Genomic DNA, 51,606 nt, shown 5'->3' with positions numbered 1-51,606 from the left:
ACAAGTTTAAAATTAATCCTAAATTCTATTGATAATAAATATTTGTTTTAAATAAAATAAATTTTGTTCTCTGTGGTTATAGAATTTATTTCAATCCTGAAATTGCTCTTGTCGCTATTAGATAGATTTCGGGACTCTTCCTTCCCAATATGCAAAAATTGTAGTTTGATTAATCTGTTCGATGCAGTTGATACCTATTAATCGTGTTTATTTATATTATTTGATATTTGACTTTTGTTATTTTCTTATATTTGAAATAAGGACTCAGGTATTTATTTTGACTTATACTAATGGAAGGAAGTGCATTGTCTATCATACATTTATTAAATGCCTCAATACCAAGTTTGTATATGCTTTCTAGCCCTGTATATTCTTCATTTCATAATATATTATATCATTGGTGATCAAGGAATGCGTCATTTTTTAGTTTTAACTCCGTTGACTTTATTGAAAAAGTGCAAATGTGGCATTAAGTTTTTAAAGATAACTATATCAGTGGAATTAAGTACAAATACGTGTTTATAAGATATAAGATCCTTTTGTATATTGTCCTCAGTATCTTTTTGACATTTTTAATAAGATAGTATATATATCTAAGATCCTTTATTTTGAAAAAAATCTAGTATCTTTTAAAATTTACATCTCAAAGAATGTAACCTTATTTTCTTGGTTGAATTTTGTAATAAGTTTCTTATTTTTTTCCGAAATTTTTAAAATATATTGACAACCAAAATTAACTGGAAAATTTACAACACACATTAAGATAGATAAAAAAATAACACCAAAAGTAAATAATATATTTTTACATAAATGTAACTTGATAGAATATCATTACCAATTTTATGTAATAATTTTTTAATTTGTAGGATGAACACTTATGGTAGTGAAAGAGAAATTATGGAAATAAGTTCCCCTGAATCGAGTCGCAATCTTAATTAGATGAAAATATTTTTAAAATATCAAAAAAAATAATGTACAGACTGAATGTCAAACCTGTACAAACCAAGGTTAATTTTATTATAATATAATTATTTATTATCTTTAAATTAGAGATGCCATTTAGGCATTTATACCAGAGTTGTACATTTGCTCAAAATGATCTTTGAAGATCGTAAAATTTGAAGATCTTTTCATGATATTTATTTTTTTACCCCTTTTTTAAAAGCCCAGATGTTTTTCAATTTTATTAATATAATATTTCTTTTATGTTTTATACCTCTCCTCCTGCCTTGATGAAAATTGAAAAACATCTGAGCTTTTAATAAAGGGGTAAAAAAATAAATATCATGAAGATCGTTACACAAAATTTTTAAAAAATAAAAGATCTTCAAATTTTACGATCTTGAAAGATCTTGCTCAAATTTTTGAGCTAGATCTCGCTCAAAAATCTTCAAAGAAGATCTTTTGTACAACTCTGATTTATACATAATATAAGTTGTATTCAAAAGAGAAGCAAACCCAACAACCATAAAAAAATGATTCAACCCAGTAGATCAGCTTCATTTATTACCTTTAATAATATAAAACCAATAATTACACAAAATAAAATTGATAAGTTGAGATTTATGTCAAGAGTTTGGTTACATGTCAATACCGCGAAAATTTTAGCGCGAAATGTATTATAGCGAATGCATTATCGCGAATGTCGATTACTGCGAAAAGATATTATAGCGAATGCATTACAGCGAATGCATTATCGCGAATATAATAGAGCGAATGCATTACCGCGAATGCATTATAGAGAATATAATACAGCGAAAATATTATAGCGAATGTAATACCGCGAAAATGTTATTGCGAATGTATTATAGCGAATACATTACAGCGAATGCATTATCGCGAATATATTACCGCAAATGCATTATAGCGAATGTATTATAGCGAATGAATTATCGCGAATACATTATAGCGAATGCATTATAGCGAATGAATTATCGCGAATGCATTATAGCGAATGCATTATGATATCGCGAATGGAGTTTCATGAAAGTTACAATTTTATATTTATCGACTTTTCGACTGACTTAGTTGGATCTGAAAATTAAGTTAAAATGGGGATTGGCTCTAAAAACATTTTTTTATTGAAATTAAGGCTAAGGCTTTTCTTTTTTTTGACTCAAAATATATAAAAAAGATTCTAAGTAATAAAATAGATTTCTCTTTTTCATCTAATCAATTTTAAATATTAAACATCAAGTTTTTTCTTTTTAATTTATTGAAAACTTGTAGAGGAGAACGGGGTTATGGCGAACACTAAAGGCAAACCTTAAGAAAATTATAAATACTTTATCATTTTTAATAAAAAATATCTCATTTTGTTCAACTCTATTAGTTTTATGATATGTTTAAATTTCAAAAATACATCTCTAATAATTTTTTCAAAATATCATTTTTATTGGAATTTTTTTCGTAACCGAGTGAACCCTACCCGGGGACGAACAAGCCCTTGGTCGAGGCTATTATAAACTCTGCTTAATTTCCCATATAAAAGTTATATATTTTTTTATTAGGATATATTTAATGATTTAAAACATAAAAGCGTTATATAAAATCATTTAAAACATTCACAATCTTTGCAAATAAAAAAACAATAAAATTGCAAAGCCATGTAACTAATAACTGACATTGAAAGCAGTCTTGAGTGTTATGCTTGATATAATTTATTTGTATACCAAACAATTATTTATCATATAATAACATTTTTCGATTTTTTTTCTTTTAGTTGGTCTCTCCTTGGCTTTTTTGCATGTCAAAAATTTTTTTTGCCTGATATGGCTTGGGGGAGGGTTGTATTATAACCACTTATTTTTTTAAAAATATTTATGAAAAATTTAAAACCATTTACTATAATAAAAAGAAAAAATTATCAACATATTTTTTTAGCGCTGGAAAGGGTATATCATATCAGTAACTAGGGGCTAGTAGAATTAGGTCGAATTAATTATATTATGCTTAAAAATATGATATAATAAGTCATTGGCTACTATTATAGCTTTAAATTCTATTTATTTTCCCTTTAACTTTCACCTTTTCTGGTGATTGATAATCAAAAGAATTAGAAAATAAATTAAAAAATTCATTAAAACTTAAACATTTTTTAAAATAAAATATCACATTTTGAAATTTTTTATGAATTATTTATATAAAATGGTGTATTATTGATAATAACAATTATCCTATAGGAGACTTAATAAACCAATATAATCTACAAACCTGTAGTTTGGGGCTTGTTGGGGCAAAAATTAACTTTTACTAGAATCAATCTTAAAATATAAAAATATTTATTAATAGGGTCTTTTGTAAAAAACGACTTAATCTAATCGTTAAAAAAAATTGAGTATACCAAATTCCACATATTTTTTAATAAAATACGAATTTCATAAATAACAAGTGACGTGTTTTAGAGGTAAATAATTTTAAAACGCTACTTTAAATAAATTAGACAATTAAGCTGGTTCTCTGGTTTTTTGGAACTTAATAAATGGGTTAAATATAATTTTGTCAAATATAAATCACTATTGCATTGTGATAATGTTAGTTGTAATGCATTCGCGATATTGCATTCGCTATGATGCATTCGCGATAATGTATTCGCTATGATACATTCGCGATAATACATTCGCTGTAATGCATTCGCTATAATGTTTTCGCGGTAATGCATTCGCTATAATGCATTTGCGCTAATATATTCGCTATGATGCATTCGCGATAATGCATTCGCGGTATTACATTCGCCGTAATGCATTCGCTATAATGTTTTCGCGGTAATGCATTCGTTATGATGCATTCGCGCTAATATATTCGCTATAATACATTCGCTATGATGCATTCGCGGTATTACATTCGCTATAATGCATTCGCTATGATATCTTTTCGCGGTAATCGACATTCGCGATAATGCATTCGCGATAATGCATTCGCGATAATACATTTCGCGGTAAAAGTTTCGCGGTATTGACGTGATACGCAAGAGTTTACACTCTTTAAGCATAGTTGATTAGCTTGAATTTATTAGAATGATGGAAAGTTATATAATTTAATTTATATAATATATTTTCTATATTCTTAGTAATGTTGAAAAAATTTTTTTCAAGGAGCCTTTGCATAGAAGAATAGAGGAAATTTCTGAGATCATGGTCTATACCCATAGTTTTTTGAATAACCTCACTGGGTAATATAATATTTTTTAAAGATTACGCATGAAAATCTTGAAAGGCAATCAAGAGCCTTGGCATGTAGAAGAATTGCCTAAATTGTGTTATTGGAATAAGTTTATAAAGAACATGGAATTTCTGATAAACATTTTTCTACTGTTAGGGATAATGCATGAAATTTTGGCAAGTCATTTACTGAATATAGTGTAAAATTAAATGATTTCGAGGATGAGGATGACCCATTAGAATTTAATGTAATCAATGATGGTTAGTACAGAATTTTTTTGGGAAAATAAAATTATGAAAAGATAAGGGAGATAACAAGTGGTACAGCTGAAAGTTCCTTGCATAACCAGGAAGAGCTTATACGATAGTATGATTTCACTGTTAATATATAGATCATATTTAAATTTATTATTTAAAACATTTGATTGTCTCATTTTTAAAAGTGGATAGTTTATATTGGAGAATATTGTAAGGTTTTAAGCAGGGATGTGAACCCGAACCAGGACCCTCGTATGGCTGAACCCGGACTCTTTTTAAAAGTGGAGGGTTCAATGGTTCTAGGTGTCATAAAAAATTTTAAAAATAAAAATATTTTTTTAAAGAATAATATAAATTTTTTTTAAATTTTATTAACTTTTTTTGTGGAATCATTTATTTTATCTTCGCGTTTTTCTTTCAATTTTCTTCCTGACTTCCATTTTGTTTAGAGATTGATATCATAATTTTCCAGTGTAATAATATTTTATTATGTAAATTTATTAATATGCTATGTTATAGAAATACGTTGATTATTTTGAAAGTGAATTATTTTGTAGTACAAGTAATAATATTTTAATTTAAATGATAATGCACACATTGGCCCTCAATTTGTATGATCATAGAACGATTATTAAGTTCGAAAGATTTCTGTAATGATTTTATTATAGGAGCATGTGAAGTCATTTTGTCGGAAGATGATTGGTGCCAAATAAAGGACCTTACTAGTGTATTAGTTCCTTTAAAAATAACAATATTAAGATTACAATCAGAACAATTATGTTTATTTGATTTTAAGGCATATGGATTAGATGCCGATTAGATTTAGAAAAATCTACAATCCTTTTTATACGAAATATTAATAAATATGAAAATTCGAGAGCAATAATATTTGCGAAATAGTGTACGCTTCTATCTATTTAGACCCTCGATATCTAGTTTTATTGAGTATTTAGCAAAAACAAATAACTAAAGACCATCTTAAGGATTTATGGCATAAGCAAAACTCCTTTATTTACAATATATTGAAGGCTACGACAATACTATTGGTTGTAGTGATAATAATAATGATAGCAACATTGATGATCTTGAAATTTTACTTTTAGATAGAGAAAAAAACAAACAAATTATCATCAGATAGAAAGGAGGATCAAAAAATGCCTATTGAATCTTTAATAGTAAAGTTCTCAGAAGTTAAGAGAATAAATAAGGATATAAATATTTTAAAATTCTGGAAATAAAATTCTTCAATATATCCAGAATTATATATCTTATCTAGAATCTTCATTGCTGTACCAGCGACACAAGTACAATAATTTTATAAAGATAACTATCTATTTTAGGTAAGGGTAGAAAGTAAATTTTCATCTTTGAAATATATATTGTCTACTTTACGTGAAAATCTCAAGGATTATATTTTAGAAGATATTATGATTGTGCGAGAATAAAACATTTAAAATATAAATTATTTCATTTACAAATTAAAATTTTATTTTGAATCATTATTTTTATGTTCCCTGAACCCGGACTCGGGTCCTTTCAAATTTTATTCCTGTACGAACCCGGACCTGGGATGATGAATAAGGCTTTTTTGGCATCATTATCAAATCCATATTTTAAGATCTTATGAAAGTTGATAAAAAAGTTACTTTCAAAATATATTATTAAAAGAAGCCTTAAATGTAGTACAAGCAGTATATAATCACCGTAATCAAGAAATGAACGTTTTCGTATAATCTTAATGTTAATTTTTTCTATCAACTTTCCTATCTTCTTAATGTTAAATAAATCGATGGAGACTATATATCTCTAATGTTAAATTTTAAGAAAATTTTTTGTACATCACGGGATTCGAACCTATGACTTAACGTTTTAAAGGCAAAAGTTCTTCCACTCAGCCACCTACTATATTAAATTTTGTAATATAATCTTTCTTATATATGTTATTATTTTGCTACTAACATTTATTTTTCAATTAATTTATATAATTTAGATCTTATTGTGTTTATATTCAAAGTAAAATTTATTAATTTTATAAAATTATTTTTATATTACAATTTAGATTTAACAAATAAACTTAAATTATTTACCACCCCAAAATATGGCAATAAAAATTTTTTATTTCAACCACAATAAAAGATAAGTATGCGAAATCGATTATTAACCGAACAAGGCAAGTGGTAAAATTATTAAGAACTCAACGATAGTTAGAATCTTGAAATCACTGAAAAAAACCATGGCAATAATTGCTTACAAGATGGTCACCTGTTCACGATATGCTGGATCGATTGTTAAAATTTAAAGATTTTTGTATGGACTTTGTTATAACATCGGAAGTTAATCTAGAGGAAACAGAATGGGATTCAATAGCTAACATAACTGTAGTTTTAAAACCACTTAAGGTGACAACCTTGAGGATACAACTGGAGCAAATGTGCCTCTCCGATTTTTATGACATTTGGATAAAATGCCGTTTAGAATTAGAAAAAATAGACAATATTTCCAATGAGATATTAGGGCATATGAGATTTAGAGAAGATATTTATTTAATAATAATATTCTTTATGCATCACTATATTTAGACCTTAGATATCGAATCCTATTATCCATTGATCAGGAAGAGGTTGCTAGAGCTCATTTATCGGAATTATGGGAAAATATAAATCATTAAATTATAAATTATTGAATTCATCAATATTAATTTCAGCTACAAATGATCTTGGACAATAATGATGATTTTGAAAAATTGTTATTAGAAAAATAAATTAAATTGACACAGCATCAAAGTTCCAATTAACTCATTATTAGAAATTTTTCACACCTTAAAAGAATTAATAAAGATGCAAATATTTTAGACTTCTGGGAAGAGAATAGTTTAATTTAACCAGAATTATACCTGTTGGCGGAAATTGTTCCAGGTGTCCCGCAACATAAGCACATTATATATAATATATTAATCATAATTGCTAAGTTAGCGTTGAACTATCATTCTCATAATTAAAAATTATATTGTCGGACCTACGTGGAAATCTTAATGGCGATATTTTAGAAGATATTATGATAATTCGCCTAAATAAAATTTCCAAAATAGAAATATAATGGTATTTTTTAAATTGTAAATTATTTTTATGGCAATACTAATTAAAATAAATTTAAAAAAAATGATGTTTCTGTTATTTTAACCAATGTTATTATTTTTCTGATCTCCGAACTCGAAACGGGTTCAGGGCTTTTCACTGAACCCAAACCCATTTTTTTAGAAGGAGGGTTCACATCCCTGTTTTTTTATTCGCTCCCCAAAAGGTAATCATCTCATTTAAAATATGGACAAGGTTTATGGCTACAAATAAATTATGGTCGCTTTTTTAATTTATTTATAATTATTATAAAAAAATATATTTACATATACAATAATAAAATATATATTTACATATACAATAATAATATAACCATAAAATCGAATTTATTTTTAAAAAAATATCCGATAAAAAAATAATAAAGAATAGAATTATCCCAGATTGCTAATAATTGAAACACTTGTAAATTAGTGTGGAAAGTATAAATATATATTTGATGATTATTTTCTATCATATTTATATATTTTTAAATATAGGTTAAAAAAATACAATGTAAATAATTAAATCTTTTAATTCACTTAGCTAAATAAAGGATTTATAAATTCAACCATGATTTAATTAAAAAAAAATTGATTAAACAATCATAAATTTAAAATAATCAGAATCATCCCAGGATAGCTTCAAACTCCTTAAAAGTATCAGTTATTAAATTGACATGATATTGCCTATCGATGAAATTATTTTTATCTTGGTCATCTGAATGAGATAGAGGTATCTAAAAAAAGGTTGAAAATTTTATATAAAAATTTTATTTTTGTTATATTCATTTTATATAAATATGCAAGAAATGTCAAAATAAATCGATATCTTATTAATTAAAAAAAGTTTTCATCAGGTGCATTACTTAATATTGGGCCCCCAATTATCTATACAAGATAACAAAAATTATTTATATAAAATGTAAATTTAATATTTTAAGATGGTTTGATTCTCATTATGAAATTCCTTGGAAATTTGTAGTCCTCCCATGGGAAAATTTTCATTTTGAACTGTCAAATTCTAAATAAAACATTCGTATATTCATAGGATCAAAATTCCCAAAATTGGGCAATATATTAACAGATTCTTTAATTTTTTCTTCCCGAATCGTATAACTAAGCAAGTGAATTAATCTCCATACAGCATTCTATTCGAGACTACATATATCTTCCAGAGATGTCGAAAATTATTTTATATTTAATTTTACAAGTTTTTGATTTCTTAGTACAATAACCTTAGGACAGCACAAATTTAACCCAATACATAGTTTCGGTAAAATCAAGCGGAGAACCACGTTTAATATCAAATTCTTTCAAGCTATATTTATTCATCTAACCCTAAATAGGCCTCTTAGTTTAGGTGATATCCTTCAAAAACTAGCGTTCAAAGGCCTAACTATTGTATTCAATGTTCAGATTGAAAAATTATTTAAAAAATTTGGGGGTTTTTGCAATTAAAGCGGTGTTCGAAAGACTAAAGTTATACATATTTATATGACATCTTAATAAAAATTTTATTTAGCTTTTTATCAAAAATTTATGGAAAAGGTGCAAAGGTAAAAAAATTTAAGTCGATTGCTAAGAAAAATTGGCAGTATTATAGATACAAAAATTATAAAAGATTTGCCAAATTTTTCTACTTTGATTTAGGGAACTTCCTTTCCCAAATCAAAACCCTCTGGTTTCAACCCTTTGAATTATTACGGTATTATCGAACATAGTATTTGGAAGAAACATAAAAACAAGGAAAACCTGAAATTTCATATTAATAGTATATTTTACATGATTTATGTCATTTGACCTCAATTTTGATTGAATACCCATGTTATCAATATGATTGATTATTGGTTGTAAATGGTTTCCAGCATCGTACTTTAACAAATCAGGATAGTCTAATTTTATTGCATAATTTGGAGACGAAAAATGATTGATTGTTAGGAGAGGGCTTTCCAAGCTTTTCTTAATGGCGTAAGACGTTTTATTGTAATTGGCGCAGATGCTTTGGTATATATTTGGGTATTTTTCTTCAAAAAATATTTTATAATTAACTATTTCTATAAATGAATGTTTTTAACCTTTAATTTATTTAAAAATTACAATACCTCTCTTATCAACCAGGTATAATGACTCCTGTTTAATTTAAAAAATGATTAGATATTTATTCAAATTTTTAAAAAAATGCATAGTATATATCAGGGTTGGCAAGTCGGTCAATTGACCGGAGAAATATTTGACCTGGTCAAATACTCTAAAAAATCGCAAGAAGAAAAAAATAATATAATAAATTTCAGAAGTAAAAGCGGCATGTTTAAAAGCAAATTATGTGGAAAACAATAACTTCCATAAGAAACAATTTCCAGCTTCAAATTAGTAGAATAAGTTTTGCACCATGCCCATTAAAAGAAGTGGAAATTTTACTAACAATTCCTAGTTTTACTTCCATTAGTTATTGAATGACAATGAATTTAAAAAATATTATAGATTTATTTTACTATTATATATAAAATAAAGTTAATATTGTCTTAAAAAACATTTATTTGAATTTGACCGTATTTAATCATATATGACCAGTCAAATATCGGTCAATTGATCGAATCGTATTTGATCGGTCAAATACACAATCCTGGTAACTTAATTAAAAAATAATGTGTTAAAGTATATAAAGGAAAGAAAAATTATAGGTGAAGGGAGAGGCATCCCATTAGAATTCCGATCTGAAGCATCTGCTTCAAATGATAGAATTCACGGAATTGCCTGTTAAACTGTTTATTTTTTCTAGAGTGTAAAGCAGAGCTCGATGAGAGTATATGGAAGATGATAAGGTTGAGCAGTAACACGAATAGTTCTATTTAAAATCGAAAAAATAATTTTTATATTTAGTATATACTTGAATAAAAAGTATTTAATGTTTATTTAATTACTAAAAAACAATAAATATTTTGTATTTATTACGATTTCAGATGAATACAAATAGCTTTTTAATTTTTTATTATAAATTTAATTATAAAATTAAATTTGTGACCGGAAGCGAAAAAATTAACATCTTCCATTTTAAATAAATCTTATTTTTAAAATGAATATTACCAAAAGCGAAAATATAAGTTTTTTTGAAGATGAGTAAGATTAGTAAATGAAGAAAATTTCTATGTTAAGCTATTATGTTATTTTTGCCGGGACTTTGTAAAAACGCCAACAACATTCTCTGAATGGACAATTTTGTATAATAAAAAATTTTAAAAATCTAAAATCAATATTATAGCGAAAGCTAAATGTAATATCTGCTCAACTATAAATAGAACCAAAATCATAAATGGAACATCCTCCAACAATTTAATACATGAGCAGTAAAACTTTATATTAATAATATTTTCAATAATTAAATAATTGTGATGCTATTGCAGCAACAATATATTATTAATAATGTTTATATTACTGCAAGTCAAAGTTGTTAAATTATCTAGATACTTTACCTAGATATAAAAATGTGGTATCTGTATACACTTTTATAAAATATCTGTATCTAAATACCATTTAGGAGTATTTGTATTTATTTTTAGATACATTTTGATATAATTTTATATTACTTTTTTTACATTAAAAATAATATGTGAATTAAGTTCATTTAATAATATGTCCAGTTGTAGTCTAAAATATGATCATGATCAGGAGGACTTGTCCACTAAAATCTTCTTCAAGAAGGAAAAAGGTAGTGAAAATAGTTTTCTGAATTATATTCATTAGCGATTAATAGGGCACAAGAAGTAATCAATTCATAGGCGCATAAGGAGTAATCCAAAGTAAACGACATAAGTATAATACATGATTAATCATAATACATGATTAATCATAATACATGATTAATCATAATACATGATTAATCATAATACATGATTAATCATTCATAATACACAATACATAATCTCTGACAGAAGTTTAACAAAAATGTTTTTTATATATCCATTAAAAAAAAAATCAATTATTAAGTTACTCAAAACGAAAAATAAAATGTTCGTTTAAAATTGAATTTAACTTACAGGGTTTCCCATTCAAAAAAGGAAAAGTCCCAATCAAAAAAGGAAAAGGTCCAAACAAAAAAGGAAAAGGTTCAATCAAAAAAGGAAAAGGTCCAAACAAAAAAGGAAAAGTGTCAATCAAAAAAGGAAAATTCCCAAAAAGAAAGGAAAAAGTCTGATCAAACAAAAAAGGAAAGGTTCAATCAAAAAAGGAAAAGTGTCAAACAAAAAAGGAAAATTCCCAAAAGAAAAGGAAAAGTGTCAATCAAAAAAAGAAAATTCCCATTCAAAGAAGGAAAATCGTAATTTTTTCTTAAATTTTTATTTATTTGTCATTCCTTCTTATTTTATTTCCAACTTTTTTGCTATTTCTTTACTTTATTTGCATATTTTCTCAATTTATTTTTCTTACTATATTTTTTCTTCTCATTTTTGATAATTCTTTTGTATTTTTAAAAATAACTTATAAATTTAGGTCCATTTTTTAACAATTCTTTATGTTTTTTTTCATCATACATATGTCTTAATTTATAGAGGGCTCATAACTATCCGGGATCTTCACGGGATTTAAAGGGAACCCTTTAAAATTACAATTTTTTGAAGGATAAAGAACTATACGGCATTATCACGTTTGAACCATGATATAGAAGAATCTTATTTTAAATTACGATTTTCCTTTTTGAATGGGAATTTTCCTTTTAAGATTGAAACTTTTCCTATTTTGATTGGACCTTTTCCTTTTTTGAATGGGAAACCCTGTATGTTGAGGGCCTGACAGTCATACCCATCAAGACAAAAAATGAATAATTTCAATATAAAGATATTTAAATTAGATTTTATTTGATACCCATATCGATATTTTGTGGTGATAAAAATATTCCTGACCCCCCAAGACCTAGACCCGCCCTCTACGAGTGTTATTATTATTACAATAAAAAATATTTTTATTAGCCTTTATTTGATACCCATATCAAAAAAATTTATTTTTTACACCCCCCCCCCCCCCCCCCCCACCCTCATACCAAGTCATGCCCATCCAGACCAAGAATGAAGACTTTCAGTCAAACCATATTAAAATTAGCTTTCATTTGATACCCAATCGATATTTTGTGTTGATAAAAATATTTCTCACCCCCCAAGACCTAGACCAGCCCATTATGGGGGAGAGATTGACCTCTAGTTGAATAGATCTTTTGATTAGGTATCGATTGATACCCTATATTAGACATATCTTATTTCATAAGGCCAAAAAAAACAAGATTAAAAATTAATGAATAACAATAAAATTAAAAAACGAAACGAAACGCGCGGAAAACGCTTTTTAAAATAAGATTCTTCTATATCATGGTTCAAACGTGATAATGCCGTATAGTTCTTTATCCTTTAAAAAATTGCAATTTTAAAGGGATCCCTTTAAATCCAGTGAAGATCCCGGATAGTTATGATCCCTTTATAAATTACGACATATTATTAAAAAAAATCAGTATATATTTTTATTCATATTTTTCAGATTTTATGTCATTAATAATTTTATTTTTTGCTACATATTCGTTTAAATCTTTATTTGATCATTAATTCCGTTTTAAAGCTGATATAGATACCGATTACGGTAAAATTTTCATTAAAAATATGCGATTTGAAGCAGTTTTTGAATCTGGTAATTATTATATTTTAAATGGGAAAATTTTGGAGATCGAAAAAAATAATTATATTTTTTAGAATCTTTGTTTTTTCCTTTCTCAAAATATGGGTAAATAAATAAAAACATTGCCTCTTTAATTGTACGATTGAATTAAAATAAAAAATGATAGAGTAAGTTTCTGGTTAAACTATTTTTAATTATTTTATATTTTCAAACATTTATAATAAAATCGGTTTTATAAAAAAAATTATGAGAAAGCGTAAATCAATAGACGGTGTCTTGGGCAAAAGTAAAAAAAATTGGGAGATTACGCCAAAAGAGGATTGATAACTTATTTCTTATTTCCTAAAAAGTTAGTTAAGATTCATCTCCTAAAATAAAATATAATAATTAATTATTGAAAGTTAAAAGCCAGTTTTCATGCACCTGCCCTGATATTATTTAATTTTTATTTTACAATTATTTCGATATTAATTTCTTTTATAAATATAAATGCACAAATCCTTTTAAAAAATCTAAACACTTTAATTATAAAAAGAACCTGCGAAAAGTCATGACGTAGATGACGCTATTTCCAAATATTAAGGCGGAACATTATATTTATGATAAATGCCGTAAACGTTTATGGACTTTAAACTAAATTGGAATATCTCCTATTAAGAAAAAAAAACTAACTGAAAAAAATTATCAAAAAGAAAACGACAATAATGATATAATCAATGATATGAAATTATACCCTAATTTATCTAAAAATAAAAAATATCAATTGCTGACTATTTTGCCTCCTAATTGGAGCGCAAATAAAATAAAAAACGGAATTCAACGCTACCTATCATATGGCATATAATTCCAAAATCATTTTAGAAGAAAATGGGATTTTTTCAACTCCAAATCAAGAGCCTGCAAAATATCTCAATCAAAAAATAGTTGACCTTGTTAAAAATTTCTATTGCAGAAGTTAAGGCTATTACCAGGGAAAAAATATGCATATCCATCATTGAAAAGGAGGAACGAGTGAACGCTCAAAAAAAGGGCATACACTATGTGTTCCGTTAGTCCTACACACAATTTTGTTTAAAATTCTATTAATGGTATCTGTTAATGTGGATGCTATGGTGATGTTATTTAAATATTTGCTGTCAAATTTATATTTTCAATATTTTTTGTGATAACGTTTACGGCATTTATCACAAATTTAGTGTTCCGCCTCAAAGTTTGGAAATTGTGTCACCCACGTCATAACTTTTCGCAAGTTCTTTTTATAGTATGGAATTACCCTTTGACCTTATTTCCACAAGAAAACAAATCTTTATTTCCCCTGAAAGTATTTTCTTCTAAGCATATTGCTTAAATTATCTTTTCAAATAAATAAAAATATGATTTAATCAAATAAATAACTTTTTTCGATTTTTATGAGAAATCATGATTTTTACAATCCTAGTCGGACATGGACTAAAAACAATTTTTTTTAAACCAAAGATACTCAAAAACTAAAAAAATATCAGAAAAAAATAAAGAATGTCCTAATACAGTTTTCAGCTTAAAAAGAATCAACAATAAAAAAAAAGCAGAGAAGAAAGAAACAAAGAAGTTGTAAAAAAATAACAAAAAAATTAAATAAATAAGAAATCAGAAAAAAAGAAAGAGAAATAATTAAATCAAATTTACAAGTCATAATTATATAAAGGAACGAGTTGCCATCAATTAACTATACCAAATCTACTCTATTCTAAAAATAGAAAGTGAAATAATATGCAAAATATAGGAAAGTGCAAAGAGCTAATTAATTTGGAAAAATTTTTAAATCGAAGATATTATTTCTATATACCTTATTTTATTTTTATTAATTAATTATTTCCCTACACCTATAAAAAATTGTGAGTGTTCAGACACCTTAAATAATACAAGCATTTAATGCGCGCCCTTACTCTATAATAAACATAGGCCGAAGACAATAGGAATCGAATTAATGCATTATCCGTTACAATCAGGTTAATTAATCGTATAAGAGATATAACATAGGGAAATTTTCCCAATTTTTATTTTATGTTTTTAATTAAATATTCATAATTTTATCATATTTGAGAAAAATATTTTTTCCTCTTTGTTCATAAATCATAATTATGTTTTGTTTTTGTATATACGTTCATTTTCGATAATATAATAATAGCTCAACTCTAATAATGTTCATAGGAAGGAATTTTTTTTATTGACTGGAATATATTTAAAATTTTTAATAATAATTGATAGGATAAGGTTAGATAGATATAGGATAGGATAGACCAACTTCATCTTCTAATTTCAATTCAACTAATAATAATATAAATTTATGAATTTAATAAAATATAGTAATAATTTCGCAATACGATTCTCATGTTAAAATGTTCATTTATGTGACGTGTATTTGGAAGAAATTATTTAATAATCTTTAAAAACAGCATTTAAAATGCTCTCGAGATATTTGCTGAGTAAAAATTTGTTAAACAGAAAATATGAAAGGATTAAAAATATAGTAACCAAGATAAAAAAAAATTGACCCTTAATGATGGGTGGACAAATATAAGAGTGGAATGTATTATTAATTTTATTATAGCAAACCCATGTCCCATTTTATAAATTAATTAAAACAGGGACCAATATGCATAAAGGAGAATTATCTAGTGAATTTATTAAAGTAATTATAGAAATAGGAAAAACAAAAATTTTACATTATAATAAATTTTTTTTTACATAATAATTAATTTCTTAGATATATAGAAATTAAAATATAAATCATATTGATTACATTTTGCCTGCATCTCATGAACTTAATTTGCTATTAAAGGATCTAACAAATAAAATATTACCAATTTAAATTTTAGTAGAAAAAGCCCAAATTATTATAAAATAAGTAAAATTAAACATTCTTTTACACATTAAAGGAAAAACAATTATTAAAAGATAAAAATGGATTGTTTCCTCGATCCCTAGCCCACGCAACTCCATGGACAGTATAGTTTTGATATTTAATCGTGTGTTATAAAAAAAAATACTTTGCGGCAATACCCTTTTTTATAGAGAGACGTAGGGCTGTGCCGATCCATTTCTAACCGATCCGATCCGACATTTTCCGATATTGGTTCAAAACCGATCCGATATTTATATTGATTTTTCACCACCCCCCTTTGAAACAAATGTAATTAAGAAATCAAATTTTTTATGCAAAAAATCGAATTATGCATCTAATTTAATTTTTGTATTTCCACAATAATTAAAAAAAGTTACGGATATTGGTAGTATATAATGAATTTTTCATTATTCATCCCAGTATAGAATTCCGCAGATACCGCATTTTGCAAAATTATCTTTTTGTGAAATATTTCCATAATTCAGATACCACATTTAAAAAAATTCTTTTATTTAAATAAATAAAAAAATTGGCGTTATTATTTAAAAAGATTTAAAATAAATAAAACTTTGGGTGTTCCTTTCTATTTTTATAAAAATAAATAAAATTTAAGGGGTGTTGAGTATTCATTGTTTAAAAATACAATTATTTAGAAAATATTATTAATGTAAAATAAATACATAAAATAACAAAAAAAAGAAAAGTAAAAGGATATGATCGGATAGGTTTTTTACAGGTATCGACCCGATCTGATATTTTTGGAAAACGCCAAATATCGGTGCCGATCCGATTCGATATTATATCGGCACAGCCCCAGAGATAAGAGACTTAATCTTCTTGATAATGAAGTTTTTTAAAATGATCATGTCCATCTATATAATTTTATAAAGATATTTTTACACAAATAGAAGTCGAAGCGAAATCAAACTTATCTGACGTTCCTTAAGCATTTATTCATATCAGGCTTATAAAACGAAATTATAGAGATCGAACAAATTTTTTGTTGCCGGGACATATATTACCCTACTCATACACTTCACCCATGATATTGCGGATTGATTTTAAAGACAATGAAGTTGTTAATAAAGGATTAGATTTTATAAACCGATTTTCTTGATACCTAGATTTAGATGTTGCGAGACAAATGACAAATTGCTCGATTTTAGAGATCTGAAATCGTTTTCAACGAAGATAAAAAAATTAAATAATTGAAATTATCTCGTACTTGCTTAAATAATATATTAATAGTCTATATTTTTAATAAAATAAAAATTCAATATTAACCTGTAAAATAATTTTTTTTAAAATTTCCCGTTGTTTCCCTAATTTCCTTCAATTATAGTTTCCCGAGAAGTAATATATAATAAAATCAATATTCGACTTGAATATTTAAAAAATTAATGTTTTCACTTAAAAAATAGATAAGGTTTCGTAGAAAGAATAGATATGAAAATCTTATTCATCGTTTAGTGACGGTTTTCGTTATCAGGGTAAGCTAGTTTCACCTCTAATCCCTCTTCCACATTTTTTACGATTTTGAGCATATCTATTTGTAAGACCCAATATTCTCATGTCATTTGTTATCACTTTCATGCAAGCCGTCCTCGGTCTTACTAGAGGCCTTGATTCCATTACTTTTATTAAGGTTCATCTCTTCCCCTAATCATTTTTCGTTTAACGTTCTTAAACAACCTCAGTCTCTCACACCACTCCAAAAGTTTATATTCCAATTCCTTCCTGCAATTCCCTACTTGTTTATCTAACCATCCTCATCTCCGTTCTTTCCCATTTAGCTTCGTGTGTTGCTTACAATACCCACGTTTCGCCGCCAGCTTAGACTAGGTGGCTTACATAAATTTTTCCCTTCAACTTCACATACGTATGTATTTTGTTAGAATAGACAGCATCTCTCAGAAGTTCTTTCACGCTTATATGTTGGCAGCAATAGCAGAATCAACACCTTCATCTGCGATCAGCATGTAACACAGTCCAAATACTTTTCCAATACACAACCCATGAGTATCTGTTTTTTCCTTATTTCTCGCCTCCAATCATTACTTTAGCACCTTCTTCTACGCTTTTAAACCCTTTGCGTCCATAGCCTTCTTCCATATAATTATATAATCCTTTAACTCTGTTCTATTTGTTGCCAATAGTACAAGATCATCACACACAAAAGTTCCCAAAGGAGCATTCCAAGTACCCTATCGTCACAACTTCCATTACTATGATAAATAATAATGGTCTCAAGACCCTTATTACATAAGAACCATTTGGGCATCCTCATACATATCAATTACTGCCAAACCCAACCATTCCTCTACATCTGATTTTCTCAAAGCCCATAATATTACGTGGGACCCTGTCAAAAGTCTTATTTCTTCGCCTAATACTTTTCCTGTATTTGCCCTACCATAAAAATCGCACTCGTTATTCATCTCCCGGGAGTCGAACTGCACGTCATTAATTTTCACTTGATCTCTGATCATTGTTTTGCAATCCGAATCATATTTTTATTTCCTTCCTCCATTTCTAGCTCCTTAGCGGATTGCAGCATTTTCGATTCCTGTTTCTTGGAAACCATTCTCTTTGTACTTCGTTTTGCTACTCTGTACGCCTCCTTATCGCCCTCCGTCTTTGTCATCTGCCATTTCACCTTTCCTTTTCCTCTATCGTCTTCGCTTTATCCGAGTTTCATTGCTAAGTTTCCCCGTGTCATAAGCCCAAGCGTAAACTTCTATCACACTGTCTGGTTCGGGCAGAAAGAAATAGAGTTCTTTGATAATTCTGTTTTTCTAGAAGTCACTGACAAGCGCTATTTGTAAAAAAAATGCCACATGTTTTTATAATGGAGACTCCATTTGATCTAAACCTTTCATCTAATTTTAGCATTTCTTGCTTTATTTGGTTCCATCTTTATATAAATATCCATTATGCAATGTAACTTGTTGGCTATAACAAATTTCCCATATTTATATACCAAATTTTTAAAGAATTGACAGAGATGACTTAAGTTTTCCATCTTATAAATCATTAACCAATTGCTTTTAGTTCATTCGGTGAGATCTTTCTCCGTTTTATTTTATTTTTCATTCCATTATCATTTATTTCACATTTTTAAAGAAAAAAAATGAGACTTTATTATAAATTGATCTAAGGGACAGCTTACTTTGCAAGGGTTAGGAATGCCCAATAAAGTATTTCTTATAAAGGTACTAAAAATTATATACAATTATAATAAAAACTGAACATCAGGGTTTACTAAAACCTTTTGGCAAAATTAAGAGCTGCGTTTTTCTAACTGTTTCCAATGGAATTTTTTATCCCAATTATTCTTTAATAAATTTGGTTATCAAAGTTACAAAATATCATTTATATAATTATACAAGGAAGTTTTTATAAATAAATTATAGTAAAACTGCATACATGGTGCAAGGAGCTTTTTGGTTAATTAAGGATTTTAAAATTGGTCAAATATAAGTGGTTTTACACTTTGCAAGTTTATAAGACCGATAAGTTATTTGATCTAAACCGACAAAGTTTATATAATTCATTATGAATAATAGACAAAGGAGCTAATAAAATTAAGGTATATATCTTAAATTAACAAATATAGTTTAGAAATTATATATATATTTTTTACCGAGCGAATAATCGGAGGAAGCATCGGACTCGCGGTCAAATAATTTTTCGATATCATTCAACCGTTTGAGATATAGCATCTTTTATGATTTTCAAAAATATGGATCAAATTAAAATAAAAAAACATTTGTGAAAAATCATTTCAAACAGAAAAGGCTTAAAAATTAATATATATTTAATATGGTAGATAGTTAGAAATTTTTTAAAATATATTTAAAAAATATATTTGTTTAAAAGGTGGGGAGAGGAGATAATCACATTCATTATTCATACCATTTTTTATTAAGAGAAACGAAAAAAATATTTTTGTATTTGTTTACTAATATTTAATCATAAGTTACTTGATGAGGTTTTTCCCAGCTTTTTATTACATCGGTCTGCTTCACGTTTTCCCCTATAGCTGATTGCGAGTTTTCCCCTTTAGCTGATTGCACATTTCTCGTCCTTACGCTGTTCAGGGTCAGAGTGAATGGAGAGTAAAGGGAAAAGGATCCAGAGATTAAGGTGTAATGATCAAAATCGAATGGCGGGTGCTTCCGTATTTGTATGGTTGGCAATAATGAATAATCGCGAAGATAGGTCAAAAAACTTTCAGACGATGAAATTGTGTCGAACTCGTTTTTACAAGTTTCGTTGCCGTTATCTGGGGGAGAGTCCAATAAGGGAGAAAGGTCGGAGGTTGCAGGTTTAATAGGGGTGAGTACAGAGGAACAAAGGCCAAGCCCATTTTCTGGGTAAAATTTGGTCCAAAGCAAAGGGTGGCACCGTTTACGCTTCCTTGATTTTTTATTAGGCCGCTTGTCTATAGATTTGTGGCATTGAGGATATTTTTATTTTATTATAATAAATGGTTTAATTTATTAAGAAATCATGAGATTATTATTGTACTCTGCAAAACCCAACTCGCGGGCTGGGGAATTTTTAAAAAAATTATAACGCGCCGGGCAATTCGTACACAAAATATTTTCTGACCGGGCAATTTGTGCATAAAAAATTAGAGGTAAATCTCTGATTTTTCGTAAAATATTAATAGGTCAGCCAGGGCATTAAAATATTTTTTTGATTTTCAAGCTAATATTTTGAATGTGATTATTACTATTTGGAAATAAATTACAATATGCTTATTTCTTTGTATTTTAAAAGCTGTTTAACGAAAATATTGATCTAATTATAAATACAGATATCAAACACAATTACAAGACAGTCGATTGTAGAAATAGATAACCAAGAGATATAAGAGCCTTAATTGATATTGGAAAAATATTATATATAGATATTATTAAAAATGTGAAGGCAGAAAAATTTCGAAAAAAAATCTAACCGGTCGGAAAGAACTTTTCGTTAAATTTTAACGGGCTAATAAATTTATACCTAAAACATTATTGGGCAGGACTAGGCAACTGGCTGGGCTTTGCATATTTCTATATTGCATATCATAAAGGATCGTGCATACTATTAAAAATTTTTACATTAAAAAGAGTTCAAATTCGTGGTAAATGACAATGTACTTAGATTAAGAATTAAACTTTATCTGAATTAACTAAATATTTATTAAACGCGGAAAAAACAGATTTTTGATATTTCCTTTAATTTTAACATTGATTTCATAAGAGTCTATCATACCAAAATAATAATTTACATCATCTATAATAAAATTTAGCAATTAATTAAAAAATATATGCAAAAATAGTAAAATAAGGGTATTAAAAGTTTCTACTTGAAAGCTAATGATTATTGAAATGTAAGCAAAAAATATAATTGATTTAAAAAAATTTTTTTGCTTTAAATTAATTTGATTTTATCATCTCAATTCGAAACTAATACATTAAGGTACTCAAAAATTGGCACATTCATCATTTTTAGTTTAGCCCTTTTGTTAAAAAGATTTACATTCTTTTTCTTGATATTAATGATACATTTAATAAAATAATATATATTATTGGCTCCTATTTAATCGCTCAAGGTTAAAGAAAAAATAAGCTCAGAATAAATACTAAACACAAAAAAGATTATGAATACTTAGAATTATTTATCAATGTTCAGACATTGCTAAGTAAGAATAATTGTTCAGATGAAGCTAGAGTTGCCATGATTAACTCAAGTTGAATTAAATCAAATAAATAATTTCATAGTGTTAATTCTAGAATATTAATTTTTGTATAATATAAATTCAAGGAGATATAAAAAATCTTTATAAATATTTCTGCCTAGTTTAATAAGTATTGATTCAATATTTTGTTGATAAAAATCAATTTAATTATAAATAATACCTCGATTTTTTTTATAAATCAGTGATTTAAATTAATGTGAAAGTCAAAAACTTAGATTAGTCCTAAATTTAATTTATTTAATCAAAAATACAAAATTGCAGCACTAGTAATCTAATCATCAATTAGATAAAAATTAAATCATTTGTTATTTTCATTTCTTTATTTCAATTTTTGACGCAATGTATTAAAAATAATTGTTAATTTTAATCTAAATATAGTAAGAAATCATTTAATATTCAAAATTTAAAACCTCAACTAATATTAAACTAGGCATGTTTTTCTTTATAATAAAAAAACAAACAGTCTGCACAAAAAATAATATTCAACAAAATATTAACAATCACAAGCATTATCTGTGTCCTTGACATAGATATTTAAATTTAAGTATTAAAAAGAAAACTAGTTTTCCTAAACGATTCCTAAATTTGGAATGCACTTCAAATAACAAATATTATTTCTACTGAAGCGGATGATGAAGATGATGTAAAGTGAGCTAAGTACGATTCAATTTTTTTAAAACTTTATTACATCAACTTAAAACATAATCTTATTAAATGAAGAGATTGGTGAGTTATAAAATTAGCCACGTTCCTTTGCACTTCAATCTCATAGGCTGTTAAATAAACATTTTTTATGTTTTGAAGATAAGATGTGGAAGTATTACAATAATTTTGAAATATTTTAAGGACAAGATGGGTTAAAAAAAACATATAATCAGTGGCGTATCCAGGATTTTCTTATGGGAGGGGGGGGGGAATTTTTTGGGGACTTCGCCCCCAAACCCCCATTACATGGCCTTCGGTCAGCTTTTCCCAGGCCTTCGGCCGAGTCTTCTTTTAGTTATTCTATTAAATTATTCATAATTCAATAATAATTATATTTCTATTTTTAACTATTCTTTACTAATTCGTGCTTATGGATATTACAAGCCTATTTTTTATTATTTTAAGTTAGGTATATTATATTTAGTAAAGTTTTTATAAATGTAAAGTTCAAATAAATTTTAATGTCATTTTTTTGATAAAATTTGCTTTAAAACTAGCCTCAGCTTAAATTCTCATACAATATATAATTTTTTTATTGAAAATATTAATAGTAGTGTGTATAAAATATTGACTAAAATAATTTAAAAAACAAGTTTTTTTTAACTTCTTATCAAATATAATATTATACAAAATTTTTTATTAATCACTATAATTATAATGTGATTTTTAATTTTCGTCGGAATGTTGCCAATTCATCAAGAATTTCGCTTGTCGTTGGAACCAAATCTCTGTGGATATTTAACAGAGCTAACCCATTTAGCCGAGATTCGGAAGTAGTACTTCGTAAATATGTTTTTAACTTTTCAAGTTGGAAAAAGTCCTTTCATTCGTACATATTGTAATAGGCAAACATGCAAGAATATAAAACGATTTCAAAATATTAGGAAATTGAGCCAAGGTTTCTTTACGATTGAGCGCATCAATAGCATGCTCAGGTAAAATAGCTAAACGTAGTAAATATTTATACCACAATTCGAATTTACTGATTAAATTTATTTCAGTATCAATATCATAGGAATAAAATTTTGCTAAATATTTATTTTACCAATAGTGGCATTAGAAAACGAAGAAGGATCTTTGGGTAATAAAACTTGAAGATTGTTAAAGACTTGTTTTTTATCTAAAAACCGTACTTTTATTTGCGATAAAGAGGTATCTAAGAATGGGATGATAATGGATATTCTATAATATTCTTCAGTTGAGCCAATATTTATTTTACATCTCAATAATTGCCTAGGTGCTAGATGAAGTTTAATTAGTGTTATATCATAAAATTTAACCTTCAATTCAACGTCTAGATAAATATTATAAAAATATTCATCTACATTCATTCTTATTGTATCTACCTGTTCATATATATTTTCCGCCAAATCAATAGTGAGATATAGGAAAATAATTTATTGATGCAACTAGCAGCAATGATAAACTCTGATTGATTAATTGAATTAAATAATGATATCGCTTCTGAGGATTCTGACGACACATTACTTTTTTTCATGCTCAGCCTTATTTAACTTTTGTATTTCTATTTCTTTTGTTCTACAAAATGTAAAAATGAAAAATATTTAAAAATTATAGATATTTATAAATAATTAAAATATTATTAAAAATACTTATTAATTATAACTCACTAATAATTTTGAATTTAATAAAATTATTATATATAATAATAAAATAATTATATATAATAATAAAATAATTATTTATAATAATAAAATAAATTACCGTTTGATTTCAATCTCTTTGACTAAAAAATTTCCCATTTTATTAATATTTTTGAATAATGTTAATGTACTCACAAGGAAAGAAAATTTTATTAAAATTTATTTATAAAAAATAAGTTTTATGTTGGAAAATTGATATTTAAATATTTGTAAAATTTTGATTGGGGGAGGGGGGGGGGGGGTTGAAATTTAAATTAGCTTAAAATGATATTTATGAAAACAGTCAAATTTGCGATGGGGGAGGGGGGATTTCCCCCTCCATTGGTTACGCGATTTAGATAAATTTTATCAAATCAATATCGATATTATTTTATTTCAAGCAATTGATTAACCCTCAGGGAAAAAAATCTCTAGATTAATTGATAACAACATATTATTTATCATAATATAATATTAAAAAACTAACCTCAGAAATAAGGAGAATCAAATTTCTTGATTTTAAAGATACATAACAATTGCCGCATATAATCAAGATTTTTAATGTGTATTAATGAATAAAACGAGCAAATATTCCCCTAAGCATTATAAATTTTGCGAATTCATCAGGACACCCAATAGGGAAATAGAACTTGTTTAAATTAAAAATGATAAAGCCCCTAAATTTTTATTAGTCAAAAGAATAAAATTCATATTGACTGACCTTCTTATACAGATATCGATTAGTTAGATTCGACGTATTGGTATAGTACAATATAATTTAGAAATATCTATAATCTTCAAATATAATTTTAGAAAATGTCTTTAATATTTTAATAGGGGTCATTCCATGTCAAATCAATCACTTTACAACCCGATCATCTCAGATTTTGTTAAAATTTGGTATTTAAGTAATAAAATATTGTAATTGACGAATCCAAAATATTAACTCTTAACTCTATTAGAACCAGGGCTTCAAAGTGGCTCAGTTTGGTCATTTTTAGAAAAAAATGATTTTTTAAAATTGGGATAACTTTTATATTAGATGCACTATGTATGTATATCTATTATGGCTCATTTTATAGCTCTAAACGTATGTTAAATAAAATTAATTTTTAGTTTATATATTTTTTTAAAATTGCGGTTAAAAATTTGTAATTAATTTTTAAAATGTTAGACTAAATTTTTTTCCCTAAATTTCAGATATTTTGTAAAGAGCAGAGTTGTTAAACGCTACTTTTAAAAGTAGCATATTACCGCTATCGCTATTTGTCACAAAAAGTAGCTCGCTATTAGCTACTACTTTTTATAAATAAAATTTACAAATAAATTTTTTATTTTTTGCTTTATTGTATAGTAAATATATAAAAATCAACATTTATAAATATTAAAATATAGTTAGTTTTGATTATAAAAAAATTTATTAATAAAAATAAATTATTTATGGTAATTTGTTGCATTTTAATAATAAAATCATTTCAATATTATTATCCCCAAGTCTAGAGTGACGATAAGAAAGTATAAGTTTTGCCTTCCAAAATAATCTCTCGACACTAGCACTTGAGGGTAAGGGCGTATTTAATCTTATATACATATTTTTAATATAAAATAGATCGATAATTTTATTTGCAAGTACATCGTATGTCTGGCATCCTATTATCATTTTGAGGGCTAATGCCATAGATCTTGGTTTTAAACCTGTAATTCCCAAATAAGCTCAAAAATATTTAATCAGAACAATTTATAAATATAAATAAATTTTTACCTTCTGTTATGTGTCCAATGGTACATATATATGATACCTCTTATGACTCTACTATTAGAGCATCTTTCATCATTTTAAAGTTATCTGCTATTTTATTCATTAGTGTCTGGCGGCATAAAATTGTTGTATCAGAGGATAGAGTTTTAATCATCATGGTAAATGATGGATTATCAACCAAAAACATTGGCTGAACTGTATAAATTATAAAATCAACAATAACTTTATCAGCCAATTTCGGAGAAATATAGTCATTTGAATTATTAATTAATTTGGTTTGAATTGAATTAGTTTTTTGGATGTAGAGTCGCCTATACCAAAATTATTTAGATGTTTCTCCATTTCCTTAAAACTCATGAACAGTCTTATAAAATAAATATTATTAGAATGTAAAAATGACAATTTACCCTAGGTGTTTCTTGAGGTTATAGCTACTGGATTGATTTAAGGAAATATTTTTTTACATTTTAAACAAATAAATTTGAAGCCAGTTTTGGATTATATATTTATTTTAAAAAATTTTCAAATCTAGGAAATGGGAAATTTGTATTATAGCTATTAAGAACATTTTCTTCCCTGGTATCTTCCATTTCATTAATATCATTGTTGTCTGAATCACTTTCAACGATTTGGATATCCATAGGCGATGACATAAATTATTAACACGTGATTTAGGTTAATAATACAGATGAAAATATAAATTACAAATTGAAAATATATTTCAATTTCAAAATTAAATAATAAATCATAAAAATTATAATTAATTATGATATAATATTTAAATTTTCATGTTTATACTCACCTTCATTAAAAAAGTAGCGTGCTAAAAAAATTAAATAATTACAAAAAAAGAAGCCACTATTAGCTATAGCTACCAAAAAAGTTAGCGCGCTACTTTAACAACTCTGGTAAAGAGTACCAAGAACTGTTCATATAAAAATTTCAGAGTGGGGCCAAAAATTTATTAAGTAAGCATTAATAAATTATGAATTTTTTGAATAATTTTTTTCCAATAATTTACCAATTTTTTTATCTGTTACTTCCTAAAATTTGTAATTTTTAAAATTAATTAATTTATTAATATATTTTGTACAAATCCATTGAATCTTCCAAATCACTATTCCAAAAAAGGTTTAAGAAAAGTGACGATTTGGATAACAATGTATCATAATATTAACAAAGGATAATATATTTGTCCTAAGTGTCGCAAATTTTTATATAAAAGAAGAATAGTATTCCAATTTTAGAGGATAGCAACATCCTTACAACTTTAGATAATTTCTTAAACCTCCACCGACATAGAAAATGATTATCCAATTAATAACGACAATGCGCAACTCCCTACACTTTTTTTCCTTAAATTATACTTTAAATTAAATGGGGCATACTCCAATAAAAAAAGAGACTAAGAGAAAAAGGATATCTCAAGAAAAAGCTCAGCAGACTTTCAAAAACTATTGGCAAAATTTTTTAACGATGAATACAAATGGTAGCGACGATTTGATAATTTATATGAAAAATAATCATCCATTATTGTCTAAAACACAAAAATATCAATTATTAACGACATTACCTCCAAATTGGAGCATTCACAAAATTAAAAAACATTTTAACGCTTCGTTTTATATCATCCGTAATTCAAAATTCATTCTTAGTCAAAAGGGGATTCTTTCAACTTCTAATCCCAAGGCAGGTAAAACCATAGATCAGAGTACAGTTGACGTTATAAAAAGTTTCTATTTAAACGATGAATATAGTAGATTACTGCCCAGAAAAAAGATTGCCTTTTTATAATTGAAAATGATGAAAGGATTAATGTTCAAAAGCGGTTAATTCTAAATAATTTAAAAGAAAACTATATAAATTTTAAAGCTATCTACTCTTCTCTTAAAATCGGATTTTTAAAATTCGCCTCATTGCACCCTAAAAATTGCATAATACCAGGTTCAAGTGGCACTCACTCGGTTTGTGTCTGCCTAATCCATCTGAATGTTAAGTTGTTAATAATAGATAGCAATCTAGCAACTTTAATAAAAAATAGGGATTTTGAGATAAAGACTTACAAAGACATAATTCCAGCAATCCTCCCCTACCAGCCTGTTATTTTGGCGAATGTCATGAATGTCCTGGAAACCAAGCATTAGCTAAATTAGAAAATTTATTAATTGCACATAATATATACAGGATAAAGTTCAAGCAATGGATATCTGTAGATAGAACAGTCTAGAGACCCTAATGACAGCTGACGAATTTCTTAATTACTTATTTGAAAAAATATTTATTTTGATTCGCCATGCTTTTATTACTGAACAGCAAAATAGATTCCATCAGAATCTTAAAAACAATTTAGAAAATGATCATTATTTGGTTATCTGTGATTTTTCTGAAAATTACTCTTTTAGACTTCAAGATGAAGTCCAAGGTTATCACTGGGCCACTCCCCAGGTTACCCTACATCCATTTGATATATATTATAAAGTAAATAATGTATTAAATCATATAAGTTATGTTGCCATATTCGCAGGAAGAACTTATACTTTAACTAACGATGAATCTAAAATGGCAATATATAAATTAAATTTAAAGAAATTTAATTAAAATTATTTTAAATATTATGCTTACTATTAATTATTCGATAAATATTTTATTATGGATAAAAAAAATTTCTTACATTGTCTTATATTGATAATTTTGATAATTTAAACTACTTACGCTATCTAGCGGATTTTTCAAAAATGAGATTTTTCCTAATTAATTTTTATGGACCCACTCTGAAATCTTTTATATGAACAGTTCTTGGTACTCTTTACAAAATATCTGAAATTTGTAAAAAAAATTTTAGTCTAACATTTTCAAAAATTAATTACTAATTTTTAACCGCAATTTAAAAAAAATATATAAACTAAAAATTAATTTTATTTAACATACGTTCAAGAGTTTACTTAGGGCTATAAAATGAGCCATAATAGATATACATAGCACATCTAATATAAAAGTTATTCCAATTTTAAAAAATTATTTTTTTCAAAAAATGACCAATCTGAGTCTGAAGCCCTATATCTCCGGTTCTGATAGAGTTAAGAATATATTGGATTCGTCAATTACAATACTTTATTAATTTAAATACCAAATTTTAATAAAATCTGAGATGGTGGGGTTGTAAAGTGATTGATTTGACATGGAATGACCCTTAGATAAGAAATTTAAAAATTTTGACCAAAGTGAAAAACAATTTTTTCTGATAAAACTCAAGATGAAAGGTTGCAGACAAAAAAAACCTCGATGTTATCTCTAACCTGATTGGATAATGATTTAAAAAGTATTATAAAATTAGATCCTTGCGTAACCTATTTTAGGGTTCGGCCTGCTCCAATAAAAAAATATCCTGAGTGATCCAACTTTTTTAAAAGATTTAAATCCGATCCAAACAAATGGACGAAGGAAAATTTACGATTTATTGAAGTTAAAAATTTATAACGTCGGTCACATTGCTTATAAGCGGTATTTTTTTGCAGAAATGAGCTTATTCATAGGTCTTCTATCATCACTAGGACTGTGCTAATCCAAAAAAAATTTCAATATTATCATAAAACTGATCCGATATTTATATTAATAATTTTATATAAAAAAAAAATAAATAATTTTCACAAATGATCAAGTGTAATTTGTTTTTTATTATCTAAAAGATAATCATATTATTTAAAATATGAACAATGTTTATCGCTGAATGTCGTTTTCTTAAAACTTTCGATTTCCCCGATTTAAAAAAGAGGCAAAATCACGAATTTTGCCTAGAAACTCCGCTAATAAATATCCAAACCTTTCCACCAATGGAAAAATCTTCAGCTTGAATAATTTTTTTGGCTAAAATCTTGGGTTAGCCGTTTTTAAAAATTACGATTAAAGGGATCAGAACTATCCGAGATCATCACGGGTTTTAAAGGGATCCCTTTATAGGAATTCAATTTTTTAAAGGATAAAAGAACTATATGGTATTATCCCGTTTGAACCATGATAAAGAAGAATCTTAATTTAAAACGCGTTTTGCTTTATTTTTTTTAAAATTTTTATTGTTATTTATTTTCAAAGTTTTTTGGGGGGCTAATAAAAGTAGATATGTCGAATATAGGGTATCAATCAATAGCTAATCAAAAGATCTATTCTACTAGAGGCATCAATGGGCGAGTCTAGGTCTGGGTGGTTAGGAATATTTTTATAAACACAAAATAACAATATGGTTATTAAATAATAGGTAATTAAAATATCTTTTGATTGTGATAATAATTATCACTCAAAGTGGGAGGGTCTAGGCCCTGGAGAGGTCAAGAATATTTCTATCAACATAAAATATCGATATTGGTATCAAATAAAAGCTAATTTAAATATCTTTTGATTGAAAGTATTCATTTTTGGCCTTGATGAGCATAACTTGATCTGGAAGGTGGGTGGAGGGGGGGGGATTATTTTTTTTATTGTAATAATAAAATCACTTTAAGCTGACGGGTCTAGATCTTGGAGGGTCAAAAATAGGGGTGTACCGATACCATTTTTTGGAGGCCGATCCGATCCGGTATTCCCGAAATTAAATTGATATCGGCCGATTACCGATCCGATTCATATCTAATTTTATATTCTGTAATAATACCAATGGTTTTAATTTTTAATAAACTTTATATTAGTATAACATCTATAATTTAACTATACTATAACTTATGTCATTTAAATATATAATAATGATCAGTTATAGTTTATATTCAATTCAATTGAAATTCTAAAAGTATAAAAAATATTTTTATTGTTAAATCACTTTTATATAACATTAATCTATATATATAATAAGTAATAAACAAAATTGAATTTGAAATAAATATTTAAAATAATATTTAACATTAATATATCAAAGGATTTCTTTTTAGAAATACCAAAATTTCAAATTTATCAGAGGTCAGCCTGCGGCGATGGTAACTGTCAATATCACCAGATTCACTAAAAAGAGATTCTGAAGAGATTATCGCACACTTTTAAAATATGGCAGAATGTTTATTAATTAATTATTATCATTAAAAAAAATATATATATAAATGGATTTCGAATTTATTTATAAAAATAATTGATTTTAAATATAACTTTTTTAAAAAATTTTATAACATTTTATTTTTGTCAAAGACGCCTTTTATATCGGATCGGATCGGAAATTTTTTATATTGGCCGATAACCGATATTTAAAATGGGTGAAATATCGGCCCGATCCGATCCGATAAAAATATCGGTACATCCCTAGTCAGAAATATATTTATCAACACAAAAATATCGATATGGGTATTAAATAAAAGCTAATTTAAATATCCCTTGATTGTAATAATTATACTCTAGGTAGGTCAGGAATATTTTTATAAAAATAAAATATTGATATAGGAATCAAATAAAAGGTAATTGAAATATCTTTTGGCTAAAAGTATTTATTCTTATCTTAAAGGGTTGGGTTTAATCTGGGAATGGGGTGGGGGGATAAAAATTAATATAGGTATTAAATAAAAAGTAATTAAAAAATCTTTTGATTATATTAATTTTATCACGCTAAGCGGGCGTGTTAAGATGTCATAAATATTATTATTAACACAAAACATCAACATGGATATTAAATAAAAGTTAAATACAACATATTTAGACTTCAATATTAAATATTACTATAAGCAGGGATGGTCAATGCCTTTTAAAAACTCATTGTAACCTAATGATAAAATTATTTGCTCGCAACTTAACTTAATATGTAATATTTTTAAATCTCAAAATTTCTGGAGGCTATATATGAAACCATCATTCACAAATTTTAAAATGACATAAATTTTTCTTATTGTAGTTATAAATTACTAGTTAATAGGGGTTAAGGGGAAATTAGTTTGTGTATAGTACTAAATATACTTTATTAATGTATTTTATAAAAATATTAAAATTTAGGCGAAAAAGAGGTAAATTTGTGAATCACACCTCATAAGATATTCTTAATTTCTGATTCATCTATCATAGAATAAGGGAGAAAAGTATGATGGCCCGTCTTTCTTGAAGGGCAAAATGAAAATATATAACTAAGAGTACCAGAGCTCCCATTAGTCAGCATTGCTGAGTCCGTCAAAAATGAAGGAGAATGAGAATTTTCTCCTTACTCTTATGATAGTTGTTACCTGTTATTTAAAAATAATATCCAAATTTTATTCTTTATAACCCCCTCTCACCTTCAGGACAGGTCCAATCCATTAAAATTAAGTTTAAATATGTTTTGGTCAAAATATATATAAAGTTTTACTTGATACCCATATCAATATTATTTTAAAATATTACTGATCATCTATGCCTATTATTTAATATTGAAAAAATTCTCAAGCAAGGTCCAGGGCCATAATAATTTTGAAAAAATTTTCCCAACCCCAACGAAAGATCATAATAATTTTGGTAGTTGAGAACTGGAATAAAATATTTTAAAAAATCATAATGAATTTAAAAATACAATCAAAATCAGATTTAATGGGCCTTGGTTTATTTGTTTTAGGTCAATGTCTGATCCATAGTTAATAATAAAAAAATTCCCAAGCGTCCAAGTTGATAATAATTTAAAAAATTTTCCCCAAGTGTAGCCCAATAAAATTTATAAAAATACCTTCCAAACCCAGCCCGACCCATTATAATTTTAAAAATTTTTTCTTAAACCTGGCCAACTGATAATAATTTTAAATTTTTTCTGCTTCCAATAAAAAGATATTATAAAAATATTTTCCAAGCCCAGCCCGACCCATTATAAATTTAAAAAAATTTTCTCAAACTGACCATCCGATAATAATTCTGTTATTTTCCCAAGCCTGGAGATTCCAATAAAAATGATAAATATTGATATATTTAAATTACATTATCATAATATAGTTTCATATATAAGAAGAATTGTATTACAAAATTTAATATAGAAGGGGAGTGACTGGGAAGAACGTTTGTCTATCGAACGTTATGTCAGTGGTTCGAATCTCGTTGATGTATATAAAAAAAAAAAATTTTTTTTAAGTTTTCTTTTTTTTAAAAAAAATATTTAACATTATAGAGGTATATGGTCTCCTTCGATTTATTTAACATTAAAATGTTAGGAAAGTTAATACCAAAAATAAAAATTAACATTAAGGTTATATGAAAAAGTTCATTTCTTGATTACGGCGATTATATATATTAAATTACACTTCTTTACAAGCAAATCATCCCTATTATTATATTTTTTTTCAAGCCATAAAATCAACACATATTATCAGAGTTGTTAAAAAATACTTTTTAAATGGATCTAGATACAGATAAATCGTCTAAAATGTTATCTAGATCCAGACACATCGTCTAAAAAGTTATCTTGATACAGATACAATTTTAAAAATGTATCTAGATACAGATACAATTTTTATTATACTCTTATATAAGCTTTGCATAAACCTAAATTAGGATTTTATTGAGAAAATGCATGAAATGTGCAAAATAATTTATTGACTCGATATCACATTTAATAAAATATAACTAAAATAATGATTTTTAGATTTTATTTAATCACATAATATATGAAAATATATGATTAAATGATTATAAATAATTATTAGATTTAAGTAATAAAATATATTCAAAATTTTGGTCATTAAGGCATCCTCATTTATCTGTAAACACATTTTTAGCTATACTAAGTCTTTCCACCAGTGCCCAGGATTGGGGCATTAAATTTTATGAATAACAATTTTATATCAGGATATTCTCTTAAAATACTAAAATCTCGACATTCATTTTTAAATTTTTTTTTTAAAATTTGTTGAGTATCAAAATTTAAATCACTAAACAATCATATCTACTGCTGTGGGGTAATGAAAAAAATCGGATATTAAATTATTTGTTTTTTCACAGGTTATTTGTTTGCAATCAGTTGAAGACTTTAATAATTAATCAACTAATCTTTGTATTAATTGTTTTTTTCATTAAAAGTGTTTGATTTTTTCTCTTAAAATTTAAAATTACAATTGTAAACATTTATTTAGTATCTATACCCTTTTTTACAATGTTGCAAGTTGAGGTGATGCTAACTGGAATTTTCATATTTTTTGGTAAATATGGCAAACATTTTACTATCAGAGATTTGTATTATTTTAAAATATGCTCTATAAATTAGCCATCTTCATCATATTAATATTAATCTAATATATCTAAAATTAGTATAATAAAATAAAATTAAGCAATTCCATTGAAAATAAAAATGGCAGATTCCTTGAGTTGCATTGTAACATCAAAATTTGTCTGGGTTATTGAAAAACTCGGACATAATATTTAATGAATTATATATATTTTTTTTATATATAAGTTTTAATATTTTATATATATATATTTTTTTTTATTATAGTAGTCTTAATATTTTTAATATATATATTTTTTTTTAATTATATCCTCATATATAAAAAAATTAATTTTGTATTCAAGTTTTTTTATTTATAATATAAAAAGCGTTAAATAAGAGTATATCAAAATGTATCTTAAAAGTATCTAAAAACAGATATTGATACCTCTAAAATAATATCTAGATACAGATACCATATTTTTATATCTAGATACTCTAACAACTCTGCATATTATATTTTATTTGATTTTGATAAATGAAATTTAAAATATAATTTTGAACAATTATTTATATTATTAAAAACATCTAATTGAAAAATTATTCTAAAATAATCTAAAAAAATAGATTGTAAAATAATCTAAAATGAAAATTGTAAAATTATATAACATTAAAATTATAAAATAATATACAATGAAACCATGATTTATTGATACTAGAGATCTGCCAATTCCTGGTCCGCCCCCAGCCGGCCCTGTGTTATTTTTACAAAATAATTTCGGTTCAGACTGGGTAGGGTCTAATATTTTTTTAAAAAATTCGGGCCGGGTCGAACTGTTATCATAAAATTTTATGAAATAAATTGTTATATTATAAAAATCTTGCAAGAAATAAGGCGCCAATTTATTTGTAGATTTTTTTTTATAAATGATTAATTTTTTTTATTTTTAAATAAATTCGGACTGAGCCGGGCGGACAAATAATTATTATATGGGGTCGCATTTTTCGGGAGAAAGAAATATAAGAAAAAATTGGGGATTGAGCATGGCCTAAAATTTTTTAAAATAAATTTCGGGCTTGGTCAAGCTTAAACAATTAATCATTAAATTTAAAATTACGAAAAAACCCACATGGAAAAATTAATTTCAGACTACCTGAAATAAAAAATAATCACAATTTGAAGGGTTGTCGGGTTTGGCTAACATCAAATAAACTATAAAATTGTATATGAAAATAGAATAACATTCGAATTTTTTAAAAACTATGCAAATAATACTACTGAATATATATTTAAATGAAATTATTGGAATATAAATAAAACAATAGTATATTTTATAATTTGAATCGTTAGGAGCACGTGCTAATTCAATATACATTTATCCGTATATTCTTATCATTGTGATGTGTCTTAAATATTTAACCCAATTCGGATAATATAATAAATGGCTTATTTTTTCCGAACACATAATATTATTTTTTAAATAAAAAAGTCCTTTATTTTAGATTTTAGTTTGGCATCTATTCCAAGAATGTTCATATAGCTGCTAGTCATTATAATGATAAATTTGATATTGGGTTTGATTTTCAGGCAGAACTAATTGGGTCATTTTTAAAAAATTAAATATTTTGAATTTATTAATACATAAAAAAAGAAATTTGAAATTAAGTATTTATTGTCTATAAAAAAATTGACTATGAAAAATATATTCTAAATCTTCACTTTTTTTCTTTCCATTTTATTGATTATAGGAAAAAGGAATTTTCTACGAAATATATTTTTTCCAAGAAATAAACATTTTAATTCTCGACTTCATGCAATTTTTATATTTATAAAAATAAAAGTCTCATAATAAAATTATTGAAAGAAAATTTTTGTTAGTATTTTTATCATTAATCATTTCCTTAAAAAATAACACACATCCTACAATATATCGTCGGTCTAGAATTCCAATTGTGCAAATGCTTAAAATGAGAAAATCAACATTAAAGTTCAAATATAGGAAAAACTTATCGATCAATTTAATTAAAAATTTTACAAATAATTTATCATATTATTAATTAATTATAGTATAAAAAAAATTTTCTAAAAAATTTAAATCTAAAATTTATTTGATAAAATGCAAGTGAAGCAAATATAACACTTTATGATTTTTTTTAGTGTTCAAAATGTTCCATTTACATTTTTTTATTAGATTTAATAAATAAATTTAAAATAATAACTTCAAATCATCAAAATTAACACTATATCTTTATTTTTTCGAATTTATTCTAACGAATATAAAATAAATATTTAATTAATAATTTTTTCCATACATTCTTTACCAGCTCCAGGCATAAACTCTAATATTGTTCTAATATCTTTTTTAATCTCATCGTTAATTTTTCCATTCATTCTTGGGAAAGAATCTTTTATCCTTCTCTTACATGGAGTCCTAACAATAAATTTGCTATAGAAAGATCCTTTAGCTTCATCAGCTAAGCTCCAAAAAGCCTCATGAATAATTTTACTCTAATCTGCATTAAACTTTTTATGACATTGAAATGTACATTTATTAGAATGATCATTCTGAACCATCCTTGCTCTTTTCAAATCACCTTTAAAATTGATATAGGCCTCAGTCTTTTTCTTTCATGTGCTTTGCTTCTAGAAGTTGAATGGGTAAAATAAAAATAAATCTCTATATTTAATAAGCAAGTAGTGTTGTTAAAAAACCGAGTTTTATCGGCTCCGACCTCGAGGTCGTAGCCAAAAAATTTGCTCAGGCTCAAGCCGGCTGAGTTGGCTTGCTCGAGTCGGCTCAGGAGTTGGCTCAAGCCGGCTCAAGATTTGGCTCAAGCCGGCTCAGGAGTTGGCTCAGGCCGGCTCAAGAGTTGACTCGAGTCTTATTTTAAGCCAAAATTTATTTATTTAAATATGTTAAAACAATATAATATATATTTATTTATTTTTAAACATAATAATTTATATATTATGAAAATAGTTTATTGATTTGATGTTTTTTTTAATAAAAAAAATAATATGCTGCTATTTTTGTATTGTAATATTATTTTTTTTGTTACAATTTATTAGTGATTTTCACGCGCCCAAATTTTTAAGCAAAAAAAATTTTTGAAGCTCAAAAATAATAAGAATTTTAAATTTTCATTTGATAAATTTTTTGGAGAATTTTCTTATAAATAAACAATCTTTGAGGTGAAATCTTTTATGTTTTTTTAATCATCTTTGTAAAATTATCTATTTTTTTTGTATATTTAAAGAGGTGGTTTTTTCTAAATAATTTTTAAAAATATTTATATTAAACTTTTTTATGTTATTTTAGGCCTGTCTAAAAAATATTTTTTTCCAATAAAAAAATTTTAAATTTATATAAAATCGGGCTGGGCGGAAAAATATTTATATATTGGGTCGGACTTTTGGAAACAAATGAAAAAAACTCATTCCGGATAGGATATATTTTAAAAAAAAATGGGCCGAGCTTGGCTTATTATCATTAAGTTGTGTCAAATTAAGGTCTATATTCTAAAAATATTTCAAGAAACAAAGCACTAATATTTTTCAATTTAAAAAATTTTTTTTTCCAATAAAAAAATTTAAATTTATATAAAATCGGACTGGGCGGTATATTGGGTCGGACTTTTGGAAACAAATTAAAAAACTCATTCCGGATAGGATATATTTTTAAAAAAATGGGCCGAGCTTGGCTTATTATCATTAAGTTGTGTCAAATTGAGATCTATATTGTAAAAATATTTCAAGAAACAAAGCACTAATATTCAGGGATGTGAACCCGGACCCGGACCCTTTTAAAAAGTAGAGGGTCCAAGGGTTCAGGGTGTTAAAAATTTTTAACTTAAAATTAATGTAAAAATATAATTTTTAAAAAATAATATAAAATTTTTATAATTTTATTAATTTTTAAAAAAATAATATAAAATTTTTATAAATTCTTATAATTTTATTAATTTTTTTCGTGGAATCTCCATAAAAAATAGTCACTTTAAAACTACAATTGATAAAGCAAGGGATGTTGTAAAATATTTAAGAACTCCCACAATTGTTAGAATATTAAAATCCATGAAAAGGTAAATGGCAATTTTAGATTGCACAACACATTGGTCCTCTATGTATATGATGCTAGAGCGATTATTAAGTTTGAAAGATTTCTGTAATGATTTTATCATAGGAGCATGTGAAATCATTTTGTCAGAAGATGATTGGAATCAAGTAAAAGAGCTTGCTAGTGTGCTGGTTCCTTTAAAAATAACAACATTAAGAGTGCAAGCTGAACAATTATGTTTATCGGATTTTTATGGCATATGGTTAAGATTTCGATTAGAGTTAGGGAGATTAACAAGTTCTTTTTCAAATGAAGTATTAGAAAATACGAAAATAAGAGAGCAACAATATTTACAAAATAGTGTTGTATAATAAAAAAATGAATGAAAAAAAGTCTTATTTTGAGTCATTATTTTTATGTTTCCTCTGAACCCGGACCCGGGTCCTTTTTAAATTTATTACCGGACCCGAACCCGGACCCTTTTTTTTTGTCGAAGGGTTCACATCCCTGCTAATATTTTTAAATTTAAAAAATTTTTTCCCAATAAAAAAATTTTAAATTTATATAAAATCGGGCTGGGCGGAAAAATTATTTATATATTGGGTCGGACTTTTCGAAACAAATTAAAAAACTCATTCCGGATAGGATATATTTTTAAAAAAATGGGCCGAGCTTGGCTTATTATCATTAAGTTGTGTCAAATTGAGATCTATATTGTAAAAATATTTCAAGAAACAAAGCACTAATATTTTTAAATTTAAAAATTTTTTTTTCCCAATAAAAAAATTTTAAATTTATATATAATCGGGCTGGGGGGAAAAATTATTTATATATCTGGTCGAACTTTTCGGAACAAATTAAAAAACTCGTTCCGGATAGGATAAATTTTAAAAAACTTTCAGGCCTGTTTTAAAATTAGGCCAGTAACATCATTAATTTATAGTAATATTTTGTCTTATATTTAAACGAAAAAAATAATCTGGATTCTGCAGTGTCAAAGTTTTACAAATTAACCAAAAATAATAAAAATTAATTATATTAGGAATTAAATAGAAATAAATGAGCCATCATTAAAATAAAGAAACCATTGAACAAGGAAAAATTAAACCTTTTAATCTAGCGACAAAAACTAAAATTTATATTCCTCAAAATTTAAGAAAAAATTAAATTCACTAATCGGATGCTGAGCCAATTAGCATATTGTCATAAACCTAAATTAAATTGAATTGCTAGTTGATTTAATAAAATAATATGCAGATTCAAATTTATGAAATCAAAATTGTTTAAATTAACAAAAGACTATGTATCTCGTTTAAGATTACAAATTTTAACAAAATTATGTAACTCTAACTACTTTTCTCCTACTTTTTTTAAAAAATAAATTATTTGAATTTATTTACTCTTTTTTACATAAACTAAAAAAGCATGGATTTTATTTTATAATAATATTAAATAATAATTATAAAAAATTTAATAATAAAAAAATATAAAAAATCTAACTTTGTAAAAAGTAAATTTCAAACAAATACAATTAATGATTTAAAATTTCCGGATGCTGCCACTCTCGTCTCGGGTGGTATATTATTTTTTTATGTTATTTTTTTTTTTTTAAATAAATATAACATTTTTTTAAATGAATACTTATGTAATATTAAACTTGTGAATGAGTTTTGTCTAAATAAACATTTAATATCATCAGGAATTACAATATAGTTTAGTGATCTGCATCGGGCCTTATTTTTGAAACCCGGCCTGGCCCGAAATTTATTTAATAAAATTTTGCCGACCCGGCACGAACCCGAAATTATTTATGAAAAAATTTACTGGCTTGGCCCTATTTATTATAAATATAGAAATTAGTTTTTATAAATAATTCTAAATAAACGATATATATGTTATATGGCGTCTAGTTTCTATAAATAAAAACAAATATTTTATTTTGCATAAAAAATTCAACATAAAATTGAAAAATTTAGATAAAAAAATTTATCAGGCCTGAGCACCACCAGGCCCGAATTTTTTAAAAAAATATTAGGCCTGTCCCAGCCCGAACCTGATTTTTTTTTAAATATAAGCCCGAAGCCCGTTCGGACCCTTGCAGATCTTTAATATACTTCGTGCAGTATCATATTTATACTTCGGTAGAAAAAAACAAAAGTTTGCTATACCGATGAAATAAGTGTCGTAGACCTTTTTTAATTGTTATGATCTTCATTTTGGCTCAAGCCGAAATTTATTTAAGATTAGTATTGGTAAACGGCTGAAAACTTATCTAGTTTTTGAGTCTAAAATTGACTTGAGCCGGCTTTTTGAGTCAAATTTAGCTCGAGTGGGCTTATGACTTAGCTCAAGCCGACTATTGATTCGAAATTTATTTATTTGTTAGCGTTGTTAAACGGCTAGCCGGATTAGCCTTGAATCGGCTTGAGCTATCGGCTCAATGAGCCGGCTTGAGCCTGAGCCGAATTTTTGGCTCAAAAACCGGCTGAGTTTTCGGCTAAGCCGGCTTGGCTCAGCCATTTAACACTACAAGCAAGTAATGCCTAACTCTTCAATATTCCAGTGGGGTATATGAAAACCAAGGCTTGCTAGGATTGATATTAAATAAAAAAGGTTTATTATTATGATCTGAAATCTTCAGTAGCTTCATCAAATATATCTTAGAATCCATATTCCAAATTTCATATATTTTAGTTGAGTAGCTTAAAGATATAAGCAATTTATAACTGATAGGGGTTTGTGAGACCCCAACAGAGTTATTATGTAATTTTTTTAATAATTATCTCATTTTTCAAATTATTTTTATCTGAAAGTAAATATAATAAAATTATTTAAAATGTAATATCATTTTTCACACTTTTGAGCTGAATATGAAAAAATAACATTATTATCATATCAAAGAAAACAAAGGATGCCATATGCTATCAATTTTTCACAATAATAAAAATGATTCAAGCAAGCCTGAAATGATAACATTTTATAATATTACTAAAGGTAGGTTAGATATGATGTATTGAATGACAAAAAATAATACAATTTTAAGAAGGCTTACATACTTCTAACATTATATCAATTAATTCACATAATATAAAAAACTCAAAAACATCCATTACAAGGAGTAGTTTCATATATAAAATTATTAATGAAACTTATAGAAGTACAACAAAAATTATCAGATTGTCCTGACTTTTGAAGGAATCTTGCAATATATTAGAAAAAAAATGAAATATATTTTCAAATATGGGGAAAAAAATGATGTTTGGAGCATATTAATGCTTTATGTGATATGTCAAAATTAACTATTTCAATGCCCTATATTTTTTTTTATGTTTGAGTGTATTAGTATAACTAATCTTGTTTTATATTGAAGAATAAATATCAAAACAATGAATTATAATAAATTTTAAAAAACAATTATTAATAAAAAATTTACCTTGGCATGAAAATAATTTAGGATAGATATGGAATGAAAATATTTTACGATTCAATATGTATAAGCAAAAATTTAAAAAAGGAGGGAAATACAACGTGATTAAATAAGATAATAGGATAGGCCAGCATATGAAGCAAAAATTCCATCGTTACTGCCGACATTTAAATTTTTTTTTGAAAAATATATTTTTAATGCATAATTTAATTTTCAAAATAAATTAGATAAAGATTATGATTTAGAATTATTAAATTGTAATAATTTGTGCCAATTTTTTTAGTAACGAGCTACCGCTATAGGTCTTTTTTTAAAAAAAGGTAACGCGCTAAAGTTATCGATACTAAAAAAATATCTATAGAATAATGCGCTATATTAAGTACACTGCATTTTATATATTTCAAGTTCAGAATTGGAACCGAAAAAAGATAAAAAAATTGTTTTATCTTTATTCTCTTTTATTTCTTAAAATTCTATCCAACCAGACATTTTGTTAATATGTTGAGGACGCTTGCTTCTAAAGGCTAAGTTTTCTAACGAGGTTTAGGTTTTGACAGAAAATTTATAAATGTCCTAAATCTTAATTTATACTAAGGGATATTAAGAATAAACGCATAAAATAATGATTATAATTAAATTAATTTTATATGTGAAAGTCAATTTTAATAATATGTAGAATAAATATATAGAATATATATATTGATAAATAACGGATTTCCAAATTTGATAACCATATTCAATTTATATATTATGGAAATTTTATACAAAGACTATCTAAGCCCTAGGCCCGACCATTTACTGCTATTTAATATTATAGTCTTAAGTTCAATTACCTTATATTTGATACTCACATCAAATTTTAATTTTTTAACCCCTCCCTCCTCCTGACTTAATCAAACTCATTATGAGACCAAGAGTGAATACTATTGTTTAGTAAAAAAAATTTTTAATTGCTTCTATTTAATAGTCATGTCAATATTTTGTGTTGATAAAAAATTTCCTGACCCTCCAAGACCTAGAGCCCATTTACAGTTTAATTATTATTACAGTCAAAAGATATTTTAAATACCTTTTATACCAAGTCCTACCTATCATGAACAAATGAAGACGTTCAGTCAAAAGATATTAAAATTAGCTATTATTAGATACTCATATCGATATTTTGTTTTGATAAAAATGTTCCTGACTCCCCAGATCTAGACTCGTCCCTTAAGGGGGAGAGATTGACCTGTAGTTGAATAATCGATCGATTGATACCCTATATTAGACATATCGTATTTCATAAGGCCAAAAATTACAACATTGAAAATTAATAAATAACAATAAAATTAAAAAGAAATAAAACGAAACGAAACGAAACGCGCGTTAAACGCTTTTTAAAATAAGAATCCTCCTTATCACGGTTAAAACTTGATGATACTGTATTATCATTCCACCTTACTAATTTTTTAGTTATCACTTTAAAACCCGGATGATTCCGGATAGTTCTGATCCTTTTAAAAATTACGACATAATTATGAAATTAAATTTATGAATAAAATAAACAATAATCATAAAATAACCCCAAACAACGAAAATATCGGATAGGTTTTTTAACCTGATTCGACGATCTGATATTTAATATAGGCCAGGCGCGTACGCATGAATTTGCTAAGGGGGAGGGGGGGAGGGTAATTAAATTTTTTTTAAGATAAAATTAATGTTATCTAAAAATATCAATCAGATTTGTTAGGACTAATAACTATTTCTAGTACACAATTTTAAATTAAAGTGAATTATAAAAAATTAAATATATAAACCGGCATATAAAAAACTATAAAATAAATGTGAATTATAAAATATTAAGTGGATATAACCAGCATAAGAATCACTATAAAATAAATGACCCAAAATATTTTAAATTTCTTGGGCCTTTAAAATTTATATACAAAGTATAAAAAATTTAAATGTTGGAAAACAAATTTCTTGGGAGAATAATTGTATTTTGTATAAAAAATAAAATTGCACAAAAAATATTACAAGAAGCATATTATATATTTATAATGTAAAATCCAATCTTCGTTAGAATTGAGCTAATTTTTCAATTATCTCACCCGTGCTTGGCTCATGACTATTCAAAAGGGACAAACCATTCAATCTATTTCAGAAGTTTTACTTAGGTATGTTTTTATTCCTCTAAAGAAGAGAATGTTCTCTCATTAGCTGCAGTAATTATGGGAAGAGTTGCTAATATATATATATATAATATACATTGGGAAAATAATCTAAAAGATGTTTGAAGCATTTTTTGAGACTATATAAACTATAGTTAATCTTAGATACCATAGTTGGAATTCAGCTAATAAGGCATCAGATACTTTAACATCTTCGATAAAAATCTGCTAAATATTTTATTTTTTTTCTATCACCATCTGAAAAAGGTTGGGAAGGCTTTTGTAGAAGTAATATCTGCAGATTGTAAGTGCCACCTGATGAATTAAAAACCGTTCATTTATTTGGATTATAAATTTAACTAAGAGAGAGATAAAGACATTTATTTTATATACTCTTCTACTGACCTTATATTAATGTTTGGACGATTAGCTTGCCTTGCTGTCGAGGGAGACAAATATCAAACTTGTATAGCTCTGCTTTTGATTCAACAATAAAATATTATATATGAAATTCTTTATTAACGTTAGCCCTAAATTCCTTGAGTTCTAATAAAATGCTCTCCTCTATTCTCATCGCCTTAATCAAGTCAATATCATTTTTGAAAAGTATTACATAAAATAGTTGTATAATCAAATAATTTATTAATACATTCTAATGAGAAAAAAAAATTTGGTATAAGTATTGAATCCAATAATTTGCTTGCTTCTGAGGAAATATCTCTTTCAGGCCATTGTGATATTTCAATAAGATCATTAATAATTGGCTATTTTAACTCCATAAAAGATGTTACTGCTTGATGGCGATGATTCCATCTTGTTGGACAAGCTTTTTGCAATTTCTTTCTCCTTGTTGGACAAGGAGATTCAGAAATATTCGGTTTAAAATATTTTGTCGCTTGGGGTATTCCATTAATGCTTTAAATTTTATACTATGAAAATTACCTTCATTATCAATTATTGAAATGCTTCCTGAATCCAAATGCCCACGTAATGATAGGCCTTGCAATCCACAATATAGAATGGCCTCAATAGTTAATTTAATCTTACATCTATTTTCTTTTGCTATTTTAATCCTATTTTTGTCCTGATGAAATGGGAATTATATCCCCACTTTGAATCAATTTGAAGAAATCATCAGTCACAGCTTTTGTGATAATTGTCAAAGATTTCTCCAACATCTTTGTACTTGTTGAATGGGATCTTAACAAGACTGTTAAGCTTAACTAAATTTCTTCCAGCATATCTTAGGTCAAACAGGACACATATCTTGCATTAAGCTCCAATGTCTCGGATAGAGTATGCTAGCCATCTAGTAAAATAATGGTTTTGAAATTTTAACTTTCAATTAGTAAATAAAGTTTGTGGATATTGAAAATTGAGGGGTGGAATATAAATCTATTATTAAATAAAATATTTATCATAGGTATCTTTAATACCTTTTTAAGAAATATATGTCTAATTTCTAGGCTAATTACAAAATGTTATAAGATTATTTGTATTTTTTTGCTTTATTGTAAGATGACATTTTCATCATCATCAATATGTTTTAAAAAAATTCCTATGTCCATAATTATTATTTGACTAGAAATTTGAAATAGATAAATATTATGCCACTAAAAATTTGAAAAAAAATAGATAATATTATGCCAAGGAAAACTTGACATCTAAATTAATAAATAAAATAACTTAGTAAATGAATGTAATAAATAAATGTTATTAAATATATATTTAAAAAGAAAGAGAGGAATATATATTAATATTGAAAAATATATCTGGCATCTGCATTTTTTGGCTCCCTGCTGCATACACGCCTGATATAGGCACAACCCTAAATTATATATAATAGTAAATAACTAAAAATATTGGATCGAGTTTTTAAAAAATATTGGCCTAATCCAATTTTTTTTAAAATTGCCAAATATCTGACCTGATACAAACTGAAAAATTGGTGTATTCCTAATAATCAGCTGGATAATTTCATTTAAAATCAGGTGTTCCGATGACCCTTTAAAATAAATGAAGCAAGATACTAATTTATAAATTTTTATAAAATTCAAAATGCCAGCTTAACTAGATTAAAAATATATGTAATATATTTATTGAATGCAAAGATAAATTCATCAATATTATTGTTTCTAATTATATATTATTTATAATTAATTTGTGTAATTTATAAGATTAAACTATAGGAAATAAAGATTAACAGCACGTCTTCTTTCTTTTTAATTGATTTAAAAAAATTTATAGGACTTTTTTATAAATTCACAGCATGTTGAGATTTTTTTTACTTATTGAATGTTAATTATCAATTTTGAGTACTGGCCTCAGGTACTGGTTAAAATTAAAAGTATAGGTGAATAGTGAACTCTAATATTAAAACCCTTTATATAATTGGTATTAAATGTGCTGTATATTTGCAATAATTCTAAATTTGGTTCAATAAACTTATATTTTAAATAAAGAATGTCTAATTTAATATATGTTGCTGGCAATGTGTATAATAAAGAAATGAGTAACATAACTTTATAAAATGTGAAACTAATAGGGATTATATTTTACATCTTCTAATTAATTCAGACTCTTCAAATTTAAAAAACATGAAAAATAAATGAAAGTTCGAAAATAACAAATAAAATAATAAAGTATGTTTGTTTGAATATTGGTGGTTATATATCTCTTTTATAAATTGAAGACAATTTGGATAAGAACTCTTGTCTTGATTTTTTTTAAAATTTATATATGACACTACAAGGATTGATTTGCTTGATTCGACATTAACAGTATAATATTACTATATAAGAAAATAGATTATAGATAATCTATTTAGCTAATCTTTATTTTAAAGTATAAAAGTTATATATGCTTCTTAATTTTCTTTCAAAATAGAAATTGCTTAATTGATCATTTAAAATATATAAAAATTATGTATTCATATAAAAATTTTATATCTTATTTAAATAATCAATCTAAATGTATAAATATATATTTAATATATTTGAAGTAAATCATTAAAGGTGATACAAGAATAATTTTTTTTAAATATTACTATAATAAAGAGAATATTTCATTGACTTTACGAGATGATGTTTCAAGTCAAATATAAACTTTAAATAAATTCAATAAAGAAGGATTACCACTACTACAAGTTTTAAAATCTTAGCGTAAAAAATAAGGTATTATCCGAAAAGTGAGTGACATTTATTATAAATCAATTTAATCTTATCTGAATCTGATAAGCCATCAAGGCCCCTAGAAAATTTGAAGATCCCTTGAAATATGATTTTTTTATACCTAATAAAAAATGGGTCAATTTGAAGAGGTTAGCCTAAAAAGGCCACTTTAAAAATGTTAGCTATAAAAAATGGCGGTTATTTTGAAAATTTATTTTTAAAAGTTATTTTCACCCTCTGAAATTGTAAAGACTGCCCCGCCCCTGCTTAATAATCTCATTATGGTCTTACTAAATAAATGATGTAAATAAAACATAATCCTTCTTGAATATTAATAGCACATTTATGCCTTAATTTTAACATGTCATTGCTTAATTCATACCCATAGCTTCTACATAAACAGGGGGGGGGGGGGGTAAGGACAGTTTGCAAACAATTTATATTGGTAAGGGGGGGGGGATATGGGGTAGGCACCTTTAAGAGTAGAATTGGGGGGGGGGTTATCTTTTAAGTTTTTAGATGAAATAGGACAAAAAATATTGCCGTAAAAATTAATACTATTATATTTCTATTATAATACAATGACATTGCTTTTCAACCAAATATTTATTGCAAACAATCATAGACCTTAATTTTCAAACAAAACTTTCTGCTATCCTTTTTAATTACATTTAAAAGGGTAAAAAATTCACAGCAAACTTATTCATACAGTGGCGTATCCAGGATTTTCCTATAGGAGTGGGGGGGGGGAGGATTGTTGTGAGACGAAGCCCCTTTAACTCTTTTTAATCATATCTTTTAGCGATTCTATTGAATTATTCTATTAAATTATTCATAATTCAATAATAATTTTATTAATATTTTTAGCTTTTATTTACTAATTGGCTCTTATGAATATTTTAAGCAGAAATAATGGTTATAACCCAATTTTTTATTATTTTTAGATTATATTTAATAAAAATTTATTTAAAATATAAAATTGAAATAAAGTTTAGTTTTCTTTTTTTTAAATAAAATTGGCTTTAAAAACTAACCTCCGCTTATATTCTCTTACAATATAAATAGAATAAAAATTTTTAATGAAAATACTAATTGTAGTGTGACTAAAATATATACAAGAAAATAATTTAAAATATCAAAGACTATAAAAAAATTTATTAATCTATATTTGTAATGTGATTTAATTTTCGTGGGAAATTTGACAATTCAACAAGAACAAGAATTTCGTTTGTCGTTGAAACCAAATTCCTGTGGATATTTAACAGAACTAACCCATTTAGTTGATTCGAATTTATTTCATCTACATCCTTTCTTATTTACCTGTTCACATACATTTTCCGCCAAATCATAACCTAAACCAAATCTAAATTTGGTTTTTGTAAATTTATACCAAGTAATGAGCTATAGGAAGATAATTTATTAATGCAACTAGCAGCAAAGATAAACTCTGATTAATATTGCAAAATTTTGAAGAGGGGGGGGGTGTGTTGGGGCAGCGTCTACATGGCAGAAAATTTGATGGATGCAAACCCCTCCAAAATCTACCCATACCCACCTAAAAAAAATCCTGCGGCCTTCGGCCGCGAAATTTACAGATCTACGATGGTATAGTGATTTTATTTAAAAAATCTTATCTGCCACCATTTATAACCTTACAACATAATTCTATTTACAATCTTTCAAGCCTATTTAGGGAAAAAAAATTAAAAATTTGTAGGTGATAATGAACTTTTATTCAAATAATGCAATCTTTTCATAATTTGGTATTCACTTTATTTTCATAAAATATATATAAGTGAATTAAATGAGATAACATATTAATATTTCTATAGAAAAGATCTAAAATATTGTAAAAAATATAAGACGAATAAATTTAAAGAGGTATATTTAGCTTGATTCTACATAATTAAAAACATGTATTGTAAATAGAGCTATTATATAAAATATTAGAATAAAATGAATTATAGTATATTTTGCATTGAAATTATAAAATGTTAAATTAAATATACATTATTTAAAAGCCTATATATTCGCTGTGAAAAAGATACATTAATTATTTTATTAATAATTTGGATAACCTTCTAGATGTTAATGCAAATTGTGTTATAATATAATCAATTGTAAATTTTTCAAAAACATCAATTTCGCTGGATATTAACAGTAAATTTTCCAAAAATGGGTCCGAAATTTTATTCCGCATTCGAGTTTTGTTAATTTTTACTTTACTCATTCGGCTGAAAAGGAAGTTATAAGGGTTAATAAATATTTATATAATAAATTTAAATTAGAATAAGAATTTAATTGATTTAAAAGTCGGTATGGTAATATAAAAGAAAATTTTATCCATTTTTTTATTTTGGTCATGATTTCGCTGTTGATATTTTCTTTGGTAATTTGATCGTTTGCAATACCTTTAATTATATACAATTACAAATAAAATATCAATAAATTACTTTCATCAATATATAACGCGTCATGATCTTCGCAAAAAATGATTGATTGAGACTCCAAATATAAAGAGCGAAAATCATTATATTCATCAACAATGTTTTGGACATCCAATTGATAAGTATGACAAATTTCGGATATTTGCCATCCTTCTATTTTTTCATTATCCATAATTCCAGCGGGAGTAAAAATGGATATCTGTGATAAAAAAATTATTTAAACAATCATAATTAAATCGATCATTTAGATGATTAATTATTGCATTTAGCACAGGGAAAAATATTTCCGTTCTATATCTATAATAATAAATAATAATTTAAATTTTTTTAATTTATTCAACTTGTTTTTTTTTGTTCAACATAATTATTGAATTCTGTTTGATCCAATTTGAATATTGATCATATTATACAAATCAGTTATTACATTATTCTTTTTCAAAAAACTATTAGATAAGGAATGTAATTTTAAAAATATATTGTCTCCATTAACTATATTTTAAAATTATTTATAGAAATAGTAACTAATATTAACCTTTTAGTTTTTGTAATTTATTTTTTGTATGTTGTATTAATTTGGTTACCAAAGCCAAATCATTGCCAACTGCCTCATTTCAATACTCATGTGTACATTTCAATATTTCTTTCAAAATAAATAGACTTAATATAAAATTATCATCTTTAATTCTTGATAATAATCCATCGGCAATGGAAGAGGTTCTTGGGTCATTAGAATCTTTTAATTCAACTAATGATGCTAAATATGTTCATTAACATCTAAAAAAAATTCTACAGATTTGTAGGATGATGACCAATTTCTGAAAATATATAAGTTTCATTAAAAAATTTTATTTACCATGTTGTGTTTTTAATTCCTTTAAGAGATTTCTTGGACTTTCTCATTTGATATTTAACAAACACACCTTGACGACTAACTCCATTCATAAAATTATATAACTCATCTAATATTCCCATTGCCTTTTTCATTTCAATTTTGCATCCACAAACATGGGCAACTACTAAATTTAGCCGATGTGCATGGCACCAAATATAGATGGCTTTTAGAGCCTCTTTCAATATTAAAGCCTGCATTCCTTTGTATACTCCTCTCATATTCCCTGCACCATCCATACTTTGTTCAACCAAATAATCAAGAGGAAGACCAAGATCATTAAACTTAGAAAAAACATGTTTCTTTATATTTTCCCCAGTGGTTTCTGATGTTGTAAAAACATGTATGATCCTTTCTACAGGATGTGGATGCAGATCATCTTCTATATACCGTACAAGCAAAGCTATGCATTCTTTTTTAGACACATCATATGTTCCATCTAATATGATGCTATAGGCACGATTCTCTTTAATTGTTTGAATAATGCTTTTTGCTATTTTTATCTTAACTAGTAGATAGCCCGTCAAAAATGACGAAGAATGAGAATTTTATTCGTTTTTTTAAGAAAGATGTTACCTTTTATTTAAAAATCACATCCAATTTATAAAATTTTTAAACCCCCCCCCCCTCCCCATTTAGGTCAAGTCCAAGCAATGTCATTGAGTCCAACCCATTAGAACTAAGAGTGGAAACTATTATTTGAGTCAAAATATATTTAAATGAGCTTGTACCCAATACCAAAAATCTTTGTAAATATATTACTGGTTACATAAGACTAACATTTAACATTAAAAAATTTCAAGCCAGGTCCAAGCTCATAATATTTGGAAAAAATTTCCAAGCGTTCAAGACCTTATAATTTATAAAAAAAATTCTCAAGCCTAGCTCAATCCATAATAATTTTGAAAATTTTTTCCTAGCCTGGCCCATAATAATTTGTATAAGATATTCCCAGTCAGGTGCAAGCAAATATTAATCTTGAGGAATATTTTTCAAGCCCAGTCCATCCCATATTAAGTTTCAAAACTATTTCCCAAACCCGGAGATAGTTAAATTCCTAAATAATTTATTAACAAATGAAGGGGAAATCTCGGATTTACCAATTAGTGGGTTAACTCCTTTTATCAAAAAATTTGATAAGGGCTATCTATATCTTTTATTAAGTACAAAAAAATGCTATCTATTTAAATTACAAAAATGCCATTCAATACTAATGAAACTTATATGCAATTTATTTATATATTTTTTAAGAAATATGTTTTTCTTGCCATATAAATTTAGGTAATTTTATTAAAAAATGATGAGGATTATTACTCTGTGTGTCTGGTAAAATAAAGAGCAAATCCTTTATGACATTTTAATTTTTGATGGAAAAAGCGACAAATAAAATCTGGGCAGTCGTCTGCAGAAGA

At 26.1% G+C, this 51,606-nt stretch overlaps 2 protein-coding genes across 3 annotated transcripts in view; both read right to left on the bottom strand.

The window, feature by feature from the left end:
- Positions 1 to 7,970: 7,970 nt before the first annotated feature.
- LOC135932062 (uncharacterized) lies at positions 7,971 to 46,867 on the bottom strand. Of its 2 annotated transcripts, none has more exons than XM_065469406.1 (5): positions 46,735 to 46,867; positions 20,056 to 20,516; positions 19,716 to 19,794; positions 9,313 to 9,554; positions 7,971 to 8,267 (listed from the first exon to the last, which is right to left on the bottom strand). In XM_065469406.1, exons 1-5 carry the CDS (start codon positions 46,754 to 46,756, stop codon positions 8,157 to 8,159), a joined length of 915 nt encoding a protein of 304 aa, XP_065325478.1. In that variant the 5' UTR covers positions 46,757 to 46,867; the 3' UTR covers positions 7,971 to 8,156. The 2 variants fall into 2 exon arrangements, with proteins under 2 accessions (XP_065325478.1, XP_065325477.1); XM_065469405.1 differs by lacking the exon at positions 46,735 to 46,867 and adding an exon at positions 21,086 to 21,154.
- A 2,217-nt stretch (positions 46,868 to 49,084) lies between these two features.
- LOC135925732 (uncharacterized) overlaps positions 49,085 to 51,606 on the bottom strand; it is a 3,145-nt gene continuing 623 nt past the window's right edge. The window contains exons 2-4 of the mRNA XM_065461197.1: positions 50,311 to 50,660; positions 49,312 to 49,504; positions 49,085 to 49,269 (exon numbers count right to left, since the gene is read on the bottom strand). Coding sequence (XP_065317269.1) covers positions 49,085 to 49,269; positions 49,312 to 49,504; positions 50,311 to 50,660 — 728 coding nt within the window. The remainder of the gene's footprint in view (positions 49,270 to 49,311; positions 49,505 to 50,310; positions 50,661 to 51,606) is intronic.

This window comes from Gordionus sp. m RMFG-2023, chromosome 1 (assembly GCF_954871325.1).
Source record: "Gordionus sp. m RMFG-2023 chromosome 1, tfGorSpeb1-WG-v2, whole genome shotgun sequence".
Taxonomy (NCBI): Eukaryota; Metazoa; Nematomorpha; class Gordioida; order Chordodea; family Parachordodidae; genus Gordionus; species Gordionus sp. m RMFG-2023.
This window is presented reverse-complemented; position numbering and strand designations above follow the sequence as displayed.

Coding starts and splice junctions, on each gene's coding strand:
- LOC135932062 (XM_065469405.1), bottom strand. CDS start 21,146: ATGCAATATAGAAATATGCAAAGCCCAGCCAGTTGCCTAGTCCTGCCC. Junction 19,795..20,055: donor GCTGGGAAAAACCTCATCAA/GTAACTTATGAT, acceptor AAATCATAAAAG/ATGCTATATCTCAAACGGTT. Junction 8,268..9,312: donor GGTCAAATGACATAAATCAT/GTAAAATATACT, acceptor ACCTTTTTTTAG/ATACCTCTATCTCATTCAGA.